This window comes from Parus major, chromosome 1 (genome assembly GCF_001522545.3).
Source record: "Parus major isolate Abel chromosome 1, Parus_major1.1, whole genome shotgun sequence".
Classification (NCBI taxonomy): Eukaryota; Metazoa; Chordata; class Aves; order Passeriformes; family Paridae; genus Parus; species Parus major.
In genome coordinates, this window is record NC_031768.1 from 86,954,158 (window position 1) to 87,024,746 (window position 70,589).

General features: G+C 45.4%; 3 protein-coding genes across 7 annotated transcripts; 1 reads left to right on the top strand and 2 right to left on the bottom strand.

The window, feature by feature from the left end:
* Window positions 1-6,472: 6,472 nt before the first annotated feature.
* ZYX (zyxin) lies at window positions 6,473-19,151 on the top strand. Of its 5 annotated transcripts, none has more exons than XM_015633000.1 (10): window positions 6,473-6,659; window positions 10,259-10,519; window positions 14,051-14,250; window positions 15,245-15,337; window positions 15,639-16,145; window positions 16,446-16,587; window positions 16,674-16,843; window positions 16,999-17,177; window positions 17,439-17,559; window positions 17,955-19,151. In XM_015633000.1, the coding sequence occupies exons 1-10, from the start codon at window positions 6,488-6,490 to the stop codon at window positions 18,063-18,065; spliced, it is 1,956 nt and encodes a 651-aa protein (XP_015488486.1). In that variant the 5' UTR covers window positions 6,473-6,487; the 3' UTR covers window positions 18,066-19,151. The 5 variants fall into 5 exon arrangements, with proteins under 5 accessions (XP_015488486.1, XP_015488496.1, XP_015488513.1 ...); XM_015633027.3 differs by lacking the exon at window positions 6,473-6,659 and adding an exon at window positions 6,739-7,020; XM_015633019.3 differs by lacking the exon at window positions 6,473-6,659 and adding an exon at window positions 9,715-9,800.
* A 3,452-nt stretch (window positions 19,152-22,603) lies between these two features.
* On the bottom strand, window positions 22,604-56,319 carry EPHA1 (EPH receptor A1). The gene is made up of 18 exons (XM_033516931.1): window positions 55,943-56,319; window positions 52,724-52,791; window positions 40,893-41,168; window positions 38,821-39,211; window positions 34,035-34,190; window positions 32,804-33,136; window positions 31,479-31,603; window positions 31,217-31,376; window positions 29,147-29,243; window positions 28,287-28,342; window positions 27,892-28,014; window positions 27,603-27,788; window positions 27,101-27,162; window positions 26,509-26,718; window positions 25,777-25,926; window positions 24,939-25,132; window positions 24,478-24,633; window positions 22,604-23,624 (listed from the first exon to the last, which is right to left on the bottom strand). Exons 1-18 carry the CDS (start codon window positions 56,007-56,009, stop codon window positions 23,546-23,548), a joined length of 2,889 nt encoding a protein of 962 aa, XP_033372822.1. The 5' UTR covers window positions 56,010-56,319; the 3' UTR covers window positions 22,604-23,545.
* A 10,168-nt stretch (window positions 56,320-66,487) lies between these two features.
* On the bottom strand, window positions 66,488-67,498 carry LOC107211282 (olfactory receptor 10AC1-like). Its single transcript, XM_015643175.1, has one exon. The coding sequence runs from the start codon at window positions 67,496-67,498 to the stop codon at window positions 66,488-66,490; it is 1,011 nt and encodes a 336-aa protein (XP_015498661.1).
* Window positions 67,499-70,589: the final 3,091 nt, after the last annotated feature.

Genomic DNA, 70,589 nt, shown 5'->3' on the forward strand with positions numbered 1-70,589 from the left:
AACACTATGTACCAAGGTGTTGGAAAGAAAGCTGCTGGTGGAGGCCCAAGAAAAGCAACAAGCAACACTGAAATAGCTTTGTAAACATCCCATTCATTTCCTTTGGCAGCAGCAAGTCTAACACTGTCTCTGCAACCATCAGTCACTCTGCAGAAAATGGTTTGATAGGACTCTCCTGATAACCTGAGCCTCTTTTCATTAGCAGCTTGGTGAGATTCTGCTGGCTTTGTTTCCAGGTATCTTTCACTACTTGTTGCTCCCAACCTTTAGCCAGCACTGTCACAGACATTACCTGGTACTCAAGAATCCCAGGGAAGAAGTATATTTGCAGATGAAACCTAAACACAGATGACCTTCATGTTGATTGCATCTGGCCAAATGCATATTTAAAGTGGTCTATAGGGGAGCTGCAGTGTTTTGGGTATGGTTATAGGTTCCAACTATTTTCCATGGGTATGGTTATAGGTTCCAAACGACTTTTTTCATGAGCCATGAAAGCAAAGGGTCAGATTTGCCAAGTAGCATGGTCATCATACTGACCTTCATCAAGGCAACTGAAGAATGCCTTCATTGAAGGACATGCAGCTCCACAAATGTGCAGATAGTGACTCAGTAATACAAGATGGAACGCTTTTTGAGGACCTCTCCTGCCATTTGAGTGATAGCTGTGGCTGCTGATCTCTCAATATCACTTGGATTAGGTACAAAGCACTGGCAGTGGTGGCCTGTAACCACTACTACCCTATCCTCCAGGCAGTGGCTTTCACACAGTGCTTGATCACGCTGCTGGATACGGAAGGAACTTGGCACAGCTCTGTAGTAAAGCCTCTTACACCTTATATTTTCAACCTACTGAAAACCATATTCTGCTTGAAGACCAGCTCTCTCCCCTAAGCTGTCACTTGTCACAGACTCCTAGCTGCCACTGGAAGTGGACAGTGGTTCCACTGCAAGGCTCTGCTAGTTTTCCTGAAAACACTATGAAACAGTCAAAGATTTTTGTCTGGTCATCCTTTTATTTATACCATCAGTAAATTAACTGGCAAAGGTACTTGTAGCCACATGCACTAAACCTGGGAGCTGCAGGAAACTTCACATAACCCCACACCTTTTGCCTTTGGATGACTGGAAGGCAAGGGCTTGAGGGGCTGCACCTCTTAAAACTGTACTCATATGGTGTTTTACTGTGCAGCTCATGGGTAACATTTGGCCTTGGCCTTTTTTTTACTTTCTTTTTTGCAAGCAGACTGTGGGACCATATGCCTGTATTGTCTGTTTGGTTGGTCTGTTCCTTTGCTCCAGGGCCTTGGTTCCATGTTCATCTACACTGTGTACATACTAGGTTTTGCCAGGACTCCAGAATGGAGTTAAATAATTACTGGGTTTTATGAGAGGCTGGCTTGCTGCAGGATCCACACCCTGTAGATAATGCAGGCATGGACTACATAGCAGGCTTCATTCTTCCTCACCAGAGCAATCTGCCTGTGTATTCCTAACATGCCACAAGTCCAGCATGCCCTGGCATACGCATGGTACGTCTTTGTAGGCACACTACAAAACACAGAGTTAGCAGGCTCCTGTCCCTGCTTACCTGGCTACCTCAGTTCTTATGCAAGAAAGCAGTAGCACTGAGACAGACATGTGCTGTGTGGCTACTGGAGTAACCAGGATCCTATCCCAGGTTAATATTACTGGGTCTGTAGCTCAGCATCTCTCTCCCTCCAGTACCAAGCAGCGGCAACAAATGCTTCCCTGGGAAACCACAACAGAATCTGTCCTGTACCACACAGGAGGAGGCTCAGGATGAGAGCATGAGAACCTGCTTTTGTGTCTCAGCTTTGTCATAGGGAGGATGGGGAGAAGAACCCTTTTCCCAGGAAACAGCACCCTCCCCCTGACGCAGACACACACTGGAATTATTCCTGTGACTTTTTGTCTAAATCCACCGGGATACAACACCCAGAAGTAACTACATCTGATTAAACACGTTTGTAGGAAGGAGCATGGCTTGTTTGTGCCATGCTTACAGCTCTACATAAGTGAAGAAAGGAGACTTCTACCATGGGAGCGTGATACTTGGGTGGAAAGAGGCTCGCAGCACACACAGGAACTCTTTAATTAACAGCCTGACAGATGTGTTTCTTTGACAGTTCTGACAAGCAGTAATATTTGCCACAGAACAACCAAATACGTCAGGGCTTGTCTTGCTGGTGGCAAGGGGTGGGGCATACAGCTGAGGAAATGGTAAGGATGCCTTGGAATGTGGACATGGCAGCTTTCCGAGCAGAATGGGCTCTGGCGGCCATCCATACTCAGCCACACACATGGGCATGCCCCAGGAGCCTTCTCACAGTTCTCCAGAGTTGCAGAACAGGTCATGCAGCACCTGAGGGAAGAGATATCCACTGGGATAACCTGCTTGCATCCTTTTTCTTTGGGCACAGAGCCCAGCAGCAGAGAGCAGGAGCTGTGGGAGGGCTGTGTGAGGGGAAGGAAGCCTGCCAGTGAGCCAGCCCCGGGAGCCATGGAATTGCAGGCCACTGCCTGCTGAGAAGCAGCAGGAAACTTTGGTGAAAGGAGATAAGGAAACAGCAGTGGTAACTCATCTGGGAGCTGTACCTCCTGCCCCAGAGTCCCTGTCATGGCTCTGTCTAGGATAAAGACCTGCCAGCTTTGCTGGAAATGGAGCTTTTTCCTGGACAGACACCACCCCAGTGCCCTGTTCTGGCTGCCTGGCTGCTCTGATGGCCAGTCACATCCTGGCATGACCAAGGTCATACCACAGGGATACTTTGCTCCCTCATATGTGTATATGGCTGATTTGCCCCACTAAAAAAGTGTTTCATGACACAGCAAGGGTTTGGGTTGTTTTTTTTTTCTTTTTTGAATAGGCTTTTGGCCTATTCTAGTGTTTTAGTCAGGACAATCTAACTGTGTGTGTGGGTGGAATGCCTTTTGAGTGTGTACATACATGCACGTGTAGCACGCAGTACCTTCACAGTGGGATTTGAGCACCTATGGTGGCCCTTTCCAGAGAGCACAGAGGCTCTCTGCAGCTGCTGAACAGCTCCCTTTCTTGAGGACACACTCTTCTGACGTGTGCTTTGCACAGCAGAGTCGGTTTTGAAGAGAACCAGCAGAGAGATGCTATAGCTCTATGTCCTGGGTAGCTGGTCATTCAGGGACGTCTCCAGAACTCATGACCTTTGCAAACAGCATTCCTGACTGCCTGCCAGATGCACAGAGGCAGGGAGATGACGAGGCTTGTAAGGACTGCTGTCTCATGAGGCTCTGGTGTCCCCAGAACAGCTCTCTGTGTGTGGCACCAGCTGTCAACACGCATCCCACAGTGGCACTAAGGCGCTCCAACTTGAAACTGCTGTTTGGGCAGAAAAAAGACAGTTCTGCACATGTCATGGCCTCTACAAGGGGTGTGAGCAGCAGCCTGGCAGGGGACAATCTGGGCCAGATGTTGTCTTTCACACAGAGAACACCCTGCTGAAGGGAGGGAGCAAGGAGCAATCCAGGAGAGGCTGTGCAGATCCTAGGAGACCTCATACCAAGATGAATTGCGTAGAATCATAGAATTGTTGAGCTTGGAAAAGAAGTCTAAGGTCACTGAGTCCAACTGCAACATCTGTTGGCCCATGTGAATGCAGGCAATTTGCTGCAGGTGGCCCTGCCCTGGACAGTGCAGCCCTATCTACTTGGCCTGGAGACCAAAGCAGATCCATTATATATTCCCAACCCTTCCAGTTGGCCCAGATGTAGCATTTAATACAGCACAGGGAAAGCTGATTAAGAAGCAATTTAACATTAATCAATAAAACGTGGTTAGACTAAACAGAAGTTATGTGACTAAAGAAGCATCAGAGATTCAACACAGATATGAGTCAGAACTCTTCGTTCCTTAGGAAAAACATGGGCTCCTGCCTGGTGTCACTAATTGTTAACTAACTCACACTGAGATAAAATGGCACTAAATTGATCTGTTGATATGGATGGAAATTATACAAATGCAGGCATTTTGCATTATTAACACAAGTCAAGCACCCTGTCCAGATTTTGGATTGCTTTCCTCTGACCTTAAACACATATTTAACACAAAGCTTTGCATCTACAGCTACCTAAACCATACCTGGTTATCAAAAAAAGATTTTCTGCCCAATAAGTTTAATTCCCCAATAGTGTTCTTGCAAATAATTATTCCTTTTGTATTCAGGGACTTATTTTTTCTTCTTGCATCTATTTTTATTTTCATTTTATAGGCACCTAACCAGGCTCATACCTCATCCCAGTGCAGTATATGAATTTGCCATACCACTTCTGTGGGGTCTTATTCTTTATTTACTCCTTGCATTACATGACTGAATTGCCAGCAAAGATTCTCTATAACTGTCTCCATTAAAATTTAGTCTTCCTGAGATGGCTGCCTTGAACTCTCAGCATTTCTAAGCTTTGAGTTGATGGACAGCAGATAGCAGGGCTTGCTTCCTGTCACTTGCCTCAAAAGAGGCACCCAGCTAGAACTGCGTATTCTAAATCCCTCTAACACCTGCTTTGTAGTGGGTTGTCACTTCACCCATGGTGACAGTAGCATTCACACCACAATACACTCCAAAATACTGCATCACTTTTATTCATGGCATGGAACAGCCAAAGTGATTTATGCAGAGGACGGCTGCTAATTCCAGAAATAACAAGGTCTGGCATGAGACAAGTATACCTGCTGATCCATCTCTGTACCCAGGTAGCTAAATGCCTCTTCAGGACTAATATTTTGCTATAGCTAATGAGTGTGACTGCAACTGTGTGCATCTCAAGGCTCTAATTTTCGTTTGCAGCAGAAAAATGCCTACACTTTCAAGCCAATAATTGCATGAAGGAAGACTGTTAGCATAAGGAGATTGTTATTTTCTTTCTGGAGGAATCAGAACTAACAGGGAAGTTAGTTAATCTTCATTTCCAATTACAAAGGCACAAACTTTAAATTCACTATGTGGCAAGCACAAAATCAGATTATTTTCCCCCTGTGTATTCTGATGTATTCTGATTTGAGAATTCTAGCTTTCACATGTGCAACCTATAAAACACTTGTTTTGTATTTGTTTCCTCATAGTGAGGAGTTCATACAAAATGTCTAAGAGAGCTGCTTTCCTTTTTGCTATTCCCACTTTCCTTGATCTGCCTTCATGAGCTTTTAACATCAACACACTGAGAAAATCAAACATGCAAGCATCTCGATTTATGGGGATGTGACCAGAAAGTATGAACACATAGATTTTTTTTATTTTATTTTTTTTTCATATTCACTCTGCACTTTTTAAATCTCAGTCTGAGACATTCTTTGTTTTCTCTAAAGTCAGAGCTAGCCCAGGGAACAGTGGCAGAGTTCTTTGACGTCAGGCTCATTGTGTAGGGTGCGTTGTGATGTTCTAGAATTTGGTTCGCAATTACGCAGTGAATTCTTTTTAGCTCTGCACTGACATCTTTACCTGAACAAGAGGGATGATTGTCTGCAGTAGAAATGCGACAGTGTTGAAGACCCATCACAGAGATATAGTCTTTATCCTATATAATTGCTTTGTGCATTAATCACGGGAGGTAGCGGAACTGATGCCATGCCTACAAAAGCAGCAGTAAACAGGATTATTTAGCACCAACAGAAGAGTTCTATGTCTCTAAGAAATTCAGAGCTATAGATCAGTGGTTCAGTGGTTGCAGCTGTGTAAGGAGTGAGACACTCACTGCTGGGCGTTGCTACGGGTGGCATTTATCAAATGGTACCTAACACTGAAAAACCTCAGAGAGACTTTTTCCAGCTGTATCACCTGGCTAAATAAAAGACACAACCTCTTTGTACAAACTTTACGTGTAAAATCAAAGATTTGTTTACACTGGATTTAAACCCTGGACGAATCTCTTCGCACAGCTCTCCGATGTGAGCGTTCTGCAGTAGTGCAGACTGGGAGTGTCACCGGTGTGGTTTGTGGCTTACTCACCCACCTGCAAGTAAATTATCAGTACTGAAAGGTACCTGTGTTGATAGGTAAGTCTTTGGAGCAGACCAGCCCCAAGTCCCATGAGCATTACCAAATACAGTCATTCTCCAGGGAACTTGCAACATCAGGGGTATTAACCCCGATATTAAGGCCAGATTCCAAAGTCAAATACAACGATTGCACAAAGCACAGGAAATGTCTTTATTGGCGCTTCTCCTTCGTGAGGGGCTCTGAAGCGAGGCTGGGGAGAAGCAGCAAAGGCTGAGGTTGAAAATTACGTTCTGCTGGGCTGGGTCAGGCTGCCCCTGTTCTACAGCGGGCTGAGCCCCAAGCAGGCACTGGATAAAAATAAAACCGATGTGCAGCACTGGCAATCCAACAAAGCAATTCATGTGGATAGTGTTTGATATAAACCAGCTAATAGTGTTTGCCTTGCAGCCAGTACAAGGAGAACAAGTCGCTTTTCTGCACGGTGGAGTCATCTGATGTTTGCTTTAATTTCTGGCGGATCGGGGCAGCGTGAGTCAGATGCTCTCACAGCTGGCTCGGGCGGGGAGGAGGCCAGCAGGGACCCTGACTCACCAGACCCGCCGCATTCCTTCCGAAAATCCAGCTCAGCGACTGGGAGCGAAACCACGAGCTGGGGGCAGCTCCAAGGTTAGGAGGGCGGGAGGAGCGCAGGCAGCGAGCCCGGCCCGGGGTGGGCGCCCAGGAAAAGCCCGACGGACGCGTCTCGCCGGCGCTCGCCCCCTCCCCGCCGGCAGAGCCCGGGGCCGCTGCCCCGGCAAGCCCCGGCCCCCGTTACCTCATTGCCACATTCCCCAGCGAGTGAGCTCAGCTGTGCCGCGGCCTCGCGCCTTTTATGGTCAAACAACTTTGCCTGGGCGAGGCTTTTTTCGCGAGTTGGGAGGAAGCGCCGGCGCTCGGCAGCTCCTGCGCCTCTCGCTGCTGCCGGCGGGCGGGCCGGGGCAGCCGAGCAGCCCCAGCGCCGGGAGTGCCGTTTCCCGCTCCCCCAGAGGTGAGTCTCTTCGCTCGGCTTGGTGACAAAGCCATTGTCCCTCGCCCCCGGGGTGGCGCGGAGGAGGTGCGGGTTTCCTGCCGCTCCCTCCCGCACGGCCTCGGACACAGCCCTTCGCTCTCGGTGCTGGCCCCGGGGCGCGGGGGGTGCTTGACCCTCCAAAAGCAGGTTCGGGTGTGTGCGTATGTGTGTGTCCGGAGAGTTTTCTTTCCTTCCCGGTGGAATGGAGGCGACTCGGCGCTCCCGCACAGCCCCAGCAATGGGGGAGAGGGAGGGGTGCTGCCGGGCTCTGCTCGGGACAAGCTCTCTTTTGTGTGCGCCTGGATGACCGAGACACCTCGCGAGCCTTTTTCCAGATGTGCTCGGAGAGGAATCTGGGGCCCTTTGTGCATGAAATTTGCCTAATTTATGAGTTTCTGTCTCCATGGGAGTGCCCTGAGAAAGTGCTTGCGAAGTCGTAGAACTTTCTAACGTTTTAAATATGTTTGCATAGCTTTTTGGAATTTTCCCCGGCTTTTCTTCCTTGCACAGCGAGGAGGCAAGCCCGGCATCTGCGGGAGAAGTTAGTAGGTCCGAATAACCCCCTCCCCCAGCCCGGCTGCTTTAAGGCTTTACCTTGCAGCTTGCATAGCTGATAGACTTTGCTCTCTTTGAAGCTTTGTAACTTCGGGGCAGGCTGGGAGAACCTTCTGGATGAAAAGAACCATAACTCCTGAATCCGTTTAATCTGTTCTTAATATTCTTGTTTGTTTGTGGGGACATTTTGTTTTGGTGGGGGGTTGGTTGTTTGTTGGTTTTTTGGGTTTTTTTTTTTTTTTTTTTTTGTTCTCCTCTGACTCCCCTCAGTTGGGAGGAAGTTGGCCGATGGGGGAAGTACAGACAGGACATGTGGAGCTATAGGGGCTCCCAGTGTGGCTGCTACCAAACTGCTTTTACCAAGAGAAGTGAAAAATATCACTTGGATCTCTGCTTCTTCAGGTTCCTCCTGCTTCTGCTACCCCGGGAAAGGAGCGGGGTTGTTGAAAGTGGTGTCATGGCATCAAAGTGAAAGCTGTCTGGGTGCATTAACAGGTGGCAGACCCAGCACGGGACCTTCTGGGAGGTGACCCTCTTGCTGAAGGAGGTGTCCCTGGGTTCTGTCCTCATATTTCTTCCTGCTCTCAGGAAGAAACAGTGTATGAGGCAGCTAGGTATCCTGGCTGTGTCTTTCGGGGGCATCTTTCTTCATAGCTCCACTTGAGTCATCCTAAATGCTGTTACGGCAGGTAGAAAAATCTCTCCCCTCGGGGTAAATGTGAGGATGAGAAAGATTTGAGATTAGTTCTCTTGGCGTGACACTCCCTCTCCCACAGCTCTCGAAAACTGCGCCACAGGACCTGTGTGAGCTGTGTTTTTGCTGGGGCTTAGATGGCATTGGCAACGCCCCAGGGCTGGAGGGGGTGACTGTCTGCAAGGCCGAGCTTTCTCAGCCAGTTTGGTCTGTGTGTGGGTGGACTGATAACCAGAAGTGAGGATGAGCAGGGGCAGCTGCTGGGTGGAGGCAGCCCTGAGCAGAGAGTGCCCTAAGTGGGACACAGCATACCGGGAAATGGGCTGCTGTGGGATAAGGGAGATAGCAGCTGCTGGTTCCAAAGCCAATGAGTTTGGGTTTGTTTTTTTTTTTGCGAAGCAGCCGATGTCCCCAGACTGCGTGTTGACTAATCCTGTGATTAGAAGTGACAATTGTCACTGTAGTGTTCTGCTCATAATGCTATCAAATCTGGTAAGTGGTTCATTGCAGCCTAGTTCACTAGTGGAGCATGAGGCTTTAGAAAGTCTCTAAAGAAAAGCTGGAGGTCTTTTTAACGGCTTCTGGAGTTTGGTGGGAACTGCAAAATGGAGGGAGTTGGTCAGTCCCTTCTGACTGGCAAAGTTTGGAGGAGTGAGGACAGACCTTGCTAATTACTCTTCTGCCTTGGCCCTTTCCCATTATGAATCCAGGGGGAATGCTCAGCACAGCTTTTTTGGCTCCCGCTTATTGTTCCAACCTCGTTCTCCTTTTGAAACTCCCAGAAGAGTTGTCCAAGTGTATGCATCTTATCAGCACTGCACAAAGGGAAGGAAAAGTTCAGCAGCGTGGACTTTGTTTGTCTGTGTGACTTTGGGAAGCTGTGACAGGTTGCTGCTGTATCGTGCCACACTGCACCGAGTCGTGGGAGCGCTTAGAAAGGGGCACGCAGGTCTTATCAGCAGCCAGGGGTTAATGGGGGGTGAGCGGATGTTTGTGGCACCAGGGCTGGCTGGCAGCAGCTGTTATTGTCCGTGGGAGAGGCTGGCAGCGCGGAGGGGCACTGATTCGGACATGCCAACGTGAAAAGCTGGCGCGGAGCCCCTGTGCTGACGGCAGCCCTATTGTGCTGGGGTGTTAGGAGGCCTGTGGGCATGCCAGGCTTTACAACAAAGCGTCTGGCTCCGTGGAGGCTCTGGCGCGGGTGAGCTTGCTGGCCTGGATCGCAGGACCGGCGGAGCCCTAGGGATGCGCCTGTCCTCGGGAGAGCCGCCGCTCCCCGGACAGCCGGCATCCCGCGTTTGCCGGGGCGGTGCGGGGGAGGGAGGGAGGGAAGGAGGGGGCCAGCCCGGGGGGCGGCGGCATCCGGGGAGCGCTTCCTGGCGGGGGCGGAGCGGAGCGGGCGGCGGAGCCCGGCCGGGGCGGGCGGGAGGCACCGGCTGGCATCGCCCGGCTCCGGGAGAGCCTCTGCCGCCCTGCCGAGCGGGCCCCGGCGGCATGGAGGGGCCTGCAGGTAAAGGGTGGGCCGTGCCGGGGAGAGCGGGCATTGCTGGAGCTGTCACAAGCTGGGCTCCAGAGGAGCCAGCTGGCGTGATGAAGGGGGGGAGGAAATGCTGGCTCCACTTCTGGGGGCATCCTTTGGGGTGCGGGGGATCACCCTCCTCCTGGTCACCACCGGTGCAGGGCTCCAGTGCAGTGAAAATCTGGGTTTTCTCTGTTGCGAGAACGCGTTTGTGGTTAATGCCATCCTGAGTTGAAATGGTGAAGTGTGATGGCTCATTCGAGCCGTCTGCAGTTTCTGTTCCTCCTTTTTCCTGTGCTGGTCTTGTGCACTGCTCGGGCACCTCAGCCTCTGGCCTGAGTTAAATTCCTGTATCCCTTTGTTTCACATGTTCTTCTCCATTCATTTCCACTCTGGCCCCAGGATGACTTCATATTCATATAGGTTTCCTCCCTCTTCTCTCCTGCTAGGTGCTGAGAAGATGGCCTCCCCAGGTGCCCCAGGGACCCGCATGACCTCCACAGTCAGCATCAACATTTCTACCCCCTCCTTCTACAACCCACAGAAGAAGTTTGCACCTGTGGTTGCCCCCAAACCCAAGGTGAACCCCTTCAAGGCTGGGGGTGCGTCAGAGTCGTCACTGCCCCCGCCTCCTGGTCCTGGTGCCCAGCGTGCTCAGATAGGGAAGGTGGGGGAGATTCCTTTACCACCCACGTCCCTGCTGGCAGAAGGTAGGTGAAGGCTGGCATGGCAGATGTGAATATGCATTTCTGAATGCTCAGGGTGGGAGGTGTGTAGCTGGGCTACAAGCATGAGAACAGGGGCACAACTGCTATAAGGGATGGATATTCTTGCTGTGGAGGCTAGCAGGTTCCATAATGAGATAAATGGATTGGAAAGAGAGCTCAAAGTACATAGTATCTCCATTAGGAAAGGAGGGAAGAGTCTGTTCTGCACTGCACTGATGCTGGAGGAATGCAGTGGATTTTTCACAGTATTCCCTGGGTGCACAGTTGTGTAATTGCACAGTAGGGTTCCTGGCCAGCGTTTCTGGGAGCAAGTATGTTGCAGAGAAGTTGACCCTGATAATGATGAATCGCGCTGTTCTCCTTCTTGTCAATTGGTCCCAGCTCAAGTTGGTTATTTCTGACTGTCCTTCTCGTGGGCTCTGCAATTGCCATCCTTGATGCTGGAAAAGAGAAGGGAGGAATAATTGCATGAAAAAATAGTGGCAACGATGACAAACAGGAAGTGAGACTTAGAGTTTAGTTTGTATGGCATGTACAGTTTTGTACCTTTTCCTAGTGGTTTGGGTTGGGTTTTCCTGTGTAGAGTGACTTCTTGTTTCACTGTGGTTTTCTTCTTTCTTTCTTTCTTTTTTTTTGTGTTTCCTGCAGTGGTAGAGTGGGGTTTTTTTTGTTCTATGTTTTGTTGCTTGGTTGGTTTTGTCCTTTAAGGTTACTGGTTGTGTGACTCTGTAGCTTGAACTCATGATGAGCATGGGGCCAACAGAAATTTCTGTAGGGACCCTTTGCTAACCCTTGATACTGCCTGTTTCCCCAAGGCTCTGTCAAGTAAAGGGTGTGCCTCAGTCAGGACACACATGTTCAGAGAGTGCCAGCTTCTGGTTTAAATTCTTTTCTCTCACTGTTCAGCAGAGACTGCAACACTGATGTTTTCCAGGTTAGTGGGCAGCTGACTTGATGGTAGCAAGGCTGGTCCTGTGCTTAGAGGAGAAAAATGATTAAGCCATTTTTTTCCTCATTTCTCAAGTCACAAGGACATGCTGGTGCTTCTGCCTCCTAAAATTGTACCAGCTAACTCTGATGACCTATTTCTTGTATGTTGTTGGCTGGAATTTTCTGTCCGTGGAAACCAAGGTCCCATCTTAGGACTTGTTATTTTCTGCCGTAGTTGTCTGGATTAGGGATGTGCCTGTCAGAAGGTCTCAAACTGACACAAACATTACTTGAAGTAGACAGATGGATGTTAAAAATTATTTTTCAATATACAATGTGAGTGGAGCGTTAGGTGTTGCTTGCTGTGCTTCTCCTATTGTTGAAGTGGGCATTATGGAGTAACTAGAAAGAAACACCAGCAGAAGAACCATTTGTCCTAAGCTGCTGTGTCATCATTGGGTAAGGGCTGCCAGCAAGACATCTGAAGTATGGATGAGCCACCAAAACTCAGTCATGAGAGAAATGTGTCTGATTTGATCCTTCTCTGGTGCATTTCTTCAGTCCTTCTGTGCCATTCTTGTACACTCCTCAAACAAAATGTGGTGTGATACAGAGCTGTAGCAGCTGGACTCCTGATCTTAAATGACAGGATGGCTAAGTTAGTATTGCTGTAGGAATGTTATATTTAGTATTGATTATTCTGTAAATCTAGTATAACAACTTTGTGAGGAACTTTCTTGTCCTGTGAATAATTCATAACACAGGCTTTTAGTGCATCTGAAACAATGTGACAACAGATAAGGGTTTTGTTTCTTATGGTTTCAGTGAACCAAAAGGCAAGCGTGTACACGCTTGATCCAAAACTGTAATTTCAAATTTATTACTCCATCCCCCCAGCAGAATTTCTGCAGCACAAGAAGGCTTGGAAGAGGTGTTGCAAACCAGGGCAGTTTATGCATTCCACGGGCTAATAAGATTTTGGCTTTCAGATTTTTAAAAGGGCGGTATTGTCTCCTTTAGGTTACAGATGAGAAGTCCTTATAAAGTCTGTTGACAGCAACTGGATATAAAGATGAGACAATTTGATTTCTGCTGTTAAAAGTTGCATTTGGAGTAGCTGGAGTGGAAAGTTTGGTCTTTTACCCTACTGCTCATTGGGGCTAGCTGTGAAGAGAGGAGGGTGTCTGGAAGAAGGCATGTGGAAGTTACTCCTCATCATCTTCAATGTTCTTTGCTGTGGACACTCTCCACTACATGGTGAAGGGGAGTCACGTTTATTTGTCTGTGTTGTAAATAGAAAATGGTTGGTTTTGGCTGTTCTGCATCTTTAGCAAATATGAATAGGTGGAAGCAATGGGATTTTCTAGAAAACTGAGATGCTCTGGTGCTTTCAATTTGCCTAAAAGGTTTTGGAAAATTCCTTGTGTTCTAATGTGTACTGGGTGTGAAGACATATTAGCCTCAAAAATCAAAGCTGGTTTTATCCCCCAGAAAAACAAAGCCATTTCAAAGATTCTTCACACACAAGGGGTAATTGGTCCAGCTTGCTTTTTTTCCACCCCACTTGTTTCTTGTAGTGCTTACAATCCTGCTGTGAGATGCCAGCTTACTTTCATGTGAAAACACAGGCTCTCCAGGGTCTTGAGTTGTCCACTGGCATTCCATGTATGCTACCCTGTGTTCAGTAATCTGAGCCAGCTACTGGCAAGAGAAGGGCGTGCTGGGGACACATAGCGAGACACATTTCCCAAATATACAACAATTCTGCCCAGTGACTAATAGCAGCAGCTACTGAGGAAAGATTAAATGACTGTGAAAAGCTTTGGACAAGGTGAAAAACAGCCTGTGTTGATGGGCACTGAACTCCTGAGAGTACAGGGAGACCAATGTGCACTCACTGCCCAGAACGCTGGTGGAATGCTGGGCTGCGTCAAGAGGGGTGTGACCAGCAGATGGGGGAGGGATTCTGCCTCTCTGCTCCACTCTTGTGAGACCTCACCTGGAATGCAGCATCTGGCTCTGGGGTCCTCAGCACAAGAAAGATGTGGATTCAGTGTGAATCCAGAGGAGACCATGAAGATGATCCGAGGGTGGAGGCACCTCTTTTAGGAAGACAGGCCAAGAGAGCTGAGGTTCGTCAGCCTAGAGAAGAGAAAGCTCTGGGGAGAGCTCACTGTGGCCTTCTACTACCTTAAGGGGGTTATAAAAAGGAGGGAGATGGAGATTTTATGTGTACAGACAATAAAAGGACAAGGGTTTTAAAATGGAAGAGGGCTGGTTTAGATTAGATGTCAGGAAGAAATTCTTTACTTGGGGTGGTGAGGCACTGGAACAGGTTGCCCAGAAAGGTGGTTGCCCCATTCCTGGAAGTGTTCAAGGTCATGTTGGATGGGGCTGTGAGCATCCTGAGTGGCATGCTTTGCCCATGCCAGTGAGGTTCGAACTAGATATTCTTTAAGGGCTCTTCCATCCCAAACCATTCTGTGATTCTATGGTCCTGCTTGCTGCAATAATTTCAAGAACCCTCCTGGCTAGGAGTAAGAAATAATCTGAAGTCACTTTTATTCCCATTCTTCCCCATAGACCTGCCACTGCCACCTCCTCCTCCACCTGGGGAGGATGCAAGCTTCTCGTCAAACTGTGCATTTCCACCACCCCCACCACCCTTTGAAGAACCTTTTCCACCAGCCCCAGAAGAAGCTTTTCCTTCTCCTCCTTCTCCGCCTCCTCCTCTCCCACCAGTGTTTGATGAAGGACCTGTGAGCAAGGTTCCTGCCCCACAGGTGAGTGAGGTCTGAGGGACTGTTGTTTCTGTGTGAGTTGGGACAGCTTCTCGCTACTGTCTGAGCTCAGCAGCAGGAAGCCCTGAGAGCTGGGAAAGCAGGAAATGCTACCAGCCCATGGACCAGCACAGGTTAGGGTCAGCTGGCTGGGCTGCAGCTCTTTGGGGAAGCACACGGGGTTCCCCAAAGGAACAGTGGACAGTGAGTTGAATGCAAGCCAGCAAAGCACCCTTGTGGCAGTAAAGGCCAGCCACACGCTGGGCGCACCTGGGAGAGAAGGACAAGGATGGTGAATACTCCTCCCTTCTGTGCTAGTGAGCCTGCATCTTGGAGGATTGTATCTAGTAGGCTCTTCAGTATAATAACCCCTCTGGAATACTGAAGGAGATGCAATCCAGTGAAAGGTCATAGCAGCCTTTGGGGGCTGGAGCAGAAGAGGCTGCCAAGGCAGGGGTCTGACTGGAGTCTGCAATACCTAAAGGAGGGCTGGAGAGAAGATAGGTTCTTCTTACTTGGGCACAACAGGAGACAATGGACTGAAGTTGTGGCAAGGGAAATTCCTCTTGGACAGAAGAAAGCCCTGTTCCACTCCAGGGGTGCCTTATTGCTGGCATGTGTGCCTAGAAAGACTGGGGAACCTGCATCATTGGAATGTTGTGAAATCATCTGGACAGGGCCCTGAGCAATCTGGTGTTGCTCAGGAATTAGCCCTGCTGTGAGCAGAATGTTGGACTACAGACATCCAGATGTCTTTCCCTACCTAAATCTGAGACCTGACTTGGGCTGTGCATTTTTCCACCGTTTGTAGACCTTTGAGACTGCGTCCTGTTCATCCTCACCAGCTTTTTATCCATTCAAAGTGAGGAGCTGTATTTTGGACTGTATCACAGTCCAAAATATCAAAATATGCTATTGTAAGGGAATGATACACCCATTTCCCTGGCTGTCCCTGTAATATGCTCTGCTCCCTTTTTCCTCATGGATGGTGGTGTAGGTACGTGGCAAGATGAGCAGCGTTGATCTTGAGATTGACTCACTGTCTGTAATGTTGGATGACATGGAGAAGAATGACCCCTTCAAATCCCGGGTGAGCTGTCCAGAATGTTGCAGGTGGAAGAAGAGATGACTGGTTTGCTGAACAGAGGTAGTGAGGAGGGTGCTGCTGAAGGTTAAAATGTCTGGATAAACCATAACACGGAAGTGTTGGTGAAGGACCGGACAGCGTGCATCTTGCAACTTGTCAGTACTGCTGAATATGTCACAGTGTGGAAACTCCTCGCCTTCTGTGTCTGGGAGAGCTGCTGGCTGACTCACTGCTATAGGTGGCATATTTTCTCTTCCACCTTGCTGATACCTGCCTGTTTTCTCTCTGCTGCTTCTCTTTACAGATAACTCCAGGATCCACAGGCTCTCCGGAGAAACCATTGGCCCCAAAAGCCCCTGCAGAAATACCATCTGCACCCAAAGATACTCCTCCTTCCTTTCCTCCCAAGTTCACACCAAAGCCAAGTGGAAGCTCATCTTTCAAGCCCCCTGGGGTGGATCTGAACCCCACCCCAACCCCATGGGCAGCCCCACAGCAACGCAAGGAGCCCCAAGCACCAGCTCCTCCACCCCCCTCTCTCCCTTCTGCTCAGCCCACCCCTAAGTTCAGCCCATCGCCCGCTGCTGGCTCTCCTAAGTCTGTGTCCAAATCAGGTGACAGTGTTCCGGTGGCTCCCTCAAATTCTACAAGATACCCTACCTCCCTTCAGACTCAGTTCACAGCCCCTTCACCTCCAGGCCCCTCCTCTCGACCACAGCACCCCAGTTTCACCTATGCCCAGCAGAGGGAAAGACCTCAAGTGCAGGAGAAGCCACGCCCAACAGAACAGCCTGCTGCTGCAAAAGACACGGTAAGAGAAAGAGCCATGGGAATTTGAGTCTTTGGACAGGCACATTGGGAGTGGAGTTGGGAGATTGAGGGCAGATCTAGCCCAGGCCATGGGAGTCTGTTACCCATCTGAAAGAGAGATCTAACTGAAGAGATAGTGGTGGAGGACTTCATGTAAAGGTGGAAAGAATCAAGCACAGTGGATGGCAGATTGTTCCTAGAGTAAACAAAGAGGCCTGTAAAGGCATGAGAAATAGGTTTATTAGGGACAGGGTGGGAGGGAGTCTGTCCTTTGGGGATTGAATGTTTCCTCTTCCTGCAGCATAGACCCACAGGTTCCAGTGCAGATCCACCTAGGGGGAATTCCTGCCTGACAATGAAGGAGGTAGAAGAGCTGGAGAAGTTGACCCAGAAACTAATGAAGGATATGGAGCATCCACCCCCAGCAGAGGCTGCAACTTCTGGTGCGTTCCCTCAATGGACAGCAGTGAGATTAAAACTCCTAGTGGGCTTTTCATTTCTCCTGATCCCTTTCCTCTTCCACTGACAGAGCTCTGTGGCTTCTGCCGGAAGCCGCTGTCACGAACCCAGCCAGCTGTGAGGGCCCTGGATCGCCTCTTCCACGTGGAATGCTTCACCTGCTTCAAATGTGAGAAGCAGCTGCAGGGGCAGCAGTTCTACAATGTGGATGAGAAGCCCTTCTGCGAGGACTGCTATGCTGTGAGTCACTGGGCTGAGAGCTGATGGAGAACTGAGCTCACTGTGGTTGTTCTCTCTTGCTTTCCCTTCCTCCTTTCACCTTTCCTTTCTGTGGTGTAGCCTCAGAGGGGTGGGAGATTGGATTCATGTGCCTTGCGTGTTTTCTTTGGGCTCAGAGCACCTTGGAGAAGTGCAGTGTCTGCAAGCAGACCATCACAGACCGGATGCTGAAGGCCACTGGTAACTCATACCATCCCCAGTGCTTCACCTGCGTGATGTGCCATACCCCTCTGGAGGGGACCTCTTTTATTGTGGACCAGTCCAACCAGCCTCACTGTGTGGATGACTACCACAGGTATAGAGAGAGCACATGCATGTGGTGTGTGAGAGAAGGCAGGTTCCCTCACACCTGCTTCTTTTTGCTACAGTATGGGGGTTGGGTTGCCCATGTCATCTGTCAGATGTGAAGTTAAAAACGAGTCAGCAAAGTATTAAGATGTCTTTCCACCTAAACATTTATTATCCCTCCGCTGCTAATGCCATTGACGAACACTGAGAATCCTGCCTTGAATGTCACCACAGTGGTCATGGTCTCCTCCATGGTTCTGTGTTGCAGGAAGTATGCTCCACGCTGCTCAGTCTGTAGTGAACCTATCATGCCAGAGCCTGGAAAGGATGAGACGGTGCGTGTTGTTGCGTTGGAGAAAAATTTCCACATGAAATGTTACAAGTGTGAGGTAAGCCTGGTGGCCCCACCCCTCCCATGCCTCCCGTGCCCAGCAAGTGGGCACCTTTGTTACCTGTGCTGACCAAACACTGAAGTTGTTTAGAATGAATCTGGAGTGTTTTTGAAGCATGTTCAGAAAAAGATTAGGCATTCACAGGCATGAACGCAGGCACTGTGCAGGATTGTTGCATTCTCTAACACACCAATACATCAGCTGTGTATAGGAGGGGAACTTGCTGGGATTGCTCTCCCTTCAGAAGAGTGTGTCCCATTAGCACCACTAGGGACAGAGCAGAGGGCTGTGATGGATCATCCTGACCCCGTGGGGCATTTCTTACGTCCTTGGATGCCTTCACCCTGTTCTTTGCCATCACTGATCTCCCTCCCTCTTCTTTTCCTGTTAAGGACTGTGGGAAGCCCTTGTCCATTGAAGCAGATGAGAATGGGTGCTTTCCTCTGGATGGGCACGTGCTGTGTATCAAGTGTCACACCGTCCGTGCAAAAACGGCGCACTGAGGAGCTCAGAGGGGGCATTCCCTCGAGACCCCGCACTCAATACTCCCCTCCCTGCCATTGTCCTACCCCTCTGCCTGACAGGGCAGACTGCTACCAATGGAGACTATGCCAGCGCAGTTTTTTACTCACGTAGGATTCACTGCTCCTAGACTTCACTCTGCACACCCACCAAGAAAGGACCTCTTCTCCTGTCACTGCTTCCTGGCCACAGTGTATTCCAGGCTGGGGGCTGTGATCAAGGTGAGTGCACAATCACTGTTCCCTCAAGACTCTGGAGGAGAAAGATCAGACCTCCACCACCGCCTGGTGGAAGAAGGAAGAAAGACCTGGTGGCAGGTGCTGGGAAGAGCTGAGAGCATTCTTCAGTTCCATGGAGCCAAGAACAATGATTTAACTTGAGAAGGTGGAAGCCTGCATCTCGGCACCACTTCTGTCTTTTGTTTTGTATGTTGTGACATCTCATTATCAGGATGTTTTACTCTGCCTGCTCCCTCACCTGGGTTAGAGTGTGGAGGCAGAAAGTAGTGGGAATCTGTTACTGTTGCTGGAAAAAGCTAACCTGCTATAGCTTTTCTGTCTCTAATGGATTTTACTGATTAACTGTCTTGTCATTTTTTTTTCCTTAGCCAGATGAAACTGGCAGTGTTTCAAATACTACTCTGTTTCTGAGTTTGGAAACTTTTTTTTTTTAAAAAAAAAAATCTTTTTCCCCTTCCCAAGATGAATTGTTTCCCAGTGCGGTTTCTGGACAGCCAGGCTGGGAACCAGAGTAGCAAAGCAGTCCAAAGAACGCATGTTTACAAATAAAGACCGTCGTAAGGACGGGCAGCACATGGTGAGGAGGCGTCTCAGTGCGTGGATGAGGATTCAGCAGACTGAGGAACGTCTCCTGTTCCAGTAGGGTTTCTTTCACTGCTGTCAGTGAAAGCTGCAGTGTATTTGCAATGTACTGTCTGGCTCCAAGTGTTACTGCACTGAGCCCCATTTCCTGGACTAGAAACTGTCTCAAACTGAACCAACCCTTTAAATAACAACACTGTCCAAACACTGTTTGCATTCAATAAAATGTGTGGTTTTTTCCATTAACCTGTGTCTGCTCTATTTGTTCAGCCACCCATGAGAGCTGCTGTCTTTGGCAGTGGAATTGCCATTGTATAGCTTTTCTATCCATTGCCAAATGTGTGTAAGGCTATTCCACCCAACCTCCAGAGATCAGGAGCCTGAACATGGCCTTTCTCTCTTTACTACTTGGTCTTCTTTCCAGACTTGTGTTTTTCTGTGCCTAAAGAGTAGCTCCCATTTAAAGCAGAAGACTGCAGTTCAGTGCAGCAATATTGTAGTTTGCTTCACACGTCACTCCGAGGTGGATATTCCAGTGAGATGGAAGTGGATTATAATAAAAGTGCACACTTTGCTTTGCTCCTAACTGTTGCTTCTCAGAAAGTCTTTGTGCTTGATGTTTATGGTTCTAAGCATTGTACTGTGATGGGCACTGCAAGTGAAACTCCTCTTTGTAGTAAGCACCAATGTATCTACACTTCAGAAACATGAAACCTACTCTTGATCTCTTGCCAGTTTGGGGAAAATCTTTAATGACTCCTTGCAAATTGATCCAGTAAATGTCTTGAGGTTTTCTATAGAGTGAGGAGAATAAATAAATCGTACATTTCTTTTTCTTACTGTAGTTTTTGCTAGTTTTTAGGCATTGTTTCGAGAGGTTGTTCCTAGACCATGATATTTAAAAGCTTGTGCCTACGAACACCAAGGGAGTGCAGAGAAGAACAATGGGTAGAGAAGCACTAATTCTGCTCCTCCCAGAGCTATCAGGACCATAGCCTTGGTGTCTGGGTAGGGGACCTATCCAGTGGAGTCCATGGGGAATGGACTGACCTTGTGGGTTAAAGGGAGATTTCCCCTCTGAGGGGTATGGTATGTCCAGGGGGGAAATCAAAGGCAGGAAACAGGAGTGATCAAGGATAGGAAGCATCACGGGAAAAACTGACAGGAAAAGGGCACAGGAGGTGGCTGCACGTACACAGTGCACTTGTCTGGCCATGCCCTGTGTCATCAGTGCGGTCCGTCCTGTCTTCATAATAGCTTTTTTTTTTTGTGTTCCCTGTGCATGGAATCTGTTCTGTGCAAATGGATCTAAATGCCAGTAACTGGACAGACCTGGGTGCATGCATATTGTGTTGGGTGTGTATGTCCTTGTGTTACCACCAGCAAAATCAAGTCAGAGGAGCTGGTGAGTAAGGTAAGAGATTTGAGAGCCAGGGCATGGCATGGCCGTGGGTCTGGCTAAATCCTGTGAAGACCTGGAAATCAGCTTCTCAAGCTCCCAGGAGCTCTTGGGTCTGGAGACCAGCTGAAAGAGTTGAGTTTGTGTCAGTGTCCTCATGCACAGGGAGACCAGGGAATCCTGGAGCCAGCTGCTGGGTAGAACCAATGTCTAAGGCTAACTCCTGGAGGGCTCCAGGGTGTCTGTGTGCAATGTCTGCATTCCCACCGCTGCAGCAGAGCTGCAGGCCTCGGGGATTTGCGTACCCTGGTGCCAGCAACTGAGGAGAGCAGCTCAGGCTCCAGGGCATGGAGCCAGCTGCAGGCAGGATGGCTGCTCTTGGGCACTAGAGGGATCCATCGTATCCATGTATGTGTTTCCCTCTAACAGGTTCATCCTGATCAGCCAGAGCTGGGAAGAGGATTAGGCTGTTTGTGCTGTGCTTGCATGTCTGCTGTGCTCTCTGCCTGCGGCCAGTCATGTACAGTGTGTGTGCGTTTATATACGTGCACACATTATAGACTTGGGGATTTTCTGTACATGAGTGCCTATTGGGAATGCATGCTCGGGCTTGCTACTGGCTGTACCCTGAGGACATGGAACTGAACAGCCTCTGCTCTGCCAGGCCAGCTGATTCAGCAGCTCCTAACACTTGAAGTTGGAGGGGACCTCCCTGCTCAGAGCAGGTTCCTTTTTAATATCTTTAAGGATGGGACCTGGATAATGTCTTACAGCATTAACAACTCACTATACATTTTTTTCTCACCTTCAAATGGAATTTACTGCATTTTGGTAATTGCATTAGCTGCTTCTTTCACTGGATACTACTGAGGTGTGTCTGGCTCCTTTTTTACTCCCATCAGGTATTTATACACAATGAGAAAAGCCACCCAAACGTTCTCCTCTTGAGGCTGAACAGCCTCCAGCTCTCTCAGCCTCTCCCTGTATGTCAGATTCTCTACTCCCTTCAGAATCACAGGGCCCGTCACTGGACTTGCTCCATTAAGTTTATATCCTTCTTTGTACTAGAGACCCCAAAATTGGACACAGCACTTCAGATGTCTGACCAATGCTTAAATAAAGAGGAATAATTGCCTCTTTCCAGTTACTGATGATGCATTTGCTGAAATGCAGCCCAGGTACTGTTGTCTTCTTTTGCTAAAGAGCTCAGGTGCAACTTTCACAATGACCTGCAAGTCCTTTCTTGCATAGCTGCCTTCCAGTCCCCAGTTTGTACTGGCGCGTGAGACTATTCCTCCCCAGTTGTGAGGCTCTGCATTTCACTTGGTTCAACTTCCTGAATCTCCTCTCTTCTCACCCCTATTAAGGTCCCTCTGCATGGTAGCACAAGCATCTGATGTATCAACCACTCCTACTTCTCTACCACCTGCAGTGACAGGCCAAAGTTTACATGTGCATGACACAACCTCATAAGCTTGTGTCAGCCTCACCAGGGCTTATCTGCTAGCTTGGGTATCTTCCAGGTAGCAACTTTACTTCATGTTAAAGACATCTGTTACTAAGACTGACATAGTAAAATCTCAGAGCTTTGCTTTTCAGCTCTCTCTTTTGCTATAGTTACAGTGACTTGAGTAGCCATGGTCTGTGTTGAATAGAAACCACTCTTCTTGCATCAGGTTGTAGTTATTTAGATCTCTGCTTCTTAGCCCTCCTGTCATCTCTGGTTAAGCACGGCCTCCCCAGAAGCAGCAGTGTTAATTTACAGCCTTAAGACTTTAGAGCATTATACATTTATGGAAACAGTTACCTCTAGCAAGTCACACTGCTGAATGTGTAGCACTCACCTTCACCAACCTAGACTTGAAAAATAAATCTTGAGGTAGCTACTTTTCCCAAGTGAAAGTCTTAGGAACATCAGTGAGAATTTTTCTTTCTCCTGGACAGTCTAGTCTGCAGGAGAAAGAAGTACTACTCACATGTATTTCATCAAACACAGCAGTAGTTGCTAATATTTATGATTTAGGAATAATCACAGGATCTGTAAAACAATGGACTTGGAATGTTAGACAGATATGCCTGTAAATGGGTTGAAATAAAAAAAATATGAAGTGACCACCTGCAAAGGTACCCTTTAATCCTAATGCAATTGCACTTCCATGTTATATCTGCAGTTAAATGGACAAAGACCATTGGCTGAAACAACAGAAGATGGATGTAAGGACCCTGCTGGGACTTATGATATGTATGCTAAAGGTCTCAATCTCACATTTGAAATAAGCCAAAGAATTCCAACACAGCCTGCTCTGCCACAAGTTTATTTACAAAATATTATTTACAGACTATAACTGTCTTGAGATCTGATAAATAATAACATTTCCTCCACAGAGAAGGAGTAAGACAGACCACCTACACATTTTTCTGTTACAAATACCCTATTCCAGCCAAACAAGACTATTGTCTCTTTTTAAAAGGGGCAGAGAAAAATGGATATGTAAAGGGTTTTCTGTCCACGGCGTAAGGAAAGATATTAAGCAGTTTCGAGAGACATAAATCTCCCCTCTGAAGTGTGCATGTGCAAAACAGCAACATGCTGAGGTGATGTGAACACACAACTTAGAGCAGGGTGTACTCCCAGTTTCTCCTCCGAAGAAAGTACACCACAGGGTGGTGTTCACGGCAAGAACAGCTGCATTAAAAAATATATGCCTTACTAGCAGCCTTGTGAAGGACTGAATAGTTTGTTCCTGATGCAAAATAAGAAAGACAGAAGGGTGCTGAAGTGAGAAGGAATGTATGCCAAGAAATGAATGAGCCCTGTCTCTACCCATCTGTATTCTTGTGCCTGCTCCCTGAATGTCCCAGTCTATCTTGAACCCTCATCTCCAATCTTAAAGCATTATCCACCACCCTCCACCCACTTTGTATTCCATGTGATATACTGAGGGTCTGAAACTCCAATATGTGGACTACAGGGCCTACTTAGTGCTGCACAGAGTGGACTGCAGAAGACAGAGAATAGTTTTGAAGACCAGTGTTCTGAAACGTACTGATGGCTGCTGTAGAGCTAAAGCAAGGGGGAACAGAAATGAGAGCAGGTGGTGTTGCCTCATGAGCTTTTTCAGTTCTATTTGTTTTGCTTTGCTTGTCCAGTCACTCATTTGGAAGCAATTGCCATAGGAATGATTCCAAGTGATATCTGGTAAGGATGGGCATTTTTCAAACTTAAGAATGCAACGAGTGATCACTCCTTAAAGCCTTGGATGCTGCACAAGATCCTCTTCTGGTGGCCTGGAAGTGACACTCCCATCTGTTTCAAGTCCCTGAAGGAAATGGGAAAAGAAAGGAAAAAATGAATTGCCTGTTCTTGTTCCTTAGGGACAAAGGTGTGGTTAAGGGCAGAAACAGTTACCAAGCGTTAGTTCAGAAAGCTTCCTTTTCCTCGGTGCCTCCTACTGCACCTACATTTTCTCTTGAGGGGAAAAACTTATAGATATTCCTGCCCTTCTCTGGCTTTCTCTGCCTACCCAGTTAACTGACCTCTTTTACCTCGTGGCTAGGCCTCTGCTCCCAGTAAATCAGGACTTGTGATTAAATCAGCTTGTGATAGGAGCCATGTCTCAACCCTTCAGCAGGTCTGTGCCTGCTCATTGGTTTCATGAGTTTAATTGCCCTGGCTGGAGCTGGCTGAACATCCCTGACAAAATAACACAGCTGTTCTGAGTCCTTCTGAGGAGCCCAGAAAGATTTGCTCTATGACACAACAGTGCCTGGCTCATGGAGTGGGGAGGGATTTCATTAGTCTATATAGAGTTTGTGGCAAGGAAATTATCTTACAAAGTCCTACAAGGATGGGGAGATGGTCAGGTTAGAGATCTGTTTGCCATCTATTCTTTCCCCTTACTGTTTGTCTCTGATGTGAGTTCAGAGCAGCTGAAGAGCCCTGAAGAGCCTCAGGCATGAACATGGATAGTTGGGGAATTAGTCTCAAGTTTGGGCTGCTCCCAGTTCTGGGCTGATTCTTCCCTTTTAGGTCAAGAAGCTAGTCCACTTCCATTTCACTGCATGGAGAAGCCTTCCAAGTAAGTATGAGTGCCTGTTCAGATCGCACAGGGATGAGCACAGCTACTTGTAGCACAGCCTGAGGAGCCTTGTGGGAGCCTGGCCTGCACTTACTCAGCAGTGAGCTCCAGAATGGACTCCATGGTGTCCAGGCCGGCAGTGCGGAAGTTGGAGATGTAGCGCTTCATGCGAATGGATTCCAGCCACTCAGGGATGGACCGGTAGGGGATCCCATCGGATCCGCTGCAGCTGGGGAGACGGAGTGTTACCCTAGAGACACATAAACCCTTCATCAGCCAGGCAACCACCTGAAATGCACTAGGAAACAGTAACCAAAGGGGAAGCAAGCACCCTCTGCCAGGGCTGAGCCACCTAATCTGGTCGCTGCACAGTGAGGTCAGAGCAGGCCAATAATGGCTCTGCCCTCTGTCACCAGGAGACAGAGATGACCGCTATCTGCTGCACACAGAGCACACAAGATGCATCTTTACAGTCTGCATTGCTCACACTGCCTCTCCTCCTGCTGGGGACAGGGAGGTGAACAACCCCTGCTCCTCTGGTGACAGCCTGATTACCTGGGATCAAAGTCTGCAACAGGCCGGAGGAGCTGGGGACTTGAGATGAAATGTTGCAGCTGTGCCCGGATTTCCTGAAAATGAGGCCGCCTCATCCGATCGTGTGACCAGCAACTCTTCATGAGTTCATAGAGGATAGATGGACAATCCACAGGCGGGGGGAGTCGGTACCCATCCTCTAAGCTTTTCATCACCTGCACAGAGGACACAGAGAAATCTGGCCAAGAGCAGAGAGTGCTGAAGAGGAGCCAGAGGCCTCCCTCCATTTACCACTTCACAGTGTGCAGTCAGGTAGGGGTTGGTGCAGGTTACATGTGTATGACACGGGGTTTGGGCAGCATGGTACAAGATCAAGACACCTAAGGGATACCAAAAACTTAAGTGGCATATGCATGTATTTCCAGTCCTTCACTTTATAGTTTAGCTTCCATTTGCCACTCAGGACATGTTCGTGAGAAGTGAGGACAAAATGGTCCTGGCACAGGCACAGTGAGAGAAGGGGAACCAGACTCTGAGGAATAATTTTAACAACACATGCTGAGCCTAGAATGAGACCAGACATAATGCTCCAGAGCCAAAGGAGAAAACAAAACCAGTAGAAGTATCTCCAGATCCAAATGCCATGGCTGATTTAAACACTCTTCAACTTGGCCTAATGCTGTTGACACCTCACTACTTATTGCCCTTGACTTGGTTACCCTGATTTTCAGCAGGGAGAGAAACACAGTAATGTGTTCAAAAGAAAGTCAAGACTACAGGCTGAGGGAGATCTACACAAGTTTTTCCCCATATGCCTCATTTATTTTTTAAATCAGCTCTTGAACTCAGCGTCTGTTACCTCTTGATTGGTCATGTGCCCATATGGCTTGTCACCAAACGACAGCACCTCCCACATGACGATTCCAAAGCTCCAGACATCACTGGCTGAGGTGAAAATGCGATGGGCAATGGCTTCAGGGGCTGTCCATCGGATAGGAATCTTACCACCCTGTAAAAGAGCAGAAACATAGTGTATCCAGCATGTATCATTGAGCTGTATTTCTCCAGCCTTTTCATACAAGGACCTTACAAAGTGGTTCAGAGATTGAGCCCACTTCATTTGAAGTGACATGTAGCCACCCCAGGGAAATTTCTCAAAAGAAGAGAAATATTCTTGGAAAGTAAATGAGTTTAAGCCCTCTGTTCAGCTGAACGCTACACAAAATCTCTGCTGTGGGAGTAAGAGCCTGATACCAGTCACAGCCCTGCTTTGAAGGACACCACGCATTAGAATTACTGGAGCTTTCATTGAAAGAGACATGGAGATGACTCTAGTCCAAAATTCTGATCACAGCAAGGCTATCTTCAAAGCTAGATTTAGTAACTGAGTTCAAGAGATCAGACCTCCTACTTTGCTTCTCATTTTAACACCACAGTCCCTCTGAATTTTTTAGCATACAAAATCAACATGGACTCCAGAGACAAAAGTACCACCTTCTGCACCATCCACACCATGACTTGCAGTTTTACTACAGATTTTCCTCAGAGCCTACAGTTAACTTACAAGGTTGTAAGACTGGCTTTGTGTTACCTTGGTTTCATAGGTTCCTTCTGCATCATTCTCCAAAATTCGGGAGAGACCGAAGTCAGACACCTTGCACTGGAGGCTGCGTGTTACCAGGATGTTGCGAGCAGCCAGATCCCGGTGCACATAATTGTGCTCTGAAAGGTAGGTCATGCCAGAGGCTATTCCCTGCAGCATGCTCACAAGCTGCACAGGGCTAAATTTTTCCTCATTCTCCTGCAGGGAAGAAGAAGTGAGAGAAGTGTCACCAATCCGCCTGGTTTCTAGTCACTGACCTTATCAACACACTAAAGTGGACAGTGGTGAACAAGCAAAAAGGCAATGCTGCAGCCCAAAGGCTCCAACAGGTTGTCACTAAGGGACTGGTGGTGGTCTCCAGTCATCATTAAGCAGTTGCATCTCAACTACCAAAGATGCCACTCTTGTAACTGAACAAATTGGATGGCATTAAGCTTCTGCTGCCAACACTGGAAATGTCAGTAAGCAGGAAGTAAGTGGATGTCTGGATCTTACTTCTAGATTTATTTTAGGGCCCTAAATCCAGGTCAAGTGCAAGTTCTGGTAGTTCACAAGCCTGTTACAGATTGGAGTTTCTCACCCGGAGGAAGGTATCCAGTGCTCCATTTTCCATATACTCAGTGATGATCATCATTGGCCTCCCTTAAGGAAGACAAGAGGGTTTCAGCCTTTTTCAAATTCTCCCACTCTTGCCTTTCAAAGCTCTCCATATTCCCCAACACACAGAACCATGTCCAGCCCCAGCTAACACCCTCACTCCACTGGCACAGCTGGCTGCCCCTTCTCCTTACATATCTCCCAATGACCTTGTACTCCTCCTTGTATTGCATATATGACCCTGCAGCATCCCTCACACTATCCTGTCTTCTCATCTACTCACCAGCCCTAGGAGATCTCTCCTAGCACTGCCTCAGAACTCTGTTGGAAATCCATACCCCTCCTCCTCCCCTCATTCTCTGACATGACAATGCCTGTCTTCTCCCAGAACAGCCTCTCTGACAGAAAACTCTCTAAGAAAGGCCTGAGAAGTGTGCCAGTTTCTGCTCTCATCCCAGAACTCTCTGTCACACACTCTAACTTACTTTTGGTGACAACTCCCTCCAGACGCACAATGTTCGGGTGATTGAACTGCCCCATAATTGTTGCTTCACGCAGGAAGTTCCACCACTGTGAGTCTGAATATGTTGACTTCAGAGTCTTGATGGCAACCACAATACGTTCTTTCCCTGGGAGTCGCAGGGACCCACGATAGACCTCCCCAAACTCCCCTGAAGACAACCAGAGACAAAATGTCACACGTGAACTCGAGGATAGGCAGCAAAACAACAGTGTGGGGAAACTGAAAGATGGGGAGAGCAGTAAGTAACTCACCCTCTCCAATCACATTCTCCATGGTGACACAAGAGATGTCCAGTTCCTTAGTGAATTCCAGTACCCCTCTGCTGGGGTCATCATATGGTTGCAGGTCTACGTAGGGTTTCAACCAGACCTTCTCTGTGGTAAAGGGAAATAAAAGAGCAAATTAACCTGTCGACTGTTTGGACAACCATTTTAGGGCATAACTACAAAAGCAGAAGTGAATCCACCAGCTTCTGATGCAGCAAAAAAATCTATCAAACCTACACTGAAGAGTAGAACTGTTGTGGGAAGAGGCATATTGTAGCAGAAAAGCCATGCCAGTGTCTGGTCTCAAACTAGTGCTTCTTTTCATTCCTTCCATCACATTCTAGACTTCTCCCTGGTTTTATTACCCCTTTGAACCTCACCTCGCTCAAAGCCCGAAGTATTGTAATCTGGCCGTGCACGTCTCCGACGGCCCCTCCTGGAACATCAGAAAGAGTAGTGAAAATAAAATGGTCAGCAGATAGCAAAGGGAAAAAGCAAGACTTCCAAGGTTGGTTGGTTAGGGACCAGGTTGGTTAGGGTTAAGGGTAGCACAGAGCAAAGTGGAACCACACACTGCACCTACTTGGAAAAGTACAGCTGGCAATAAAATGTGATGCTTCATTAATATTTAGAAATGGAGTTTTGTTTTCATACAGGGAGTTCTATGCTGAGTTACAGACGAATTTCTGTTTATTTCATGTTTTCTGTACACTTTAAGTAGAATATCTGATTTTCTTAAAACCAAGCAATAGCAGCCTTATAGACATTGAGAAGGAAAGTAGCATTCTGTATGTGGGTAGAGGAGCCCAACAGTAATGGTTTGTGGAAAACAGTTTGAAATTACTGAATACATGTATTACCACTCAGCTGGTCTGCAGCTATAGAAATGATTGTACCTTAACAATGTTTTTATTCCTCTTTAATGATAACAATATGATACTTCTGGATTATAATGAAACTGAGAAATCATGACACATTCCTCTGCTCCCAACAGCAAACATTGTCTTACAATATCAATCCCCCGAACCCTGCTAATCAAAATTATTTACTGAGACCCTTTCCATCTTGCTGCAGCACACTGGTGTATTTCTTCTCTAACTAATATCTAACTAATATTCTAATTTCTTCTCTTCTCTACCTATACAATGTCCTGTGAGAAATCAACCTCCCTTTCTCAAACTCGCATAGCTCAGCTCTTCCTACATCTGTACCTTTCTCAGTACCAAAAATCAATACTTACTTTCGCCGAAACATGAGAAATCCCACAATCAGCCCAATAAATAGGAGAACTCCAAAGATAATAGAGACTATGACTCCACCAGACAGAGCTCCCGTGTCTGCAGGAACAAAGAGAGAGGCCATATCACTTAGACTAATATCTATTTGTCTGGAACATACTGACCAGCTTCTACCAGTTAATGGCATTAGGCAAGTTACAGCCACTTGTCTTCCAGGCAGCAGAGCCACCAGGCTTCCATTTATGTTCTCAAGCTAAAGCTAGGCATTTCCACAAAGTACATTTGAATTCATCAGAGAAAATGCTTTATTACCTCTGCTGGTCTTTTAAAAACCTATTTCCCATAATTTGAAAAAAAATAAAATTAAGAACTTAAAATGCATTAATGGAGAAGTAATGAGAATCTACATATTTTTAATATTTTCCCAAAGAGATTTAGGAAAACATCCAGAAGAAAGAAAAATCCCCAATTTTTTAATTTTTTTTTTTTTTTAAAAAATGAGTAAATTTTAAAGCAAGGAACAGATGATACACAGAACTGTGTTTCATCTGTGTAGGGAAGTGTTTCCTAATATCTAGTCCAATGGTCAGCATCCATAAAGCCTAATTAACACTAGTTATTCTTCCTCTGACTCATCCCACTAAAATTATTTAAAAATCACCAGCTTAGTTAAGCAGAAATCAAGAGACAGAGCTAATGTCCTTGTTTTGTTAAAATCAAAAAAGCAAAGATTTGGAAGGTGAAATAGTATCTTTACCAATAAAATGGGCAAGCTTTTAGAGACATAGGACTTCTGCAGGAATTTAAGGGATCTAAATTAGCAAATTCAAATTTAAATCAAAAATTGACACTCCCTGAAAATCCTGCTACACTAATATTCCTAGACTATAACAGCTAAAAAATGCTCCTAGTATTATCAAACAAGAACTCTGATCAAATGCTGGCACTTCTTTTTAATCCCTTTCATATTCAAAATACCTTTGTCTTGGCATGATAAAGTGATCAACTTTCATTTCAAATAAAATATAGTATTGATGAAAGTATTTTCTAACTTATTCTTTCTTAAAACAATTGTGCATGCTAATTTAGATCTTTTTCACAGGGCCTTTGTACATTATTTAATTGGTTAAACAGAATTTTGGTTATCATCATTTGTTACTGTGACTTCATGAAGATTTTACCTAAAGCTCCTGGTGCCGAAAAGGGCCCAATCTTTATATTCCAGTAATGGTATCCCAACTCCTTATCAGCTTTTACACTGTTAAGTTAACTATTTAGTTACATTAAGGCAGGCCTTAGCTTTCTTCCTTGTGTCCTTATTTCATTACAAAAGTAGTCTTTCAAATGTAGCACTTCAATAAATGTATTTCTAAAGTTATCCATAGGGTCAAAAGGAACGAGTCTGTGTAATGAAGAGAGAGCAAATTCCATTACAGAAAACTTTAGATTAAGGGGAAGTTTCTGGGTGAGCCAGGGAAAGAGGAGGTTGGATGTTCTTTGACACAGAACAAAGGTCTTTTAGTGGCCCTGGAAGCTTGGCCTTCTACACATTGTACTTTGGTGAAGAACTTTTTTTCAGTGGCACATACCATCCCTTTGGGCAGAGCTACATTCAGGAGCTGGACTACATACAGTGGACCTGATAAAGCTGGAAAAAAATAGTGCTGAGGTCTTCTGAGTTCTCCTTTTCACTAGTAAATGGCACACAAAAGGAGGCATATGGTAATCATTTCACCAGCATTCAAACTTAGAAACATTAGCCAAAATTAAAATGTCTTTCAAGAACTAAATGAAGGTCTGGTTAAGTATTGTGCCAGTACAGTATACTAAACTGAGATTGATCAGGTTTAAAGGGGAAAGTGCAAGCAGATTTTATAAGACAGCAAGGAAACAAGAAAAATGCCTTTTGTCTTTACAAAGCAACAGGCTTGGCTCTGGTGACAAGGAACTCAGGAGAGTGGTGTCTTGCCTTACAGCCAGCAGAACAAAAAGAGATCCATGTGTCATGAGAACATACAATCTGATGGGGAAGTGAGTTTCTCCCAGATGGGATACCAGTGCTTGTCCTTTACCTGGTGGAAGGGTGCGAAACTCCTGCTCTGGGGAGTAGGGCCCAGGCCCAAGGGGTGTGATGGATCTCACACGGAGCAGGTAGGCTGTGTCTGGCTGCAGGTCTCTCAGAGTGACATTCGGCTCAACAAGGTGCTTCACTGTGTAACGTGCCTCCTCTCCCTGCAGGCACCAAACAGGATCAAGTAACAGATGCATGCTGAACAAGAGGACACTTCCAGCCCTTTGGGTAGAAGGGGGAAGAGCAAATCATGCAGGCCTTACCTTCTCAAAGAACATGACCTCATACTCTACTGAGGTTCGGCTGCGTTGCCGTGGGGCAAGCCAAGAAACAGAAAGACTACTGTCATCTCTCTGTGTCAGAATAAACTGGGATACTGTCACTGGAGCTGCAGTGGGAGAGAATAGAGAACATGAGGGAGAAATACAAACAAAATGCCAGCTACATCCTCTCTCCACCAGAAGCTCTGGTCATACCATGCAACTGGAACTGAGTCTCATTGCCACTGTCATTTTTCTCTTGTGTGGTGGAAGGGAAATTAGGTCTCTGGTTGTAATTAATTGCTTTCCATGAATAGTGTGCTTCTGCCCCAACAGTGGAAGCACAACTTTGTTTGACCCTCAACACAAAATCTGTGCTCCAAGAAATTACATTTATTCCAGGACTGCACTGAAAGTGTCCAGTTTTACATAAAAAATGTCAGGATTTTATGCTTCTACAGCAGCAGTAGCGCAGCTATCCTATGTAATGATTTATGAATGCAGCTGCATTGCATAAGAGTACAGTGAAACTCAAAGCTCAAAATGTCTCAGCTGACTGCAAATGCATGCTGTTCATGAATAAAAAGATAATTCTCAAGACTCTGCAAGGACTGAGGAGTTAAGCCTGGTTCTCTCCTTGTCCTTCATCATCATCAGGAAGTGATGAGGCAAGCCAAAAGTAGCTCAGCTTTTCTAGCTCACAGTTATGCTGCCCCCGCATAGCATCAGGAGGAAAAGTCATATTTTGTTACTAAATTGGAACCCAGGGAATGCACCAAGGGCTGTTGAGCACTGTGATGTCATTTTTCTATAATCACATTTCACGATGCTCTGGAAAGTATTTACAGGACAGCCAAACTAGCCAGATTGAAGCTAACCAATAGAAATGTGTCAAGATTTAACATCCTCATCCCTCCACGCTTTCAAAACCTTCTTTTTTCCCCAGTTACACTAGGGTTTCTGTTGTGTTTGGTGTTTTGCAATATCTGAGTCACGGGAAATATTTCATGACACAGCCCTCGTTCTTCCTGTCACACAGGTAACAATACTTAGGCTGTGTGACAGGGAAGGCTTCATCCTCCTCACCTCTGCTAAGTTCCTGGTGGATTCATAGCTCTTGGTGGATAATGATTACTGCCACTTTGATTTGCAAGGAATATGACTAATGGACTTTACATGCCAGAGGCAGAGGTACTTTAGAATCCTTATCATACCATACCAGCACACGTGTCAGGCAGAAGGAGAAGATGGAGAAAGCTTAAATATTCAGAGAGATTCTTCTTCCTTTTCGTGATGAGCAGGAAGAAATTCTCTCTGTTTCTGCTAACCTGCATGTCCAACTGAGACCCAGACAGCTGGAGCAGTTCTCTGTGGAGCAGGTCCCATTCCTGAGACACCATTATGGGCTTCCACAGTGAATGTGTAATTGGTGTAAGCTTCTAGGCCATCCACATCCACTGCAGGTTTTGTGAGACCAGAGGCACTGGGGGAGAACACCACACCAGCCTCACAGGGCTCACAGGACAGGAAATGGCAGCGCTGGCAGAAGACTGTGTAAGTCAGGTCCTTCCTCCCGCCGTGGTCACTGGGTGGCTGCCACCACAGACTCAGCTGGGTGCCAATGAGGGAGAAGCTGACATTTCGAGGAGCCGAGGGTGGGCCTACAGCGAGCACAAAAGAAAGTGTCAGAGCCAGCTGTTAATGCCCAAAGTTCTGCAACAACTTCCCATCTGCTGATTCATTTCAAATGGAGCCCTCTCTTCACCCCAGCCTCTGTCTCTGAACTCTCATTCCCATTTTCTAACCATTTTTTCCCCCCATATCACTGTTCATGAAATCACAGAATAGTTTGGGTTGGATGAGACCTTAAAGATCTTCTAGTTCCAACCCCCCCACCATGAGCAGGAACCTCTTTCACTAGACCAGGTTCCTCCAAGCCCCATTAAACCTGGCTTTGAACACTTCCAGGGATAGAGCACCCACCTGTTCCAGTGTCTCATCACCCTCATCATAAAAAATTTCTTCCCTATGTCCCATCTAAATCTACCCTCTTTCAGTTTAAAACCATTGTCCCTTGTGCTGTCACTACAGACCTTGATATAAGAACCCTTTCTTCATCTTTCTTGCAGACCCTACAAGATGATCTCCACAAAGCTTTTCTTCTCAGGCTGAACAATCCCAACTCTCTCAACCTTTCCTCATAAGAGGAGTTCTATCCCTACAGTCATTTTAGCCCTCCCCTGGACCTGATACAATAGGTAGGTACGTGTCTCTCTTGTACTGGGAGCCCCAGACCTGGATGTAGCCCTCCAGATGAGGTCTCACAAGAGCAGAGTGGAGGAAGAGAATCCCCTCCCTTACCCTGCTGGCCACATACTTTTGATGCAGTACAGGATACACTTGGCTTTCTGAGCTGCAAGCTCACACTGCTGGCCCATGCCACATTTTTCACCCACCAGTACCCCCAAGTTCCTCTCTGTGGTGCTGCTCTCAGTAAGTTCATCCCCCAGCCTGTGTATCCACAGGCTGTATTTTTCTTTCTTTCAGTGTGCAACTCACGGGTGCAAGCAATGTTCTGGCCCTCAGAAGGTGCTCGATAGAAGCCTGCATTGCAGGAACAAGATGTGGCCCCTGACTCGTTGGACAAGCTGTTGGGGGGACACTTCAGGCAGCGTTTAGCATCCAGGGAATGGCGGTAGAACCCTCGCTGGCAGGCTGTGGAAGGACAAATAAGATAATCAATAAACCCAGATCAACAAAATAAAACCCTCCTGGCAGTTTTGCTCAGCTTCTTGAACACTCCTTTATCTGCCTCCATTTTTTTAGTTCACAGAAATATTTAGGTTGGAAGGAACACCTGGACACCTAAATCAACCATCTCAGAGCAGACAGACAGAAGATGCAAACTCAAGGTAGCATCAGTATTATGACAGGACTTTCAGTCTGAGGAAGGGGAACTAATTCCTCACAGATGTTGTATGAATACAGAGTCCTGTCAACCTCAAAAACTTCCAGTGTAAACCCTGGTCACCACTTGTGTCCTTCAAGCTTTCCATACCATAAATAAGAACCATAAACAGCAGCTACAAACCCTTGCACTCCTCAGAGTCTTCTGCTTTCTGACTTCATATGGGGTAGCCAGTAGGCTTTTTAGCAGGAGCATCTTTGCTAATTTCAAGTGTTGTACCAGAGGATTGTCTAGCAGGGCCCTGGGGAATATCTAGGAAGCTATCAGTTCACCTCACAGCATCGAGTGTAATTGGCTATGGAGCCAACACAGACTGCGAGGGAATAAGTGTCACGTGTTTTCTACTGTCAGTCCTACAAAAATGAGCAGCCACACTCCCTTAGCATAACATCTGCCAACCTGTTTTTGCTGTGTTACTATTAGTTCAATCCACAGAAGCACTGGTCAGCTTGCCAGTTGTCTCAAGGTCATGATCCACCTCTATGGCTGTGTAGCTGGGAGAAGAAAATCAGTGGCAGAGCTTAAGGCAACCCGTGAATTTAATGGTTTGCCAGCCTGTGTTAAATGGATCAAATGTTCTTTAGCTAAAGAAACATCCAACCTACTGCTAATCAGATGGTTGAGAAATGCATACACTAATTTTCTGCCAGAGCTACCACTTTACATTTAACCTGCACATTGAGGGAATGACCCTTTTTATATTGCACTATAAAAGCAACAATATCCTGTGTAATCCCTCAGGAGATCCCAGTGGAGAAAACCATCTGTTCAGAAGCCTCACACAAATGGCTTACTGTGGTATAGTATAGGAAATTATTCTTTATCAAGAAGACAAAAAAAAAAAAACAACCCAGCCATTCCTACTATGTGACACAGAGGAATACCTGAGGGACCTTGAAAACTTTCCACTAACACAGGCCAAACAAGACTACTCATCATCAGACTGCAGAAGGGATGCTTAAAGAGCCCAGAAAAGAGAAATAATCACAAATAGGAGCAACCAGCACCTTCTGATTCCAGGAAATGACAGAACCACTCAGGAAAATCTATCATTCTGAGATACAATCATGCAGCTATGTGATTAATGATAGCAAAGGCCATTGAAAATAATTAAAAGGCTCAAGTATTGATTGTCACAGCCCAAAAGGATTCCAATTATACTCCAGATCAAATCATCCCTTTGAGAAACAGGCAGTAAAAGTTACTTTGATCTTCAGGCTCACAACTGAGAACACTTCTAACATGCTGGACTGAAGATGAAAGTTTTGAGGCCTTCTGTCGCTTTGCTCCAGCTAAGATATGAGAGTTCCTGACATTGAATCAGTTTAGGTCAGGAGAACTTTGAGATGAAAAACAAAGGAAGTACATGGCCACTTGCTTGTATAACACAGAGGTTCTGATGTTGCCTGTCACACCACCTGTGTGACACAATATAAATACACTGTTATCAGGCTGAGACCGTCTGCAAGTAAATTACAGAAATTTGGGGTTGGGAACCTTTTACAAGAATCACAGAATCAATTAGGCTGGAAAAGATCTCTGAGATCAAGTCCAACCTGTGACTGAACACTATCATGTCAACTGCACTGCGGCACTAAGCACCACACTCATTCTTTCCTTAAACAGCTTTAGGGATGGTGACTCCACCACCTGCTTTGGCAGCCCACTCCAATGTCAAATCACCCCTTTTGTCAAGAAATTCTTCCTAATGTCCAGCCTAAACCAGCTAAAGACTCTGTCCTCTAGTCCTGGCACTCCTTGCCTGGGAGAAGAGACTGATCCCCACCTGGCTACACCCTCCTTTCAGGTGTCTGTAGAGAGTGATAAGGTTTCCCCTGAGCCTCTATGCTGGACACCCACAGCTCCTCCAGCCACTCCTCGTAAGACTTGTGTTGCAGAACAGGTAACTCCGACCCGAGGAGAGCCTCCGGTCCTCCAGTTCTGAGCTGCAGCGTCCCACCGGCCTCTCCGAGCAGGAGCTGCCTTGCGGGGAGACATCAGCCTGGCAGGGAGGCCGCAGGGCGGGAGCTGCAGGGCCACTCGGGCCGCAGGGACAGACCCGGGAGGCGAGGGCAGGACCGGGGACACCGGCGATAAGAGGCGGCGGCCGGCAGGGGGCGGGAGCGGCCCGCGGAGCCCGGCCCGGCCCCGCCTCAGGGCGGTGCGGAGCGGCCCCGGCCCCGCCCGGCCCGGCGCGGCGCTGGGACCGCCGGTGAGGACGGGCCTGCTGGGCTCCCGGCTCCCCCCGCCCTGCCCCGGGGCTGCGGAGGTGGAGGGACGGCTGCCCGGGGGCGGGGGAGGCGGGAGCACAGCCAGCAGCCTCGGCCCCCGCCCAGCCCCGCTGGCCCCCGGCTTCCCCGGGCCTTGGGTACCCGCTCCGGGCGGCGCGATGGGAAAAACAAGCCTGGGAAAGGGCCGGCTCGCCAAGCACCAGAGGGTAGAGAGGATGGCTGGGGCTCTTCCTTCATTCCTTATTCCTGCAGGTGCCCCTCGAGAGTCTGCCAGCCAGGGAGGGCTGCAGGCAGCAGACCGGGGCTGACGGGGAGCTCGGCTCACCTGCCGCCCTGCAGAGCCCAGCAAGGAGCACAGGCCGGGGCACAGCCAGCCTCCGTGGGTACAGCAGATTACGTGCTGGAGGAAGTTAATCACGAGCTCTGCGTTTATGGGCAGCAAAGTCTGAATGCTCTGGGGCAGGCACGGCTTTTCTGGGACTGTGGCGTGGCTGAGCCATTCTGCACCCAGCAGAGCTTTATACACCTGGGAATTCACTGAGACAATGAGGGAACTAGTTAAGGACCTGACCCTCTGGCTTTCTGCTGTCTCCTGTCCTGCAACAGAGGTCAGGTTCTTCTCCCTGTTTAAAAGCAAAGGTGCAGTTTTCCCTTTTTTTTTTTCTCCCTACTTTAGGAAAAAGTCAGAGTCAGAATTACACTGCAAGGTCTTCCATCCTGTCACACTTCACATGTCTGAAGAAGTCCTCTTCTGTTCTGAAGACAAAGTAAAAACTGTGATTTCAGTCTTTATCCTGAGCTGGATTGCTCCCAGTCCATTGCAGAGTCTGGTCTTTCCTGCCGAGGGAGCAGATCCTAAGATATCCTCCTGCATTCAACTTCTCCCCTGATGCTCCAATAAGACACTATTCTGGTCATGAGGTACCTCTCCCTACTCCTGCTAGGTTCTCCCCTCTTCCTTTCCTCTCCTGGGAGACCCCCTTGGTCCCTACTAATCCTGCAAAACCTACTTCTGGCTGCAGCTGTACCGGGGCGGAGTGGGATGAAAGCACAGATGTAGAATGAACCTGTGCTGCGATAGCAGGCGAGGCTTGTCCAGACATGACAGCTTCCCTGCCCCTTCCCACAGGAGTGCTCTCAGGAGGGCGGGGAGAGCTGTGTAGCACCTAAGTGGAAAAACTGGCTGGGCTGTGGAAGGAGAGGGGATTGCTGGAGGAGGGCAAGGATCTTGTGCTTCAACCTTCTCCAGCTCCCCAAGCAAAACGAGCAGCAAGCAGTAGGGATCCATAGAGACACCAGATCCCTGTAGCAGAGCAAAGCAGAGACATGGGGCACCTGCTGAATCTGAGAGCACCTCGTGGATCCCTCTGGCCTTAGCCTTGTGCCATACAGCTCTGGCAACGGAAGCAGAGATCTGCTGTCTTTTACCTCTCTCCGTGCAATAACACATATCCCCATATCCCCCAAAACACCACACATGTTTCTAAGTTGCCTTTAGAAGCTGAATCTTGTCCCCTCTGCAGCCACGGGAGAGCCCTGCACTTCTTACTCCAACAACCCTTGCTTGCTGTGACTCCAGTGCCCTAGTGACTCTTGATGGCTAATTGCTCTTCTGAAGAGGAGCAGGCACCATGGTATCGTACAATATGCTTTACGTGGCTTCCCATGGCAGAAGAGCCATCCCAGCCCAAGAAGAACGAGGGACAGAGGAGAATCTTGTCCCCTCTGCCTCTCAGCTTTCTAGTCATGGGACAAATACCCTGCTCTGTGCGTCTAACCCGTCTGCCCTGAGAGAACAAGGCTGCTGTTCAAGGGTTGAGAACCAGTTGTTGAGTGAGTCAGTGTCAATCACATAGTTACAGCGCGCAGAAACTAGCTCCAGAGCTGGAAGCTCCTGGATGAAGCCCAAGAGGGAGTGGAGAGGTGTGTGCAGGTCTTACACCTGACACATGAGGAGAAAAATCACAACTGAAGAAGAGAAGCTTAGGAGAAGGTAAAGAGAAGGAAAGATACAAGATACAGAGGGTGGGCAAGGGAGAGGTAGACCACACTAACTCCCCTGATCCCACTTTCTGCTTACATATACTCTGATCTCTAGCTCTCTGGAACCTCTCCCATGGCCTACAGCTAGCGTCTGCATACTCACCTACGCAGCTCCCATCGACTTCCTCAAACCCCACAGCACAAAGGCATCGGCCCACTGGTACCAGCCACTCCCCGTCAGTGCTGCAGTGCATCCTGGGGGGAGAGCCCACTTCTTCAGCTGCGTACTCCACACAGACCCCAGGCACTTCTGTCAGCCCTTCTGACCCTGCCAGCGTCTCTGGAAAACGGGCCAGGCCCCGCACTGCTTCTGGGCAGGTCTTGTAATACACTCGGACAGACACCATCGCTACACAAGCTCCAGAGTTCTGGAAAGCCAGGTAGAAGCCCCGGCGAGAGAGCTTCCCAATGGAGCACACTTCTGTGTTCAGCTGCATGGCTCCCGACTCGATGTCTCTGCTTGTGAAACTTCGATCTGCTGCCACAGTGTTGAGCTACATGAAAAAGAGAAAGACAACAGCTTTACCATCTGAGCAGAGCACAGCAGCTGAGATACCCATGCCTCTCAAGCCTCTTTTACACTAAAGCCTTTTAGGGGCTGTCTGGTCAACTGCTTCTAATGCCACTGCACTGCATACTTTCTTTATACTTGGAAGAGGTGTTAAAAATGGGGCGGGCATCTTTTCCTGCTCTGTACCTTCCATCCATCATCTCCTTCAACTGCTTTGTAGTCATTCACTGCTCTTCTACAGTACCCTGTGTTCCGAGTCTCTGATTTTAGAGGTCTTCAGGAACTGCCCCTTACAGGAGCAAATCTTTTTTCTGTGGCAATTTTCTTTGCAAATTGCATGCAGTAAATTCACAACACCACTCAAGAGTTGTGCTTTGAAACCAAACAGGTAATTACAGCCACTTGTTTTTAGGCTGTAGTTGCTGCAGTTCAGATCATCTACTGAAAGGTGCTCCTTGTGCAGCACTCAACATATTTCAGCACTGTAGGTTCTTGGGTGAAAAATGCTCCCATGCTTTTGCATTCCAACTGCCTCTGCAAACAAAGTGAATGAGTGAGTGAGGATATTTTCCGTGCTTGAGCAAATGGGGAAAGCCTCTGTGACACCCTGTGACATGGAAGAGCTGGACTGCAGGTGGGACGGCCTTTCTTCTTGGTGGGAGAGCCTGATAACCGATCCTCTCCTCTGCAGGCCCCTTCCCATTGTACACCACCACCCACTCCTTGTAGTTGGAATGGAGATGAAAGGCTCTGTAGAGCAGCTGCATTTGGCAGGGATCATAAGGCATGTTTGGGAGTTGTGGAGGTATCACACAAATTCATGTTGTATGCTGCAGGGAAGGTGGAGGAGCACTGGGGTGGGAGGGCAATCAGTTACCAGAGATCTGCTATGCCTGTGGTGGCCTTTATTACTCTTTGTTTCCATCACATCCCATTTAAACTGCAAAGGAAGGGGCAGTGAAATAATTAGTGAAATAATTTAGGTCTGTGGCTTCTATTAGAACAGAACTGGTTAGAGAATTTCCTCTGAAAAAAAAATAAAAAAAAGCAGAGGTTCTCTGTTCTGCAGTTCCAATGTTTCCATGGCAAGATGGCACAACATTAAGGAGAACAGCAGGTAAAATACAGTAGTGTTAAATACTTTCACATGGGGGAGAATTTCACTATAGGAAACCGTCACCTCCAGGTTTATGAAACAAGACCCTATACCTCATGGCAATCAGAGTAAATAATCAGGACCGCTGAGACCTGAACTGGATTCTATTCTTTGCTTGGTCTAATCTTGTTTTTTTCCCTAAGACAAGTAAATTTTCTTTGGTCTCTGCTTTACTTTTTCTAAAAATTGATGTAACCATTCAGGCCTGTCACTACCCTTCAGAATCCTTACCTACGTGGTGTCTGGTTAAATAAGAGGTTACGCAGAACACAGGTCTGATCTCATTTGAAACCTTCTATGCCTCCTGTGGGAAAGACTGCTCTGAGCATCACAGAGGGCACCGGGGGTAAAGTTTACTCTAAGGACAACTCTAACTATCCATGCCCTTCCCCAGATGCTGGTTCTCCTGGCCTGTCCCAGCCAGCAAGACACACCTAGCTTAAGCTGAAAGATATGACAAGTTTAAGCTGAAAGATATGACTCAGTCTTCACTCCCAGCAATACAGACCTTGGTGAACAGTGGGCGGCGGAACTGGATCCCGACATCTTGTTCAGACTCCATGTAATAGAGATTAAAGGTCTCTTTGCAGGTCACCACTTCACCTTTGAAGCTCTTGCAGTCCCTCACAGTAAACTTTAGCTCCACATAAATGCGCGAGGCTGCCTCACCCCGATAAATCCAGTTGGTGCGAAGCCAGTGATCGGTGTCGCCCTCAGAAAGCACACTGCAGTCCTGGTACATGTAGATCGGGGTACCATTTATCATCTGCTGCACCTCACTCCACTGCTCCCAGGGGACAAGAAAACACATACTGTTAGACAGATGTGAGAAACAAGTTTCACTTCAAATATGACAAAACCTTGCCTAAAAATCAGTTCTTACACAGGGTTTGGGGCTCATTTCATGCACTGCCTTACCTTGGAGATTGAGAAAAAGACCCACTACTCCCATGTATTGGCCACTTCTCTCTGCCACAGTTTACATTCAAGGTGTACAGTAGGACCCCACCAGACCAAAATTATTATCTGCCCCCAGAAATAATACACAGCATTTGGGAGTAAGAGAAAAGATGGCGTGACATAATGGAAAGGTAAATTGCAGAAGGACTGCTCTAGAGCAAGCACTCATTAACTTGGAGTTCACGCTTCTTTAAGTGGGATATTTTGCAAAACCTAATTTAACTATTAAAACTCAGTTGATTTTCCTGACTTCATATTGCATTTAGGTTCTACATCTTCCCCAGGCAAATAGTGGCTGAGAGGAGGATATGGGCCCAGCTGGTTATATGACCTTACTAATACTATTTGCATGAATCTAATAAAGTTTGATACTGATTTTAACATATACTTTTGCCAAATTTTAGGTGGTTCTAGTTTTTCTTTCTTTACCACAGGTCAGATACAAAATGCAAAGAACGTTTTATTTTGAGTAATTCACACATGAGAACTGAAAGTTTGGAAAGCAAGGTTTTGTCCACAGGGAAAATAACTTACATCCTTTTTCGCCCAGTGCTAAGACGGCCTTTCTCATTATGCTTTAAATGTTTAATCAAATTAAATTGAAACAGGTGCCCACATAAGTACTGGCACAACTTTAAGCATCTTGGTTTTAAATCACACCCCAGGTTAAGATGCAATTTAAACAAGGCCTCAGTCTCTGCATTGCTCCAGACTTGTCAAATCTCATAGGCTGAGCATGAGATTCCCACATTTCTTCAGCACCACCACCTCCTGTGCTCACAGCACAACGGCTTGTCTCCCCACAAACCAGGTCACTCTGCTAGTGGAATGAATACAAGAGATGGACCCACAGAGTACCAAAGAGGCTCAGTTTTTATGCCATGACTTACAACATACTTCCTACTTAGCCCCACTCTGAAAAGTATGAGAGCTTTCTCCAAGCCATCAAGTCGTGCTGATAGCACAAGCTCCTCTCTGCATGATTCCAGCCTCTTACCTAAGTGCACACTAGCAGTCTCCTCCCAGGAAGTTCTGGGGATGGTATCTATGTGTCCCTTCTTGTTCCCTTTTTTCTCTACATAATTAATCCCCAGTATTACCCCACCCTCTTAATCTGATCCAGCTGGCATACAACTGCAGCACACAGGATTTACACTTATTTCACTCACCGGAGGTCAAAGGATTTATGATAGCAAAACAAAGAAAAATACTGACAGATCAATCCCAATTGATCGAGCAGAAGGGACAATCACTTAATGACTTCTTGCAGTCTTTAACTGAAAACCTTCTGGAAAATGTTACAGAATTGAATTTACAATGCATCCTCAAGTATATTCAAGTAGAAGAAAAGAAGTTAGGAAGGAGAATAAGAGCAAACTAGCTTTCATACACTGCCAATGTTAGGACTGGCTTTTAGAAATATTTTTCAATGTGCGTCTGCCTGGGAAAAGAATAATTGCACTTTGAGGCTGAGTATTAGACAATTTCCATTAGCAGTTTATCCCAAGGCAGTACCACAGACAAGTGTCACCAGAAAGTGGTTTTTGCATGTCTCACTGAAAGACATGAGTTGTTATGGTGTCTGTCCTGAAAAGACATTTTCAAAACATACATGATACAGGACCAAAGTTTCATTTTCAGGGGTGACAACTCTAGCAAAAAAAAAAATAAAATAAAAATAAAATAAAATAAAAAATCCTTTAAACTCTACTGCTGGAAAAAAATTCAGCTGCTAACCCCCATATTTCTTAGCTCATCTCAGCCCAGCTTCTTCCAGACTCAGTTCTTCAGGGCAAAGATGCTTGGCACAGACAATTGCAGTTTCATATGCAGTGTGGTGCAAAGAAATAACAAGGGAGTCAGACATGTTTTTTCTAGACTCTACTGCTGATGGGTAAAGGAAGTAAAATGAGGATATTATTTATGCTAACAATACAGAACTATTGTTAAATATGCTTCTGACTTCTTTTCGTTATTCAGTGAAGCTTTTAAATTCAAAGTAGTAGAGGAAAACTGTTACACACAACATTTAATGAAAGGGTGATGAGACCAGAAGTTGCCAAGCGACTGTCTCCCATCCTCAAAGAATCTGCTGCAAAATCAAAATGTATGCCTCTGATTTTTAATGTAATGTTCTTAATAAACATGTGTGGTAAAGTCTGGCTCAATCAATATTAATTACTTTCCTCTGCAGTTTTTCTGCCAATGACATTGAATCAACCTCCTATAATCTATAACCTATATATCTAATTTTATAATCCAGCCTATAATGTATCTTTTTACCCACTTCATTCCATACACTGTTGCCTTGCTACAGTCACCAGTTGGCCATAGGATGGGCAACATTCTTCTAGAAGTGGAGTACAGTGTTAGTGAGACTTCCTTGTTTTAGTAGTGAGTGAATTTGTGGTTTTTTGATGTGAGAAAAAAACTTTCTCATGAGATTCAGAATCACAGAAGGATTTGGGATGGAAAGGACCCTTGGAGATCTTCTAGTCCAATTCCCTGCTCCAAGCAAACTAAAGAGTTCTTAAAGTTACGTTATTCTTTAAAATGCCTTTTAACCACTCTGCTTTTTTAAGTTGGAGTCTAAGCTGTCCTTAAACTAGACTTCAAACTCTTAAAATAATTTAGAATTCTTTAGAAGTTGCTAAGAAAACAAATGCCAATGCATTCAGGAGAGTGCCATAGGTTAGTAGCTTGGCTTCCTAAAAAGTCTGACTATGTAGCCATTGAATTTGAGAACAAATGGGTATTCCGTACTTCTCAGAAATCCATATACTAACACAGGCACCTAGTTCCAGAGGTTTGTTCTTGAAAATCTTGGTGCAGTTGTGTAATACCGAGTAAAATGATTCCAGCCATTAGAGTGAAGTGAATAACAACCTCAAAGCAAAGGTACAGTGTCAATAACCTCAAAACACTACAAGTTCAGGAAAAAGGAAAAAAGGAAAGCAACTTTCCTCACATTGGTTTGATTCCATATAAGGAAAGCTGTCTTTATAAAGGCCATTCAGAATGACTTCAATGACAACGTGGAAGGACACCAATAGATATTTGTAGTAAACAAAATTTGCTTTGGTCTGTCATTTGAGTAAAAATCCAAAGATAAGATAAAGTATGTGCCTTTTAATATCTGCCTTTATTCCTTCTGAAATGATTATACAGTTTGAAGCTATGAAGCCTACGGAAGGCTTACTCTGCTTTTTCTGTATAATGAGCCTTCTCTAGATTAGGTTTGTGTCAAGGATCCTATCTAGGACAAGCTGTGATTTCTTCATCCAACTGTGGGCTACTCTTCCTAGGACCTACTATCAGGTATAAGATGGAAACAGTTTGCACATCTTGGAGCCACTGTCTCAGGCTTTGCAGGCATCAATGTAGTGGTCGCTTTTGGTTTTAGCCTTTTTTAGGTGGGGAAAAAAAAGAAGGAAACAAGTTTTTTGTGTTGGCAGATACAAATTTCATCCCTGCTAATGGAGAGATAGGCTACCAGTGACAAAGTCAGCAGTCTGTGACAGTATTGCAAATGGTAGGCTCAAACTGGAGTAAGAAGAGCTTGTGACTCACAATGAGAATACTGTTGCCATCTCCAGCTTGCTAGGGACTTGCTCTATCTCCTTTCAGAAAAGAGCCTGCCTGCTTGGACCTCTACCTCATTTGTTTTCACACTGCCTTAGCACAGTGATTTCCAATCTGTGGTCTGCAGACCCCTGTGGAAAGGCACAGCAATACTTACAGATACTTACAGATGCAAAAGCAAGGTAAGCATCTAGCCAGTAGGCTTAAAGTTACTAAACTAAGATGCATGTCTCCACTGGAAAAGTTATTAAGAATTCCTACTGGAAAAGTCAAAGAGTTCATAAGTTGAAATCCAATGACTTGTTTAACTTTGGGTTAGAAAACTTCACCAAGATGAAAAGACCAGCTAAGTTAGTAAAGCCAGCTACATTGTACCTGTGCATAGCAAGTGTGTCTCAATCTCATTTAATTTTCAACAGAATTTAGTGGCCGTTAAATATCTTCCTGAAGAAAAATTGCAAGGTCCCAAAACAGCAACCTTTTTTAGCAACAATACATCAGTGGTGTGCCAAGCCTGAAACCACCTAGGAGAAATGAGTTGACACATATGTCACTGAACAGTTTTTATCCCCTTTCCCTGGCAGCAATCTTGCCTGTGGAGTGTCTTGACTTTTGTATAGTAGCATTTGCATGCTGCCATGTCCAAAAAGCCTTCCTGGAACAGATTCAGCATTGGAGGTAATTACAGCTGTGCTAAAATCATAGTGTAGTTTCCTCAGAGGAAAGCTGACAAGAAAGGCACCTTGCTGGCACCTATCATGATACAGTGAAGAGCTTCTCTTCAGTTGAAATACATCTGACAAAAATTTTTCAGGAGGCAAGCTGGACCAGCCAACCAAAAATAGCATCACCACAGTGGTGTATTCCAGAATGAAGCTTCTGTGACCCTTTACTGACAGTTTCTCAATACTCTTTGAAGTTCCTTTGCTGGTGAGGAAGACAATTTAGATGATGATGATGAAAGAAGCGTGGTGACATCTAGACACTTCATGAGTCCTGTAACTTTAAATCTGAGAACAGCTGAGGCTGCTCTTATTTCTTTGATCATTTGGCTATGGTCAGGCAATTTTAATTTCATCACATCATCACGGAGCCTTTGACACAACTGAACACAGAAGAGATGTTTACTTATCTACAGTATCTTTATGGGTATATTTTTTCCCCACAACGATCCATTGGTTATTTTCAGGGAGGAGCGACTCTATTATGTAATTACTTGTTCTTTAGGGCACTAGCACATAGGTCTCCATCCCACCCATGTCCTTTCAATTTAACTGGTAGTCATGCTCTTATGGGAAGATAAGGTGTTAATGTGAGACACCGAGCACCAGTGCATTGATTACAGAACCTGTTTATCAAACCCAGGTTCTTCTGTCTGCTCATTCTCTCAACTGCCTGACCACATTAAGGTCTTGCATGAAAACAGTTCTGGTCACAACAGATGGTGCTAGATGAGGGATAATGATACTCTAGTCCAACATTTCACCTAGCTGGTTTGGAACACTTGTTTTGTATATACCTGTTTTACTAACACTAACAGTAGCAATAACTACAAAAAAGACTGGAATGAAAAATCAGATTGTGAACCTCAAGAGTTCAGAATTCTTAGCTAAAGCCATATTACCAATAAAGCAAATGTTAGCTCACATGTTATTTTTTGGATTACATTGCATAGTAATTACATTCCATTGTAAATGGAAGTGATTTTTTTCATTTTTTTCATTTTTATATTGTGAGCTGTGGTTTTGTATGGTGTGTCAAGTGTCCTCCTAGTGTTTACAGAGCAGCTGGAAATTAGTCTGATGGTGATGGGCAATACTTGCTCTCTTTGTATAAGTTCCTTTAAAGATGGATCAGGTGGAATCCCACACTGGGATGGGGTAATTATGCCTTGATGGTGATCAAACCTGCCTGGAGGAAAGAAGCTGCAGGAGATGGCAGCCTGAAAGTCATGTGAGGAGCTGGCAATATTCAGGTCAAACAAAGAGAAGCCAGAAACTGGGCCTTGAAAACAATGGAAATAACCTTTTGAGAAATAAACTATGGGAATATTTTTCTGCAGATCTGCCTCTGAGATGGTGAGAATCACAATTCAAAGCATAGGTTCACCCTTCAAGGACACAGCAGGCAACAAAAGATGTAAAGCCTTTGCTTTCTAATTGCTTGCCTGCAAACTCCCCAGTATTTTAGTTGGTATTATAATAGAAGTTATTTTGTTTGGGTTTTCTGTTTGTTTGGTTGGTTAGGTTTTAATATCTTTATTATTATTATTATTACTATTTTAAATAGCCTGTTAGTCTTCTTGGAGAACCATGCTATAGGCAGGTTAATCTCCAAGCTCCAGCTGACTTGTGCTGCTTTTGTGTTGACACAAGGAAGTTCAGTGAACCTTGTCCACTCATTCAGCAGCAATAAAAACATGAAGCAGCTTTCTGAAGCTGCCAGGCAACAGAGCTGTCACCACCACAGTGCCCGAGCAGCCGTGGTGATGAATGCTATGGCTGTACAGTATCTTCACTTTGGCTTACAACGTGTTCTTTTCTGCCCTTCAGGTCACTGAGTGCACTGGCCAAGATTGTTACTTGGGTCTCTGGTAGTGACTCCATCCTAGGCTGCCTAGTTGGTGGCTCATGCAATCTGGCCTTCCCTACAGCTATTAATTTACACTTCACTCGTTCTATCTTACTGGTTTGTACTCCCACTTCCCACACTTTTGCGTATAGCATATCTAGATATGCATAACAATTTTTTTCCTTCCCTCCCAAATTGACACAAAAGAACTAATTTTCAATTAACAGGATGTCACCATTAAGTATCTCTCCACCAGTCCACAGATCAATGGCAGCAGGTCATGTCAGGATATGCTGAAGCCAGAGCTGCTCCCATTTCCAGGTGGTTGTTTGCTTTACCAAGCATTTTTCCCTTATTTCTGTACAGATCCTATTCACTCACAGGAGCTAATCCCCTATGCCTGACACTACTACTCTATTCCAGTTTCAGAGGTGATGGCACTCCTCTAAGTTAGCTCCTAAAGGACATGCATGAACAACAATTGTAGGAAGAGGTGCACAGAACAGCTTTTCTGATGGCTGTTTTTCACACCACCTTTAGATGCTACAAAAAGCTGACTGGCTGAGACTCTTCCAGGTAAGACTATCTGAGTAAGAGATCATCGAGTCTGACTAAGTGAACTGCCCAGGCTTAACAAGATAGGAGTGCTGTGCTGGAATTGCTTGCAGGTTGAAGGCTGTGTTCCTCACAGCAATGTTTCCTTCATGACCAGCACTATCTGTCAGACCAAGAAGCGGTGGAACAGAAACCAGGCATTGGCTGATACTGAAATCTGGAACCGCTGAATCTGGTGGAACAGATTCACAACCTCACCTTGCTAGAACCTGAAGGCATGTAAATGTTATGGTGTGGTCAGTGATATAGAAGTTGCTGACAGGTCACAGGTACTTGATCTAGTCTATTACCTAAAAATTTATCAGTGTAGAATTTGAACTATGCCTGGGCTTTAATAGGACAACAGCATGAAAAAAAAACCAGAAATCCAAACTGATTTTTTGGCTTAATCAAATCGTATTAACATAGCTTTTGCAGTTTCTGTGGTCATAATTAAACTTTCCATGGAACATGAGGTACAGAACTCAGAACTCTTGTTCTGAAGAAGGAAGAATCACATAATTTCCAAAGTTTTCAAGTGTTTTTGGAGCCACAATAGTTGTAGGTAGTGGCTAATCATTGATAGCCTTTGGGATATGCTAGGCCACTGGCATTAAATACCCATCTTTAGTCTTGTTTGAAAGTAGACTTTGGGAAAGCTGAGCAGATCAAGTGCCATAAACACCGGGAAACTGGTAGAAAGCTTGAAATTGCCAACAATGCTTTGAAGTATGTGTGGAAACAAGCAAGAATATGGAATAGGCAGGAAAATAATTAAGTCCTCCTCCTCACTGTGAGTAAAAGACTGAGAACAACAGCAGCCTGGAAAGGAGACTAAGAAAGTCATTTGGAAGCTTTAGTAATGCTATGATCCATGCAGGAATGTAAGTTGGGAAAAATAAGCTCCACAAACCAGCTACCAGCTGAGAACTGAGGCTTGCCAAACTTTTAATATGTAATAAATATGGCACAATTTGGCAGCAATAGAGTTCATGTAATTTCTGAAATAGCGTACATCTGTTTTAAAAACAAAGTCACCATGAAAAAGGACCCTTTTACAAGCAAAGACATCTGTAGATCTGGTAAAAGCACATCTCTCAAGAAAATGTAACAGCTAAAAATGAATAAAGTGTGTTTAATTTACAATTCATTCAACAATATATATAGAGAGAAAATCATATTGAAGAAGCCCAGTGTGCAGCATTCTTCAGCACAAACGGCTTGGAACTTTAGTAGTCACATGTGCTCATGGAAGTATGACTGCATTATGCAAATACTATTCACACAGACAAAACCTGGAAATTGTGGATAAAGGGAAAATTTCAAGATAGGCCCACAAGCTGGGAGTAAAATAGTCACAGCATTAAAGACAAATATTGGATTGCTCAGTATTTTGTATTGTAGGCCTACATAAGCTGGTACAGAAAATCCATAGGAATAGTTACTACATAAAATCATGAAAAAAAGATCAAAGCATAGAATGATGAGGACCTTTTGTACCTGGGCTAAAAATTCAAGCTCAGAATTCTAATGAGCAAACAATTCTAAATTATCACACAAACACAAAGATTTAGGTGGGAAAAGACCTTTGATTCTCAACTCCAATCCCCTGTTCAGAATAAGGCTGTCTTCAAAGCCAGGCTGAGGTGGCTTAGGGTCTATTAAAAGCAAAGTGCAAGAGGAAAGCATAATTCCTCATCACAATCTGTTCACAGCTGATGCAATTATATTTGAAAGCAAATTAGTGATTAATAACTTTTTATGCTGTTACTTTACAAGCTGCCAAGAAGTAGTGCCACAATGATAAGTGGCACTTATTCACAAATTAGTGAATTTGTTCATGATTGGGTTAGAGAGGCCGTTTTTGAACAGTTTCAGTGGTATCTAAAACCAGATCAGGTAGCTAGGTTGTTTGTGCAGCATGAGGAGCCTTAAAGAAATTTGAGAACAAGTAAATTCTTTATTTCTGACACCTTAAAAGTGGCAATCATTGGCTCCCTAATATATGTTAAAAGATGGAAATCTACCCCTGGTAATGTAATGCACTTCTCTATGCCCTCCTGGTGTTGCTGTGGCAAAACTTCAAAGCCAAAAAAGAATTATCAAGGAATATGTTAGATGATAGAGGAGGGGGGTGGTGGGTGTTAAGGTAGATGAAAGGGGATTATAGGAACTACAGTCTGCCTCTTTAAAAGCCTAGTTTCCAGTAGTAGCCTTAAGTGAATGAAACCCTTTCTAAATACCTACTACAAAACAAGCTAGCATAAACTTTTTAACAAAAAAAACACCTCTACAGACACTTAACTTAAAGTACAGAGACTTTCACTCAAAGACTACCCTTAAGCTTAAGCAAGTTGCTGGCTAATGTGGTGAAGAGGTTCTGAACTTCTGAAGTGCTGCCCAAAACTGAGTGGTGTCCTCAGGCTGAGCCGGTGTGTTAACGGGAGCATTGTCTACCCTGGATACAGCCACGGTCTGACCGTGAAACAGCCACACCTGGCAAGCCACTCCATCCTCTGTCATTGGCTACAAGTGAGGAGAAAACAAAGGTGTAGTTCTGCCTCCACAGACTTAGCCAGCCTCTTCTGGGCCATGCCTCAGGGGCCTTGTCCATATAAAGCATGAAAATTCCCCACAGCAAATTCCTCCTCTGTGTGATAAGGATATTGACACAAATCCAGCTCACTGATGGGAGATCTCCGGCATCTGAGGTTAGGTACAAGTAGCAGTGTTACATGAAGTACACCCTTCAGCTCTGTGTGCAACACAGCTCAGACATTTCCAGCCTGTTACTAATCAACCTAGTCAGATTATTCAGTACTAATCTTGGCTCTTTTTTGTCAAAAAAAGTTCTGAATTCATTTCCGTTCTTTTTTGAACGTATTTAATTCTTCATTTTGAAGGAATGGTTTCAGAAACACCTGTTCAAAGTTCTGATTACAAGAGAATCAGCCATTGTTCCCCTTTTTTGCTTGTGGCAATTTGTCAGACTTCCACCCAACAGTTATTAGGAAATGATGTAATTAGACAAATCTCCTCAAAAGGGTTGCTCATGAGAAGTCAATGAATCTATTCTTCATCCTCTGTTGTTTTATCAGTCATCCATATCCTGATCTGTTAGCTTTGATTTCTCTCAGGCCATGTTCCCCATAATTTTCAACAATTCTCAGTTAAAATTATATTTTGAATACATATCTTTTAAAAAGCAAATGTAGCACAAGCAGTATTTGCCAACTCCTCACACTCCTCTGAGCTTTCTGTGCAACACTCAAATGTCCTGCAATAAAGGTTTTATTTTCTTTCTATCAGATTTTTTTTAGAACATGCTTTTCAGTTGTTTTTTTCAATCTTTTCAAGAGACAAACTTCATCCTGAGCATGCCTGGAGCCTAGAATTGGGGTAAAATTACCACACAGAGGGTTGATGAGACAACAAAGGGAACAATGGGTAAAACGTGATCTACATGTATGTCTCAGTAGGGCACCTGTTTTGAGCAGGGTATAATAATACTACTAATGATAACCAAAACAGCTTTTCTAATGAAACAGATGCAGTTATGCCAGTAGAGGAGAATCTCACTGCCAGTAGAGGAGAATCTCACTGCCTGGCTCTACTTCACCCAGCAAGGCTACCGGGAGGAGGAGGAGGCTGGGGCGGATTTAAACCAGACACGGCGCATTACAGAGGAAAGTTATGGAAATTAGTTAGGAACAGGCTGAACCCAGGTCTACTTTAGAACAGGAAGGGTGAAGATTCTCCACTGGAAAGCTTGGGACTTGCAACAAACACAAGAGCATGGATGAGGAACTGAAACTGTGTATTGATATATGTGCTAGCTACCACAGAGTAGCCTCTAAATTCCTTTTTCTTTGTGCCTTCCTTCCACCACTCCCACAGTACTGCTGCTACAAAGGAAACCACCTTCACTGATGTAGGTGGTGACACCAGAGGGACCAAGGGCTTCATACGAAACAGCTGTACTTGTACAAAAATAGCTGAGAGTTCAGCTGTCTTTGCAGTGGTTTCAGGAGTACATTTTGAAACACTTCCATCAACTCCATTTTACAGTCACAAAATGAAGGGAAATTCCTCTCTCATTGTCAGCTGTGTGGACAAACACACACGGCTTGGTGTAAAGTCCAAGAATCTTGCAGCCCACCCACAAGGACAGATTGCTGCCCCATAAGTTAAGAGTTATTTCTTCAGTCAGCTGCTGAATTAAAAAAAACTATAATGTGTTTCTAATTTCTTGAGAGATTCTGAGACAGAAATACTTTTGCTCTGTCTATTTTCCTGGGGAAAAAAGAAGATACGACATTTATGTGCAGCATGACAGAATGAAAAGCTGGGTGATTAATTGATTTCTTTCATTGTTCTTCATTGCTTTATTACTTCATGGAAACAATATATTTCAAGTATGTACTGGAAGTCAGTAAGCATCAGTCCTTATAAAGCTGGCTAAGGGTGAGGCTGCACAGGTGAAGGGAAACTTAGAAAGCCTAGAGTGCCCAGGAGTGGGTGGAGCCTCAGAAGCTCAGTTTCCAGAGGTAGGGTGAAATTTCACCATGGATTAATATTTTCCCATCATTTAGTACTGCCAGTGGCTCCCCTTCCTTGAATGTGGGTACTCACCCCTACTTCCGGAGGGTCTGGAAGCCAGCCCAGTTCACCCTGTGCAGTGCTTGTGTCAAGTAGATTCACTGAAAACCAGAAGAAAGGGAAAAAATGAATCGGTGACCATGACCCAACCTATATGGCCCACGGTATGATTTCATCCTTGTTTTGTCAAAGAAGGTAAAGCCTGCATTTCCTCTCTAGACACCCCCCCCATCCATTGTAACCTTTCGCGTTCAAAAAGCACGACTAGAGTAAGGACAGAAAGATACAAGACAGGGCAGCTAGTCAGGAGTTAAAAGTTTTTAGTAATATATGAGACCCCCCTCCCGCACACATCCAAAAAATACAACCGTGACAAATTTTATCACTTCCTAAAACTGTCCCAAAAGGAAGGAGGCTGAAGCCTATTCAAATGGGAACCCGGCATTAGCAGCTGAACACATCTTTCCTGGAAATAGGAAGGCAGCAAACTAAATGGCTGAAGAGGAAGGCAATCAAATAAATTACCAACACAAAAGATCAATCAGTGTCGCCTGGAGGGACTATTCAGTACTTGAAACACAGTGGGAAAGTACAGAGGCAGTGTGAAGTTGCGGGAGGGACTTTCCATTGTCACAGTACCCAAAAGCCAGGAGATCACTTGTGCAAACTGATGAGCCCCCTACTTCTAACTCAGACCGTCCACGATGGCCTAGAAATCGTTTAACCCTCTCCCAGCCTTCCGACTTTTTTGTCTGGGACATCAAGAGAGAGCCATGGCTCTGGCCATAGCATGGCCACCTCCTGCGGAATTGCACGGCTGCTTTAAACCTTACTGCTGGAGTCGTGTGACAAAGGAGAAAATCATTGGTATGCTCATTTTTAGCCCTCAAAGGAATTTGAAAATGCAGTCACGGTTTGGCCTAAAGTCTTGATCTGAAGACACGTTAAAAATGTGTCACTTTGTAGGCAAACATTGAGAAAGCAGAGGAGTTGGAATAAGACACACTGTGGGATGTGCAGCTTCGTGCCTGCCTTTGGGTCTGCTGGTGCTGCCAGAGCAGACTACTGGTTTCTGTGCTCCTATTGAAATCCCAGCTTAGGAGCATAGGAAACCGGAAAAATTCTTTGGATTCCCTTTTAGATTCCTGTGGGTGTATTCAGAGGGGTCGTTTCTAAACATCTCAGAAAATAATTTGGGGGTGAAAGGTAGGAGTGGGGAGATTTTTAAATGCCATTTAAATAACCAGGTTTCCTCCCCCTCATCTGACTGTCTTACAAATACTCCTTGCCAAGTATAAGTAATAGTGTAAAGTGCAGATCAGCAAGAGTCCTGTGGAATGAGGAAGCAGGCTGTGGGCCCAGAGTGAGAGATAAGAGGGATTGCGCTGCTGTTCTCACCTCTGAAACACCCTTTCAGGATTGGGAGAATGGAAAAGCAGGAATCCAGGTTTTGCAAGTTCGAAGTGTTCACAATATGGTCATATGGCAAAACCTTCCTAGCCACAGATTCCCTGTCCAGACAAGGCTCCTCGTTCACTTCCCCTCTACTCTCAATCTCTTTATTTGAGATAATATTCTTTTGTGGTTAGCTCCAAAAACTCTTAGGGTGAGGTAGCCTGCCCTGCCAGAACCATCACCCAGATAACATCAGTGCCGTCCCATCCTCTTCAGGACTGAAGCAGCAATGTGGAAGTGAGAGGGGCTGCATGGCAAGCTCTAGCAGAGCAAGGGAAAAGGACCTTGGAGGTGGCCAGGACAGGACCCTGGCAGAGCCCCTGTGCCATGCTCTGCACTGTCAGCAATGACAGCTCCTTCAGCTGCTGAGTGCCCATTGGAGGGACAGAAGTTCCATTGCCAAGAAGTACTTCTCGAAGTGAATCCCACAACAGGGATTCTCCACGGAAAGGATGGTTGAGTCAGTGAGACTACAGAAGCAGAATACTCAGTACTCAGGGACTACAAGCTCTCTGGTCCACGGCTTTGCTGCTAGGAATCTCACGTGGCTGTCCAGCCACAGGGGTGGGGGTGTCCCCGAAAAAGAAGAAAGGCTTCAGATAAGAGAGGACGCCCGGGAAAATGAGCTGTTTCCCTGACAGACAAGTTAAGGAAGAGTGGCTCACAGACACAGCCCAAATGAGATGGCTGAGATAGGGCAGAAGCTGGCAGACAGGTCCCTGACTGTTACTGCCAGCTACTGGTCACACGCTTCTGGAAACCGAAGCCTGCGTGGTGCCACCCGGTATTACTTGTCACCCAGGCTGGCCTTCTCCACTGTGTCTGCCGGCTGCATCCACCACAGAGCTGGATCCTGAACAGAAATGTGCTTGTCCAGGACGCTTTAAAAGATCACATAGCACTCACAGAATCAGAGCTGAGCCCATGGCTGAAATGCCAGTTATGACAAAATCCCCTCAGTCGAGAGCCTGGAGAAGCGAAGGACTGTCCTTAGGATGGAAAAACCCCATCACCTCTTGCTGTACAAAACAGAAGTCCCTGGCAGGAACTGACTGCAGAAGGAGGTAGGAAACGGAGCAGAGATTTATCCAAATTCCTTTGAGGGCTAAAAATGAGCATACCAATGATTTTCTCCTTTGTCACTTCCCTCACCTCTCTATTAAAAGTTACCATTCTCCCATGTTTCATAACCACTGTGCAACTACAAGATGGAAGGGAAAATATCACTACATCTAATAAAAGGGAGTAAGTGGTACAGGGAAGGGAAACATGGAAGCCTAAAGAGGTGGAAGAGGAAATTTTAAAGCTCAGCTCCAGGAGTAGGGAAGGTAAAAGACTCCGATAAAATGACTGTCCGCTCGCTCACAAGGGTTAACTCCTAAGAGGGCTTCCTGAGGAAACTGCGGGGGTGTTGCCAGAGGAGGGGAGAAACTTTCTGAGTTTGTGTTTAAACTTGTTATCTGAAAGGCCCGTGTTTGAGGGAAACGGGGGCAGAATTCTCTCGGATCACTGGATATGCCGAGGCATTTGTGCTTCAACTAGGAGAAGGAGGCGGAGGGGAAGAACATACCTGGGCTCGTTCACTGCGCCGCCGAGATTCAGATGGGATTGGCCAGGCCGTGGTCCCCCCACACCCGGCTGTCCTGCCCTGACACCCCAGTCCCTGTGAGGTGTCCCTGGAGCCCCAGGCGCGTGGGCAGGTCCCGTTCCCCGTCCCTTGGTTAGCGAGGTCGCTCTCCCTGCGCGCCCCAGCCCAGCCCTCCAGGCAGAGGGACCGGCGGCGGGTCCCACGCTTACCTTCCTTGCCGTGCGCCTCGGGAGGAAGGAGAGCCCAGAGGAGAAGGAGCCCGAGGGAGAGCTCCATCCCGCCGCTGCAGGTGCTCAGCCCCGGGCTGGCCGGAGAGGGGGCCCGGCTCGCAGCCCCCGCCGGCTCCGGCCTCCGTGCCCGGGCTGCTGCGGGCAGCGCATGGGCCTCTCCCGCAGCCTCCCGAGCGCGGCGCGCACGTTGCACAAGCGCCCGCCTGGCCCACGGTGGTGATGAAAGATCAAGGCGAGTGGGTGGAGAAGCCTTACTGCCTTTACCTGTTCTAAGGGGCTGGTCACAGACTTCCCATCTGGCAGGCAAATAAACCCACCTTAAAGGCAGCCACCTCTTTCCTGGGAGCCTCCCTCCACCTTTGCTCCACTCCCGTAAGAGGCTCCCGATTGCCACCTCCTGGGCAGCCCTCGCCATCCTTCCCGGTCCCGCCGGCCCTGGCAATGGCTTTCAACTGAAATTTTAGGAAGAAATTCTTCAGGGTGGTGAAGCACTGGAAGAGGTTGCCCAGGGAGGTTGTGGTTATTCCATCCCTGGAAGTGTTCAAGGCCAGATTGGATGGAGCCGTGGAGCAGTCTGGTCAAGTGGAAGGTCTAGTTCCAACCCCCATGGCAGGGCAGTTGGACATAGATGATCTTCCAGGTCTCTTCCAAGCCAAACCATTCTGTGGTTCTGTGAGCTATGATAATGGGGCTAAAACCACTGAGCCATCCTCGCTGCATATGTTTAGGAAACCCATCTGTACACAGGGACAGTGGCCCATTTAATTCTCAAGTATGTGACAGATCGACAGGGATACCACTTTGTCTGGCAGAATTACTGTTTTTCATTTAGAAAGGTCCTCAGCACTGATGGACAGTGGTTGCTTTTCAGCAAAGAAGAAATCATGGGAGAGGAAGCAAGCTAGAAGGATTCTTTCTCTGGGTAGGAAGACCTCATGTGACTTTCAGTTCTCTTCCTGAGGGACATAAATATGAAAGAACTTGCCTTTGTTCTGTCTCTTCTGGCATCCATCAAGGATGTTACTCCCACCCATACACATCTATTATACCCCTCCCCGTAAAATACAGATGGTATTATTACACTTACATTTGCTGTACGGCTGCATTCCTCCTGCTCTCTTCCTCCCCCTCCTCCTCCCCAAGGAAGGCTAAAGAAAGGACCTTGTCAGGTTGCACGGAGAGGCTGGGGGATCTCCACCCTTGGAGATGTTCCAGATTTGCCAGGACACAGCCACGAAGAACACAGCCACGTCTGGAATCAGCCCTGCTCTGAGCAGCATTTGGGACTGTGGACTCTCTGAGGGCCCTTGCATCCAATCTTTCTGTGAATTCTGTGATTTTCAAACCATCCATCTTGAGAAAGCAAGATCTATCCCATGATTTCTGAACATAGGCAAGAAAAATTTCAGAACAAATGGTTACAATACTAAACTTTAAATTTTATGTAGCACACGAAGTAAAATATAAGTGCAAATAATTTAAATGTAAATGGCATTCAAAGTAGTAGTACCTTAAATTTTTTACACTTTAATCTTGTCTAAAGTTCTCTTTATCAGTCCAAAGTGCTAAGTCTCAAACTTTTGTGCTTATGTTTCCCCCACATTTGAATGACTCCCATTGCAAGAGTCATATAAGATTTTTTGGTTTACAACCGATACCTTGAGTTTGTGCCAGGGGGATGTGTTCATTTAGGTCTTCATTTGTACAATTCTGTGCCTTCTTCGATCTGCGATGTAGCAGTGGGGCAGACAGACCCACAGCTACCTTCTCTGTGATGGAATGACATAGACAAGGCCTACATAGATGTGAAATGGGGAAGAACCCTTTGCAACTGGAGAATAAGGCTCTAGGGCAGGCCAGGAGCTCATGTCCTTCCTAAGGCAACAGAAAAAGCCAAAACAACAAACAGTGTTGAGGCCTGACAGCTGAGGTTCCTCAGGGCTAACAGAGTTTGCATCTGTAAAATCCCAGAAGTGACAAGTTCTGGAGTGAAGAGCCTTGGGATGTTCTATCTCCATTTTACTGGTGTACAGATGCTCAGAACATTTGATCTAAGGAGTAGACAGAAAGCAATTTACTTTGGTTCACTGGAGAACATGGCCTAAAAAAATATTACTTTATTTTTCTCCCTCTTGTAATGTTGGTAGGTGGGGATCTGCAATTGGGGCTTTCCAGATAGTGGTGGTCAGAAATAATATGTATTGCTTTGTGGTTTTTCAGATTAGAGAGCACCTAGTGTAGCTCACAATCAGAATTTGTGTCCAATGACAGTGAAACAAAATATGATCTAATGTTACAGCAGGATCAGGAGCTGAAGAAAATCTATGAACATGTGGGAGCACACAGAAGTAAAAACACCAAATGCCTTGAACTTTGCTGGTATCTCTAAAAGCTCTGCTAGATTGCTTTCCTGTGTGTCCTCTGCACCAAAATGAAGATCCAAAGGGAAGAAGAGGAAATCTACACAGAAGCTGTAGCCAGTAGAGTGAGTAACACACGTGCATTTTAATACAACTCTGCTGAGTATTTAATTGGCAGTGTTATTCTGTTTGTGCACTGCAAGTTTGGATTTTGTCTTTGGAAATTGTTGGGCAAAACTAATTCCCTGACTGTCTAGAAAAAAAACACAAACAAAAACATGAACAGCCAACAACTAAAACAAACAAATCCCAAACAAACAACAAATAAACAAAACTGAAAGAACTTAATTTAAAATATCTTTTTATGTTTTGTTTACAACCATATTCTGTGATTTACATCTCCACAGCCTCTCACTCTCATGGCTTCTCAGGGAGCATCCTGTCTCTGTCATGCATTTTGGTGTTACGAAGTTAACTGTGTCTTTTCAGCTCACTCTCAGCAGGTCTTTGGGCTGAATCTCATCCTGTCTTTTTTGTCCCTCTGAGTATTTCTGAATTGCAGGCCAGATTTTTTCCTTCCATTTCCCAGTATCCTGTTTTCAGTATCGCTGTGATTATGTATCCAGCTGGAAAATATCACCACACAACACACCTGGGCTTTCCTCCTACAGCTATGTGGGCTTGTGGTGAGGGAAGTGAGGAGGAAGGCTGTGCACCAGGTCTTGTTTTAATGTGCTGTTGGGAAAGTCAAAGGGCACTCCCAAGGCTGAGTTGGGACGTGCTTCTTTTGAACTGCAGTTCAGACAGAACTGTCTCATATGATTCTTACAAATTGTTTACTGTGTTTGCTGCTCCTCATATTTTAAAATGAGTTTCACCGTTGTGCTGTTGAATGTCCTTACAGATGATAAATGAAACAGAACCTAGAAATAATCTCTGGAGTTTCTCACTTGATATTACTTCTCAAATTATCAAAGCATCCTTTTGGTACTGATAACTGGAATCTGTGCATCCTGAACTGGCTTTCAGTAAGGTGTCATAGTAACATAGATGTATACATCTTCCAGGGGCCTCAAACTCTTTTTGCAACAAGCCCACTTCAGTCTAAAGGAGAAACTTGCTCTTACTCTGTGGTTTCTGATTCACTCCTTTTATCCACATCTCTACAACTCTGAGAATAATCTATGACAGCTCTGTAGAGCGTAAGATATGCTCTATTTCAATGTCTTATTCCCTGTAGAGAACTTACGCTTTCTGTCCCTTATTTCTCACCTGCATGACCACAGTTAAATATTCTAGCATTTTAATTTTTATCTTAGAAGGTTTTCTGGCTCTACTCCACCAGCAATTATCTCATGATATTTCAAACAGCTGACTTCAGACTGTTTTTCTGCAGAAAATAGACTCCTACCATTTAGTGGTTAAGCTGTTTAATTAGCTTTGTATATGGACATTTTTCATTCAGAAACTCAGATTTTATTTTAAATAGATATTTTAAACTCCTATGAAGGAGCACAGGTAGCTCCTCTGGATCACAAAACAGCCACCCCTATGTTAGAGACATGAGGACCTGACTGCACAAGTAGTCAAGCTGGTTATCTTTCTCCCTTGAGAAGAATAACAAGGGCAAGGGAATGAGTGAAGCTGATAGAGACAAGGCGTAGATCTGAGTTTTCGTACACAGAAGGAGCAGGGGCCACTCCCTTGTTCTTCCTCACATATGTAGAGATAAACACCCTTGGAGATGTACAAGCTTTGCTTGAAAGGCCCTGAGCAACCTGACGCAGTTTTGCAGTGAGCAGGTATTTAGGCTAAAGACCTCCAGTCATCCCTCCCCACATTAACCTTTTGCTCATTCAGCTCATCATTGGTAGATGAGCAATCACATCTTCTTCCACCAGGAATGTAGACAATCCCTTACCTGGGCTCCAGTCAAAACTGGGGGGTAGCTCCCCAAATAAATCTTCCACCTAACAGAGATGTCATACAGTACATGGACTGGAAGAAGTCCGGTATTCCTGAATGAAACTCCACTTACCTGATCATCAGCAACGCACTAATAGGTGTTTCTCTACCTACTGGTGCCCTGGCTGGACACCTGATCAGAGAGAGAAGCATGTTTGCACTGCTGCCTGAACTGCAGGCTTGCTGGCTTCTGTCTCTGCATAAGCTTATCCTGCCACGCTCTGCCATGCTCTTATTTGGCTTTCAAAACAGGACTGAGTTAAATTATTACACCATCCTGCAAATGAGGGGGAGGACCTTGCTTTTGCGGAGAAATGACCCGAGATAATTCTCTGGCTGCATTCTCCCAGCCCTGCTCCCCCTCGCGCTGCAGTGGCTGCGGAGCCCCAGAGGTCCCGGCCGCCTCCAGGAGAGCAGCCAAACAGGGCTTCGCTTGTGCTGAGGTGAGACATTTTGTATGGACAAGAGGAAAGCAATGAAAACCAAGTCATAATAGAATCTGATTCATTCTCCTAATCATAAAACTTCCATAAGTGGTACAAATCTGGGTCACAAGAGTTAGGTACTTTATATTACAGTATTCCAGCACATTATATACTTGGAAATCCAAAAAGCGCAGTTCTACACTTAACACTTCTCTTTGAGAGCACATTCTCTCTGGGCACATGTAAAGATATTTATTTATCTTGGTGACATTCAGATTTCACAAGAGGATTCAATTTCTCTTTGAGCATTACTAACACAACAGTATGTGTGATAAACATGAAATCTGACCCAGATAAATTTGATTTCTAGTAGAGATGCTGATGACTTATCCCACTACATTATAAAAAAGTAAGATTATAATATTTTTAGCAGTTGAATCAAAGCTCAAAATATAGCAATAGTAACCTCTAAATGGCAAACACATACTTCTCTGTTATTTGCCATTTGGTCATATTTTCTAGCTGTTCTTTACCACTCTTGGGTTAATTATGTTCAGGCATCTAACTGACACTAATAAAGCTTTTCTAAAGTGCAAAAAAACCATACCACTAGTCACTTAGATAGTGTGATTTTAAATTTATTTTTTCTATTCTTACAGGTGAATTAAGTGTTAATCAATCTTTTATTTTCTGGGGGTTTACAACAGGTATTTTAAATCTTTTATGTTTGTTTCTAATCTGTTTATTCAAGGTATTTTTATGGTCCTCTTCTTAACAAATTACAGTTGCCTCCACAATCTAAACACAAGAAGCTTGCCCATATTTGTTGCTGTTGTAGCTTGATCCTGATGTTGAGGAGTTGTCCAGTGCAGAACTGAAATAGCTTCCACTGGTCACTGTGTTAGAAAACACCATTCTCCCTGAGAGGTTTCAAGGTGGACATCAGCAGAAGGTTTTTGAAACAGACACCTTGCAGGTGGAAGGAGGGCATTGAACGTGTTAACATCTTCCCAACTCACTGCCAACTCTATTCCCTGTTCAGCCTCCCACTTGATTTTTTGAAACTTGAACTCTTTAATTAAATCAAAACATGAAAACTAAAATGAATGCTGAGAGCAACTGTACACCAAAACCACAATGAAACACAACCCAGATTTTAGGAGACCTGATTTTCAGCAATGACTAGGCTAGAGGCCATATGCTGCTGAGCCATCAGGTCTTCCCTCAACTTTACATGCCAATTTGTAGAACCAGACGGTCTTACATCTTTACATACCAATTTGTAAAACCAGACTGTCTCATATTCCTGCACTTATGCAGGTGAAGCCAAGGGTACACAATGAGTGGGTATCGACCTTCCCAGTCTCACTTTTTCCTGGACTTGCTTGGAAGTCAACTGAGAACAATAGGATCTTTAGAGCCAAGAGCTTTAGGTTAGGGATACAGTGCTGGAATTATTAATAACACCTTCAGTCAGCTTTTTGATGTGGAGGTGCTTGTAGGGCAAGGTGAAACTAATTCTGAAACCAACCAGCTGGCAGGAACTTCACCTCATTCTTCAGCTCCACTTTGGTCTCCTGATTAGTTTTTGTCCTATGTTCCTGGTTGCTTCCTGAAACAATCCATTAAAGGAAACTTAAGGCCTGTGGAACAACGAAGTTGATAAATAAAAAGCTTGTAGAAATGTTTCATTCTGTGGATAAATGGCAGATTATTTAAGTATATTTCTTTCCTATTAGCTTGTTTATGGGGTTGTGGACTGTATCTGTTTTATATCATATCAGATTTTATATGCTGAACATATAATTTCATATAATAGTAAAAAACAATCACAGGAAGTACTCATCTCTCTTCTTTTGTAAGTCTTCTATCTATAAAATTCTGCAAGAGAAACTCCTATAGCATTCTAGCCTTTATAACAGTGAAGTATGTAAATAGTAAAGCACAGTAAATATTGCTCCTTTGGCACGTCCATAATAAACATCAGAAACAGAGACCTTTCCTCAATAAAGAAAATCTTTGACAACACTTCACCCTCATGATACTAACATATATTTTCTAGGTTTACAACTAAGCCCACATCCATTTCATTTTACAACTCTATTGTTATAGATAGCTATATTAATATCACCTTTCTGCTTCAGATCAAAGGAAAAGAAATATCTGTGTAAATATAAGATTATTTGCAGGTTTCTAATCTTTTAAGGAACATGAAAGAAAGGAAGGCTGGTGGACTCACTTTCCATGTAAGCTGAAACAGACAGGATGTGATAACATGACTTTGTCAAGGGAGGATAAATACACTGAAATCTCTTTCATGCTCTTAAAACTGGACTTTTGCCAATTTATTCCACTTTCCTTACCCATAATAGAAACAAATCCCCTAAATAAACTTTTTTGTATTTATACTCCTAGGAAAATAAGGATTTTAATTTAATGCAAGTGCATTTAATTCTTTTAGGAGATTAATTATTTATAGGAGCAACTTTTAGGAAATGTCTTACCCTGGATTTCCAGCAAACCATAATAGTGTGGAGAAAAAAGAAAATTAAAACAAAGCATTTTTCACTGGTTTCTCAAGGAACCACCTTGAAATATCTCCTTGGAACCTCTTTCAGTGGCATGTACCATGCAAGGCTCTGGACCTTGAGTACCCTGAATGCTGCCCAAAGTCTGTCATCATCCTCGAAACTCTCTTCATTTTTGAGAACGTGGACAGCACTGATGTGATCTTACAGGTTGAACTCTTACAGGCTGGGCTCTGATGCTCCACCATTGATAAGATCTGTATTCTCACACAGTGCTTGCTCAGGGCCGCCTTTACGAAATTAATTGCAAAGGTGAATACTATGTTTTTATGGCTGTGTAAACCATGAAATGATTCTTAGTGATGTCCTAATTGGTTTCACTGGAAAACTTCATGACATCTATGTTTGCCAGGTCTCAGGTCTCTGCAACCTGGGGAATGCAAGCATTCTTCTTCCAAGAAAGGACAAGACTATTTGTGAAATGCAGGTACCCAGCAGTACTCATTCACTGGGGAGTCTTGAATCCCTACCCAGCCCAAAAAATTACAACACCCATGGAAAGATCTTTTCCATATCCATCTTCTGTTGGAGGTGGAATGTGCACTTGTCAAAATCTGCACTGCCTGACTGGATCCTGCTGTTCCCTATGAATTTCTGAAAAGAACTTAGAAATTACCTTTTTAAAATCATTATTCTGTGCTCAATGCTTACATCAGAGGTGGTGCTGCCTTGCTTCATTTGAGCACTCTGCAGCTCTCAGCACACAGTGTGCTGAGTCAACAGGACTGAAACAGCCACTTGAGTGGAAAAGGGACCTCAGGCAGGTCCAGTCAATTGAAAGATAACATTTTAGAAAGGGAGTGGGTCTGATATCTTTTATACATTGCTGCTGTGCTTACCTCATAAGCTACCCCTCTCCTCACTCTTATCCCTGAGTCCTCTCTACAGATGTATACAGTGCTCAATACAGCTGGCATGGGGTGGGGGGAAAGGGTGCTGTGGATGGGTGTGGGAATACTGAGGGGGCTTGTCTCGGACTAGTGGGTGTGGGAATAGTCTTGGGCTCTGGGATATCTCCTCACTCTGTTCATCTGCAAGGACATTGGGACACTGAGGAAGTGTCATCTCAGAAAGCCTGTGCTGCTTGTTATGCTTCCCACACATATCTCAGAGTGAAAGAGCTGGGAGTCTAACCTGTTTCAGTCATGTCACCCCTTCCAAAGGGTACACACACATCTGTATCCTTGCAGTGAGGAGAGGTCTGCCCAGGTGCCTCCGTTCCGCAGCGGTTCACGAGGAGTGTCCTGGCTCAGGGACAGCCCTGCTATCTTCCCGCAGCTGGCAGCAGGTAACTGTTATCCCTCTGCTATCCCATGCCCACAGCTGCCAGAAATATGTGAGGGCATCTACCAAGGCTTTGAACAGAATCATAAACCTCAGTGTCTTTCTGTCCTTCACTTTTATTGCCAGGCATTTGGACATATCAATACCTCCTAGAAGGCAGGTTAGAAAGCTCTGATGCAAAGTCCTGCTAATCTCAGGAAGGACCTCTGGCCGTCTCAAATCCAGCCAACTGCTTGCAGCAGGATTAACTTCAAAGCTTGATTTGACTTGACAGGATTTGGAATTGATGCTTCCTATTTTTCCTGTGCTCATTACAGTTAATAGTATTTGATTCAAAGTACTTGTCTATGTAATTCTGAAGTACTTCTCTATTAGTACGTAGTGTTCTCTCATTGAGACCCTCCCCTTCTCACTTTTGGAAGAGCTGGCAGGTGATTAAAATGTTCACTGCAGCTTTGATAATTTTAAATAATGCAGCTAAATGTTTGCCCACAGAGTAATTAGGTATTCATTGACATGAGAGCCAATATTCTGTGTTAATGTTTTAGGCAGGCTAGACTGTGAACTTGAAGACAGCTTTTAATGTCAGTTCTAAATTCCACATTTCTCTTCTGTCAGAAGTCTCCAAGTTAACTTCCTTAGTTACAGTGCCAATTTCTTACATTTGTCAAATCCACTTACCATAATTTTTAATGATTGTAGCCCAGAGAAAGCAAATACCACTCTGCTCTCTCGATCTGCCCAAAGAGAGAACTGAGGGCAGCTGGGATGCTGAATTTCCTTTGGATTAGACAGAGGAGCAGAATTAAACATTTTAATTTTTTCTCAACTATTTTCTACGTAAGAGGTGGGTTCTGAATCATAGGGTCTCTATGACCTTTAAAGAGACATGGGGGAGGGAAGTACTTTCCCCTCCTCTTCCTGGCCAAAATTGATCTTCCCTAATTTGTCTGAATCACCCTGTTCCTCCTACACATAGGAAACTCATAAAATAACACTGCTTTGCACCTTTCAGACTCTTATGTCTGCTGCAGTCCAGCCTGTGCTGTAACTCTCGCTGGTTTTGCTGAAGAAATTGCAATAACTGTGGCAGCAGTATTATTACTTTTACAATTATAGATCTCAACACTCCCCAGGCATTCATATTTATATGATGCAGTCTTTCCTGGTAAAAGTCACATGATAAGACAAGTATCTTAGCCTTTGGGTTGCCATAGGAACAATCCAAACCTAAAGCATCTCCCTGTAAAAGGAAATATGCTTTACTTTCTGCAAAATAGGCATAGAAAAGTCATACTCTTGTTAGACTAATGGCATTTTAGCTTTCAGTATCTAGAATAATTCAAGGTTAGATGAGTTTACACTAACAATCTTTCCATTTGTCATGAGGTGCCAGAGTGCAGCCTTCTGCTAGATTTGGAGAAAACCACAGCCATTTTCCCCTTCATTCTAGCCATGAACTTTCTTCTTCTAGCCTTCCTTTAAGCCCCTACAGATTTATTGTGCTGCTAAACTTACCAGTCTAAAATTTGTATTGACTACCCAATTTCTACTGTCATCTTGACAGAAAAATAATGAAACCAATGTTTTAATATTGGTTTATTAGCTTTAAAAAAAAATTTGTGTTGATCTTCTGATTGTGCTGGGATGACTATGAATGTAAGCCTGAATGTGTGTGATCGGAGAAGCGAGACCAGTGATTGATCAAAGCTCTGGATCCTCACAACTCACTAAAGCATTTCCCTTTAGATCAAGTGTTACGTTGGGGATTTTTTTGAGCAGAGATATCTTCTTCTCACAAATGTAGTGATACATGATGAATTCTGCCTGGATATTTGCCTTAGCAAAGTCTACCGTGATCTGGTTATGGGGCTGTTTTCCAACAAGCATGAGTTTATTCTGCTAAAATTTACCACACACACACATCACAACTCTGATAGCATCCCAGTTCACCTGAGCTGTTTGCTTCCTCCTCAGCATTTTCCTGAGGATCCCTCTGATTTCCTTGTTCCTCAGGCTATAAATGAGGGGATACATTAAGGGAGTAATGTTGGTGTAGACCAGGGACACCACCTTGTCTCGAGCTGGTGAATAACTGGACTTGGGACGGATGTAAATGAAGGTGGCACATCCGTAGTGGAGTAAGGTGATGGCCAGGTGTGAAATGCAGGTGGAAAAGGCCTTACCCCTTCCCACAGGGGAGGTGATGTGCAACAAAGCCACGGCAATGCAAACGTAGGAGGCCAGGATTAGGAGGAAGGGGAGCAGCAGGAGGAGCAGGCAGGCAGCCAGCAGGGGCAGCTCGGGGGTGTAGCCCTGTGTGCAGGCCAGGTGCAGCACGGCTGGCACATCACAGAAGAAGTGGTTGATGCGGCGTGACTGGCAGAAGGGCAGGCGGAACACGGCCACCGTCAAGCCCAGGGCAACAGCAGAGGCTCCCAGGCCGCAGGTGAGAGCCAGCCTGAGGCACAGCCCCTCGCTCATCAGGGCCGCGTAGCGCAGGGGGTGGCAGATGGCCACGAAGCGGTCGTAGGACATCGCCGCCAGCAGGAAGCACTCAGCCCCACCGAGGGCCACGAAGAAGTGCATCTGTACAGCACAGCCCAGGAAGGAGATGGTGCTGCCATCCACCACCACCAGGCTGAAGAGCGCCTTGGGGACAACGACTAAAGTGTAGCAGAGCTCGATGGCAGAGAGCTGGCAGAGGAAGAAAAGCATGGGAGGACGTGAGGGCTCCATAACCACCGCCATGAAGACCATCATGTTGCCTGCCAACGTGACCAAATGAACAATGAGAAAGATAAGGAAGAGCAGGACCCGCAGATGGAGAAGCTCAGAGAAGCCGAGCAGGAGGAACTCCATGGTTGCACCAGTGCTCACATTGTCCCTCTCCATGCAGCCTTCACATGGCATCTACAGGAGAGAAACAGAGGGGAAACAGCTGAATTAGATGCCTGGCAATCAATTCCATTTAGGAAATAACATTGCATTACTGTAGAACCAGTGTAGTAAAGGTTATTGGGTAGGGAGGAAAGTGATTTCATAAAAAAAAAAACCCCAAACTCCAAACCTGATTTCACTCAGCCACATTCAGCACACTCTCAGACCCATATTCTCCAAGGGTTCTTGTGCCCAATCAACCTCCCTAGGATTCTTTGCCACGGCATTGGTGACAAAGACTGTCAGCTGTTGGGTCTTCATTGCTTCTTCTGAATTGTTCTTAGCTTTGTGACCACGTGCAGGTTTTGAACATTCATTAGGTACCCTTTAGGAATTGACACTGATTAGTCTGACTGAGCTGTCCTGCTTTTGAGAATCTTCATTGGACTCTCCCTCTTGAACTGAGTGTCCTAAGAAGCTGCAGACAGAGGTGTTTTGGTCTTGATGACCATCAGCTCCTAGGTCTCACAGAAGCTGCTGCTGCTCCTTGTGCTTCCACTCCCAGGCAGACCTGTTAATTCTCTATTCACAGTCCCCTACATCGGTGTCAGAGATGTACCAGGACAACCAGACAGTGAGCTGAAGGTCCTGTGCCACAGCCTGACTCCAATTAATGGAAATTTGAGGTGCTCTCTGACTGGCTTTTCCCCTCTTGGCAGTGGATCTGCCATAAGGTTCATAGAGAAAAAGGGTTTCAGTGATTAAACATGAGGATTCCAAAATTAGGGCTGACATTTTGGCTGCTTACATCTTTATGCCTGCCTCAGCCCTATGGCATCAGAGTAAAAGTAAACAAACTTCCATTCTCAAAACCAAAGATGTCCATGGCAACATAACTACTCTATAACAGTTTTTTAAGGAAAACACAATGCTAGTATCCTGGACTTGAAGACTGAGATCTTTCTTTTTGCTGGAAGAGCAGAAATTTCCTAAGAATGTGAAGTGATACAAAGTCATTAAAGCTGAAAAATCCAGGAAAAATAAGTATGTAGAAAGACATACAAAAATTAATTATATATACTGGTTATGGGTGAACAGAGTCCATTGCTCATATGTTCATCAATGAATACAGTATTAACTACAAGAAATAATTCTTACTCTTTCTACACTTTGCAGTAAAACAGAAATAAAATCAGAGATTCCTTGAAGACTTCTGCTTATATAAAAATCCCAGCAATATTTAAGTGTGAAGCAAACTGGAAAATTAATATGAAATGTCATCAAAGACTAATAGAAGGAATGTGAAATTGGTGGAAATGCTATTAGTGGAAACAGGGATTTTCCTGGAGAATGATGTTTCAAAAAAACTCCAGAAAAAATAAACAATACTATTGAGGAGCTGAATCTGCTTAAAGCCTACAGACTTTTTTTTTTCCTTTTTTTTTTTTTTTTCCCCCCAGGTTTTCCTTGTGATTCAGTATCTCAGCAGCATTCAAAATGTCTGGGGGCTCAGGTAAATATGAAAATATCCACAATTATGTTTCATCAAGTGCAAAACTAGGAATTTCATCTCTCTGCCTCAGAGCATAAGTCAGCAAAATTAATAAGCTAGGAAGAAACTACCATAAACTCTAAGACCAAAAAATAATGTACAGTCAATGAAGACCAAGAAGGAGCTCTGTAGACAACACAGAGAGAGCAGTGATCCTGCAAAAACAAGTTAAAAATACTACTGCTATGCACAGTTTCCAGCAGTTATAAAGCCATGGTTCACTCCTACATCCACATTTTGCTGCTGCAAGACCTCCCCAACAGTAGTTCTAAGCAGTCTGGCTGTAAATCTTTCTTGACACCCTATGCAAGCAGAAGGTCTTCACTGAAAACAGGATAAATGGGGTGGAACATGACTGCAGACTGAGTCACTGAGGACCAGCTGGGGCTCCCCTCACTCCAAGTACTGAGACTTTAAGTGGACTCTACTAAACAACAGGGCTAAGAAGTGGGGAAGAAACAGGGGTTTCCCTTCCTTTCTTCTGGAGCTGTTTGCTTCAGTGACAACATACCTTCTCTGTGTTAAAAGATAAGAGACTTCTTCCTCTTGGTGATGTGTGCTGCTCAGTCTGGGCTGAGATTCTGTTTCTTACCCAGCCTGGGCTCCCTCTGGCTGTGGGTGTCCCTAGAGCCAATGTTTTCTTTCAGCATCTCATAGCCATCCTCTCTTCTCTTCTGCAGGACCCAGCTCCTTATACACCATATGGCACAGAAGTCTGTCCTGTTCCCTGCTGCCTCTGCCCTCCCTGCACCAAGGGCAGGCAGATCCATTCCTCCCAAGAAAGGGGGGGGTTGCAGGTTTTCTGTAAATCAAGCAATAGGATGTAATTGCATCTTCAGAGGTTGGCAGCACCCTCCTCTCTTGTTCTCTTCACTGAAGCAATTGAAAGTAGCTGATTATTGACGGTGCTGCTGCATTGTACCTGGTATGGTAACACTGTAAGTAACAAAATGCATTGCCTCTCTTCTTAAATAAAAATAAATCTGTGAGTCTTTAAGTAAGTTTAAATCAAACTAACACTTAGAGGCAAAGCAAAACAGATATAGAAACTTTAAATGCATCTGTGTGTGGAGTTTTCACCAGTTCAGGTGACCCATTACTTTTTACTGGTTCAGATGAAATCACCAGTCAGCTTTTGATAGGACTGGGATTATTTGAGCCCAATTTCTTTTTATTGCCATTGTTTCACTCATTCCTGGCCACTTACACAGAAATAATTAAAGAGATCTGTACCCTTACATGAGTAGAAAAAAATAGGCAAAGTCAAGATTTTTTGACTGCTAAAATGGATCTGCTTGGCAGAAATGTGAATATGGTACCTCAGTATTTTTCACTTGGTTTAGAAGAAATCCTTTCAAAATATCCTTCTATCATATTTTATCTACATGGCATAGTCATTTTGGAACAAAACTGCTTAATACATTGGTCCAGTCTGGGACTAATTGTGATGGGAAAAGAACCTGGGCTTCCTATGGACATCAAGAAACAGAAGCCAGGAAGAGGCAACAAAGGTCAAGCCCTTACTGGGCTGCAATAGTAAGAATGTGTCCAGCAGGTGAAGTAAAGTGACTA

Coding starts and splice junctions, on each gene's coding strand:
- ZYX (XM_015633000.1), top strand. CDS start 6,488: ATGTTTGCTTTAATTTCTGGCGGATCGGGGCAGCGTGAGTCAGATGCT. Junction 6,660..10,258: donor GAGCTGGGGGCAGCTCCAAG/GTTAGGAGGGCG, acceptor CTCTCCTGCTAG/GTGCTGAGAAGATGGCCTCC. Junction 17,560..17,954: donor TGAAATGTTACAAGTGTGAG/GTAAGCCTGGTG, acceptor TTTCCTGTTAAG/GACTGTGGGAAGCCCTTGTC.
- EPHA1 (XM_033516931.1), bottom strand. CDS start 56,009: ATGGAGCTCTCCCTCGGGCTCCTTCTCCTCTGGGCTCTCCTTCCTCCC. Junction 31,604..32,803: donor GGTCTCAGTTGGACATGCAG/GTTAGCAGAAAC, acceptor CTCCCACTGCAG/CTCCAGTGACAGTATCCCAG. Junction 31,377..31,478: donor AGGTCATGTTCTTTGAGAAG/GTAAGGCCTGCA, acceptor TGGTGCCTGCAG/GGAGAGGAGGCACGTTACAC.
- LOC107211282 (XM_015643175.1), bottom strand. CDS start 67,498: ATGCCATGTGAAGGCTGCATGGAGAGGGACAATGTGAGCACTGGTGCA.